At 39.2% G+C, this 72089-nt stretch overlaps 2 protein-coding genes across 4 annotated transcripts; both read right to left on the bottom strand.

Annotated features, from left to right (window-relative positions):
- Positions 1-42873: 42873 nt before the first annotated feature.
- On the bottom strand, positions 42874-44898 carry LOC128740558 (E3 ubiquitin-protein ligase RING1). The gene is made up of 3 exons (XM_053836110.1): positions 43881-44898; positions 43649-43821; positions 42874-43594 (listed from the first exon to the last, which is right to left on the bottom strand). Exons 1-3 carry the CDS (start codon positions 44896-44898, stop codon positions 43550-43552), a joined length of 1236 nt encoding a protein of 411 aa, XP_053692085.1. The 3' UTR covers positions 42874-43549.
- Positions 44899-50858: 5960 nt separating this feature from the next.
- On the bottom strand, positions 50859-60729 carry LOC128743222 (uncharacterized). 3 transcript variants are annotated; one of them, XM_053839778.1, is made up of 4 exons: positions 60620-60729; positions 59567-59788; positions 52054-52292; positions 50859-51393 (listed from the first exon to the last, which is right to left on the bottom strand). In XM_053839778.1, the coding sequence occupies exons 3-4, from the start codon at positions 52060-52062 to the stop codon at positions 50980-50982; spliced, it is 423 nt and encodes a 140-aa protein (XP_053695753.1). In that variant the 5' UTR covers positions 52063-52292; positions 59567-59788; positions 60620-60729; the 3' UTR covers positions 50859-50979. The 3 variants fall into 3 exon arrangements, with proteins under 3 accessions (XP_053695753.1, XP_053695735.1, XP_053695745.1); XM_053839760.1 differs by having other exon boundaries at positions 60438-60724; XM_053839770.1 differs by having other exon boundaries at positions 60490-60724.
- Between the last annotated feature and the right edge of the window lie 11360 nt (positions 60730-72089).

Here is a 72089-nt window from a genome sequence, read left to right as displayed (position 1 = left end):
TTATTTAGTCGCCTCTATCTGCGCCGAATGTTCCAAGTCGAATTTTCTTGATTATTCGTAGTAACATTGTTTGGGTAGCTTACCTTACTAGTGGGGTGACCTTATCGGTCCAATTAAAAATTAGGACATTTTTTGCCCAAACATGCCGATGACGAGTTACTTACTCACTTAAGTGGCTTGCTGTCCTAAAACAAAGCCTTGTTAAACAAAGTTTCTCCAGTTAACTCGGTTGAGGGCTACCGCTCTCCAATTCCTCGGACACCGAGTACTCTCCGTTAGATCTCGCTCCACCTGGTCTAACCATCTTGCTCGCTGCGCTCGTGGTCGCATTCTTTCTACCGGATTTGGGGCAAACACTATCTTTGCAGGGTAGTTTTCCGGCATTCTTGCAACATGCGCTGTCCATCGCATCCTTTCAGCTTTAGCCACCTTTTGGATACAGGATTCGCCATAGAACTGTGCAAGTTCATGGTTTATCCTCCGCCTCCATACTCCGTTCTCCTGTACGGCACCGTAGATCGTTCTTAGAACTCGTCTTTGGATAATTCCGAACACTCGCAGTTCCTCCACGAGCATTGTCCATGTTTCATGCTCTTAGAGAACAACCGGTTTAATTTGCATCTTGTACAGGGTACACTTAGTACAAGGGCTTAGTCTGCTCGACCGCAATTGCTTGTGAAGCCCATAGTAAGCACGACTTTCGCTGATGATATACCTCCGAATCTCACGGCAGGTATCATTGTACACCGCTACCAGTAAGCCAAGGTAGACAAATTCGTCGACTACCTCAAATTCATCGCCGTCGGTCGATGAAGATTTAAACTCGATAAATCGACCAACCTTGTGTGCTCCTTATATTTAGAGGTACAATTCACACAATGCTAGACAAATATGATGATCTTGATGATGTACCACTCCAACCATACAGATAACCAAATTCAACACTATTGTAGAGCCAAATGCTTTCTTGTATGAATACGTTGGTGAGTTTCAATGAGCCAGCTAAACCTAACTACCGTCGAAATGGTACCGAAAACCAGAAGAAAAGTCTCCAAGCATTCTGGCAGGGATCAGAAAAACATCATATAGGAATAGAAGAGCAAAAACGAATAAGACTCGTTGCTCGTGCTGTATCAAGAGCTTTTCTCCAGTGTACTCGTCCTGGGATATTCGTCGCTAATTCGTTGAGCATCTCGACACTCGCAAGTCGGCTACACCGAGCTACCCAGATCTTCTTTTTCTAGTGCCACTGGTGCATCCTTGCGACATGGCTAGCCCACCATAGCTTCCCGATTTTCACAACTTGCGATAGGAATCTATTCAAGTAGTGCACGCAGTGCATGGTTCATATGCCTGCGCCAATCTCTGCTATCTGTTTCTATTCTGCCAAAAATAGTCCGCAACACCTTTTGTTCAAGTGCACATCTAACTTCCATTAGCAAGACTCACAAGTCTTGTGGAGTGAAAGGAAGGTCCGAATTCCAGCTTAAATGTGTCGTTGAATCTCCTTAGCCGTATTATTAGTGGTGCTTCTATATACAGTAAAGATTTGCATAACGTGGTGTAAAGATTTGTGTAACGCGGTTGGTGGTGCTGTACACCCATTACGATGTCTCAGCTGTCCATTAACCAATAAAGTTGATTTTTGGTAGTTAACTAGGTTATACCACATGCTAATAATGTACCAAAAGTCAACTTTATTGGTTAATGGACAGCTGAGATATCGCGATGAGCGTACAGCACCACCCACCGCGTTATACTAATCTTTACACCGCGTTATACAAATCTTTACTGTATATAGACGGACCACCAATAATACGGCTAAGGAGTTAGTTGACCCGGGTAACCGATCTTGTGCACCAACTGCCACAGCTCTTCACGTTTAATTGTATCGTATGCTGCCTTGGGTATGAAACGGAGAATGTTACCTGAAAGGAGCGTCAAACATAGCTCTGGCTCTCTCAAGCTCCCACCTGGCGCCTCCACGCAGATCTAAGTCAAATGATGACGGTCGATGGCCTCACCCGGAAAAGCTTCATGTACTTACTGAAGCAGCTAAGCTAGGAGGTGCGAACTAGAGCGCCTGTTCTCCAGGTGAGGGGCGGCTCACACAGCGTCTGTCTCGTAACGGGCGGCTGAATATGACATGCTGTATCCCGTAAGCTATACCCAAGATGGCAGACCCATCAGCGGGATGTAGGTATCGCGACCCCGGTGAGGTAGTATACCGAAAACTCAATTACCACGAACAAAGAACAAAGAAATTCAGGACGGAACAATCGGCATAGGACACGGCAAGGGACAAGGAAACGATTAAGGGATAACGATTGGAAACTTGGTACCTGGAATGTCCGAACTCTCCATGAACCGGCACGGGCTGGCTTGCTTGCTCGAGAGCTGCATCAACTCGGAGTGGAGATCGCTGCTATTCAGGAAGTTCGGTGGCCAAATTCCGGAGAAAGAGAGTTCCGTGCAGTAGACCCTATTGCAGGCACTTCTTTCAAGTACCACATCTACTACAGTGGCGGTAAGAAAGCAGAACGTGGAGTCGGTTTCGTAGTGTTGGGAAAACAAAAGCAACGAGTTATCCGGTGGAGGCCCGTAAATGACCGTATATGCGTGTTGAGGATTAAGGGCAAATTCTTCAACTATAGCCTAATCAACTTATACGCACCGACAAATGATAAATCCGATGATGCTAAAGACGAGTTTTACAACAAGCTTGAGAGGACCTACGGAGAGTGCCCAAAACACGACGTGAAAATCATCATCGGAGATGCAAACGCGCAGAGGAATTCTTCCGTCCAGTTATTGGAAGACATAGCCTGCATCTGTCGACCAATGATAACGGTCTGAGACTCATAAATTTTGCCGCGGCCAGAGGGATAGCCATCTGTAGCACCTACTTTCCACGTTTGAATATTCGGAAACACACCTGGAGGCATCCAAATGGAGACTCTAGCTCTCAGATCGATCATGTCTTGATTGACGGTCCACACTTTTCGGACGTTATCGATATACGGTCTTTTCGTGGACCAAATATCGACTCTGACCACTATCTCGTAGTGAGTAAGATTCGCGCAAGGCTGTCGAACACGGCGAAAGCTCGCACTGAGAGGACGCTGCGTTTCAACATCCAGCGTTTAACGGCAGACGGCGTAGCAGTGGAGTACGTCAGGAAGCTTGACCAGCGAATCGCAGAACATCAGGTAGAAGAAGAAGATATAAATGGGCTATGGAGGAACATCCATGGTGCCATCCAAACAGCAGCGAGAGGGGTGGTAGGTACGACGCGTGGAAGACAGCGTAACAGCTGGTTTGATGCCGAATGCCAGAGAGTGACAGACGAAAAGAACCAGGCCAGGAGTCGCATGCTCACTGTGGCAACGCGTCAAAACAGAGAGAGATACAGAGAGACTAGAGCTGCGGAAAAAAGAATCCATCGTCTAAAGAAACGCGAGTACGAGGAGCACGTGCTCGCCGGCGCAGAGGAGCGATACGCCAGTAACGACACACGGAGTTTCTATAAAACGGTGAGATGCAGGAATTTTGCCATGCCTGTGATGTGCAATGATAGTGCTGGCAACCTGCTTACCGACAAAACGGCGGTAGCAGCCAGGTGGAAGCCACTTTCAGACACTATTGAATGGAGAGGTAAATGTGGAGATCAGCAGGGACAGGATAGAAATTGTAAGCGATGGTCAAGCTGTGGAGCCACCAACACAGGAGGAGGTTAAGAAGGCAATCAGTGAGCTGAAAAACGGTAAGGCTGCTGGGAAGGACGGTATCCCGGCTGAACTTCTAAAAGCGGGGAGCGAGCGGCTGTACGAAGCAATCCACCGGATCATTGTCAGGATCTGGGAGGAAGAACAAATGCCGGAGGAGTGGTTGGATGGCCTCATTTGCCCAATTTTCAAAAAGGGACATCGACTGGAGTGTCAATGTAATCGAGGAATTACATTGCTCAATTCTGCCTACAAGGTGCTTTCCCGTATCCTGTTCTGCAGACTGAGACCGTTAGCGGAGTCCTTCGTCGGCGAGTACCAAGCTGGTTTTCGTGAGGGTCGCTCCACGACGGATCAGATGTTTACCCTGCGCCAGTTGCTAGACAAGTTCCGGGAGTACAATTTGCAGAGACACCATCTGTTTGTGGACTTTAAAGCGGCGTACGATTCAGTTAAACGAAATGAGCTGTGACAGATAATACTAGAACATGGTTTTCCGACGAAATTAGTTACGCTGATTCGTGCGACGCTGAATGGATCCAAATCATGCGTTAGAATAGCGGGTGGGACCTCAGCTGCTTTCGTGACGTTGGATGGACTGAAGCAAGGGGATGCACTCTCTAACCTGCTATTCAACATTGCCTTGGAAGGTGCATTACGAAGGGCAAACGTGGAAAGGAATGGAACTATCATCACGAAATCTCACATGCTTCTTGGTTTTGCGGATGACGTCGATATCATCGGAATCAACCGTAGAGCAGTGGAAGAGGCCTTCAGGCCCTTTAAAAGGGAAGCTGCGAGATTGGGACTTACTATTATAACCGCCAAAACGAGGTACATGGTTGCTGGTAGGGAACGTGGGAGCTCATGTGGTGTTGGTGCCGAGGTGTAGTGGAGGTATTTATATACCTTGGTACACTCGTGACATGTGACAACGATGTAAGCCGCGAAGTGAAACGACGAGTTGCAGCCGCGAATCGGGCTTTCTACGGATTACGTAGCCAGCTAAAGTCCCGTAGTTTGCAAATTCGCACAAAACTGGCGCTCTACAGAACATTAATCCTCCCGGTGGCCCTTTACGGACACGAATCATGACGCTAAAAGAAGCTGATCGGCGAGTGCTTGAGGTTTTTGAGCGTAAAATTTTGCGATCTATACTTGGTGGCAAAATGGAAAATGGAGTATGGCGCAAACGCATGAATCACGAGCTGTACCAAGTATACAAATATGCTGATATAGTGAAGGTAGTGCAATGTGGCAGGCTGCGGTGGGCTGGACTCGTCGCCAATTTCCTAATCGTCTCAGAAGTCGCAAATCCTTTTCGACTTGGTCGAGCCATCGTGCACGTTGGGCCCCCCCGTTCCTGGTGCCGCTGGGGTTGTTGAAGAGAACTATTTTCGTCGCACTGTCGTCCGGCATCCTTACGACGTGTCCGGCCCACCGTAGCCTGCTAACTTTCGCTAGATGTACGATGGGAGTCTCCCCAAGCAGTGCCTGTAGCTCGTGATTCATACGCCTCCGCCACTCTCCGCTCTCAGTTTGTACTCCGCCAAATATCGTCCGCAGCACTTTCCGCTCAAACACGGCAAGGGCGCGTATGTCCTCCGTAAGCAGTGTCACGGCTTCAAGTCCATAAAGAACTACCGGTCTAACAATGCTAATTGTGCGTTTGCAGAAGCATACACGGCGGCCGTCAATTGCCGCTTGTATTTTTACCGACCGAATTCTAACGTTACACTCGATGGTCGAAGTCTGGGAGCCGACAATTAGGACATGTCGTCAATTGCGTGCCTTTTTGTCAAATCTGAGGCAGGGGTTACATTCCGTTTTGGGAGACACGTACACCCTACGTACACGGGTCTTCCGCAGTACGCAGTACGTAGGGTCTTCCGGGCACGTTGGCCTCTGCCAAAGGCAAAACCCGGGTACGCACGACCTTGGTCATTGCGTCGCTCTCGTGGGTAGTTAAATCGGAAGTCTTCCGTTCTGCCGAACCACCCTCTGCACCTTTAGTTTCGGCCATACACACATGAACATCCGGCGACGAGTCAACCGCCATCGATCGTGACGTCATAATTTTCACCGTCTACAGTGGACCCCCGTTCGTTTGAACGGTTCCTCATGCAAACTAACGGGGTTACTTTTTAATTTGAACAACTGGTAACCCGAAATATGCTGAAACCTGTGTGAACTGGCCGCCCTGCTCTTTGTTATTGTTTTGGTGGTTTGATTCAGTTGGTAGTTGCAAGTGCGAATATTGCATTTTATGATCGGATTTCTATCATAATCGTTAGGAAAACGAAATGTGAAACCGATTAAACACGCTAGGTCAGTACCGTGGACCCCCGTTCGTTTGACCATTTTTAATCTGAACACTTTTTAATTTGAACCCCGTTGGTTTGCACGACGTGCAAATTAAAAATGGTTCAAATGTCATTCTCAACATGACATCAATTGCTTATGCAGACAATGCACATAAACACGATTTGTTTATACTGACCTAGCGTGTATAATCGGTTTTACATTTCGTTTTCCTAACGATTAAGATAGAAATCCGATCGGAAAATGCAATATTCGCACTTGCAACTGCCAACTAAAACAAACCACCAAAACAATAACAAAGAGTAGGGCGGCCAGTTCACACAGGTTTCAGCATATTTCTGGTTACCAGTTGTTCAAATTAAAAAGTAACCCCGTTAGTTTGCATGAGGAATCGTTCAAACGAACGGGGGTCCACTGTACAAACAAATCGTGTTTATGTGCATTGTCTGCATAAACAAATGATGTCATATTGAGAATGACGTTTGAACCATTTTTAATTTGCACGTCGTGCAAACCAACGGGGTTCAAATTAAAAAGTGTTCAGATTAAAAATGGTCAAACGAACGGGGGTCCACGGTACCAGGGCAACGCTAGCTGTCGTCGAGCATCGCCAAAAGAATTGTCCAGCCCGAACGTTCTACTGACACTGAATAAAATTTTAAGTTGAATCACAGCAGAACCCCTTTGGAGGAAAACTCACTCTTCTTTTCGTTGCCTTCGGTTCGGTATTTCAGTTTCGTTCCGAGTCATAACGCTCACGGGTTTGGACCCAATGGCATATCTGTTTTAAACGGTTCTATAGCACGGTGGTATTTCTTCTTGTATCTAATTTCAGTTGCCTAACCTTGTACCGTTTTAGCCAACCCCCAAGGAACTTCTCATGCTAAAATGTAGTTAGGTAAAACTAACACGACTGATGGTCTTTCGGGTTACCGAGAGTAGCGCAGTAGCGCAAGCCACCAAGTTTATATTTGCAAGTCCTTAAAGGTTAGTTTACGAACGTCGCGTCGCAGCAAAGTTACGTCGCGCTGCAGGCGCATTTACACTGTACGGACCTTAACAGCCTCTTCCAGCCGAAATTCGAGCATAAGTAGTTACGGACTATTTCGGCGGAGTACTAACGGAAACCGGAGAGTGGCGCAGGTGTATGAACTACGAGCTGCAGGAACTCCTTGAAGAGATTCCCATGATGAAAGTTAGGAGGCTACGATGGGCCGGCCACATTGCGAGGATGCAGGACGATACAGAAAGCTTAGATGCTACATTCGGCTTTCGAAACTTTACCTTCCGTATTTATTAGACAAACTTCGCAGCCCACTGCTAAGAGTACAGGACAACTGCGGGGCTAGTGCTACGATGCTATAGACTCTAAGGGTACGGAGTGCAAGCGACCTGCGATGCGATGCGACTTTTCTTGCTGTAGTTATACGCGCAGCCCTTTTTCGCCCAAAGTAGGATTGCGCATTTAGCGACATGCGAGCGAAGCCATGTCGTGTCGCAGGCGGTTTTACTCTGTACGGACCACAGCCTCTTCCAGCCGAAATTCGGTCATACGACGACTGGCTTGTTAGACCATCTAGGCATGTAAAACCCCGTACAGAGTAAACGCGACAGCGGCGCGACACGACTTCGCTCTCATGTTGCTAAATGTACAGTCCTGCTTCGGGCGAAAAAGGGCTGCGCGTATAACTACAGCAAGAAATGTCGAGTCGCGTCGCATGTCGCTTGCACTCTGGCGGTACCCTAAGACATGTAACTCGGTAATTAGATTATTTGAAGCAAGGAGACGGGCTGTCAAATTTACTGTTTAACATCGTATCAGCTGTGCAAAGGAATGATGTGACATCCACAGCTTTGTCGTTAAAAGACTATGATGGAGATTTCCCTTTCACTGTAATTTTGCAATAAACACATTTATTGAATAAATAACATTTATTTTTATTATAAGTAGGTAGTAGGAAGGCTATTTCAGTTAAATTTAATCCTGGTTCAATCCTGGTTTTGAAATAGCATAGCATTAAATTGAGCATGGTTAAAACTAACATAGCGCTTAAATTCTATGCACCATCTAGAACCCTGCGACCAAGAATCATGCTGCAGGTAGAATTCCAGTCAACTCAGTATGCAGCCTTCTCACCAATTGCATCAATGGTCCGTCAGTTCAACCAATATACTGATCTATTCGACTTCCGCGAGAGTTCATCTGTTTATCGCCGCAAGTTACTAGAGAGTAGTTTATTGTAGTTTGTTTTTAGGTTATGACAATCTTATGCTATAGAATGTAAATAATTGTGCAATGTTAGTAATGTATTGTAATGTTTAATGTACTGGATTATAGTGTGATGTGACTTGATGTACTGGCATATAACGCATAACAAAAGATGGTGGGGTTTTTATGCACACTTGAGGAAGATCATGTTGTGATCACCTCAAGTGAGCTTTTCCCCACCCACACCACTTCATGTAGACCAAAAAGGTCAGATGGAAAGAAAATAAAATAAAATAAAATAAAATAAAATAAAATAAATGTAAAACACTATACTGAATCATCAGATACACATTTTTCTTAAAGTTTACCTTCCGTAGAGAAAAACAGAAAATCAGTCGTGGCTAATTAGTGAAGTGTCCCCCAGTTTATCCACTTTCCCCGAAGTTGCGAATTCCTTGGAATACAACTCAATCGCATTCGTGCAATTTCGGAAGCATGCTATTGACTGACAGCTATTTGCCAGCGGCGAATTGATTTCATTCGATGTATCGTATCGGCTTTTGATTGCCGAGTAAACAAACTGTTATGGGGAAGATTGAGTTAATCACAATCAACCGTTCAACGGACCGTGGATGATCAGCCCCGACAAATTGTCTCAATTGGTCGAACATATATGGAGCCATGTTATTATAACCAAACAAGCATCAGATAGTTTTAACAACCTTGTTAGAGTAATAGGGTATTGATTGGCAAGATTTGGAGAAACCAACAATTTAATGATTTAAACAAAGTGTAATGACAAATTAAAATAATTTCCCAGTAAGTACAAATTAATTTTCAAGAGCTCGAGGAATTCTTTTTTCGGAATACAGTGCTGGTTTTAATTGCGTTTTCACATAATAGGTAATTAAACTGAGTACAAACATTCGTTTCAGTACCCATAGTTCCAGTATAGAAAACTTCAATTGAGATACGGTGTTATTATCGTGTTACGAAAAATAATGCATCATAGTTAACAGTTGCTAGCTTGTTTGATAGTAAATTATTTATCCGAAACGTTTCACTTCTGCATGCCAGGAAATCGTTGTACATTTAAATGTGTGATCGAACCGATAAGTGGAACTAACAGATATGCTTTCACTGCTCATGTGCAAACTAAAAGTCTACGGCAAAAGGAAGTCGATAGAAGCCGCATTCAGTTTGGAGCATTACGGATCGGAAGCGAAAAAGTTTATCACCGCATCATCTTGAGAGCGGCCGGCAGTGGATATCGTAAATCTCGTCAATTCAATCACTTCTTTCGGCGGAGAAAATTGATTTGAGCTATTACGGTAGCAGTACGTTAGCTAAAGTAGCAATGCAAAGAAAGCCTGCCCGAGCTGATTATTTATAACTATCCGGCTGATTTTCCAGCAGCAGATCTACAAGCAACCGCTTTTTGTAACGAAATGTACTGCAACTTGGCTTCAAAGATGATTAGTTGTTATATTACTACATACATCATGTTTTATTTCAGCAGACATGTGAATGAATAGTGGATGCGCGTTTTCATGACAGATCTGTACTAGAAACAGGAATTCTAACGAGTGGTATACCATCGACGTTGCAGACGTTTTCTCTCGACACCAATAAGATAGCTGCGATAAATTATTTGAAATAAGAACATCAAATGGATAGTTTACTGTGTACCATGGTATCCGATCAAAGTGGTGCTTTTATTTTATTTTTCCAATAGCTATGCTGCTAGTTCCGATTTCAATTGTCATAGAGGTCACAGAAATAGTGCTCCTTTGAACTGAACATAATTACGAAGAGTTTTATCTGTGCTAGCTTATAATACCAGACATCAGTAAACAGAATAATCATCGAAATGCTCGGTAAAGGAGATCAAATCTTGCCAAACTTTTCAAAGGGACCTAAGTAACACTGAGAGTTCAACTCTGGTGTGCCTCTCTTCCAATTATTGCGGTGACAGAAATGCAATTAAACTAAAATTGTCATAACCCAACAATCATTTAACCGCTTATCAAGCGCATGTTACCAGGTAATTAGCTATACACCGCTTGAATAAACTACTATTCAACAAAATGTTTGTTTTGAACCATTAGCTAGCTAGTGACGCCGGCAACCAATTCATATAATGATGATGTGTCAAAGTACGTTTGCGTCACCGTGATAAGCGGAAGAGAATCTCTCATTGCTACTTAGGTCCTTTTGAAAAGTTACGCGAGAAATAATTTCTCTAAATTCGACCACTTTCGCTATAACTTTGCAAATGATGTTTTACCAGTTTAGTGAGTTTGTTTTGATATCTGGTGGTGATTGATCACAAATGTAGTAGGTTGAGTCGAGACCTCGTTACTGAGGTAGGACTAAATAAAGTTGGTATTTCTACAACAGTTTGGCTGCTTCTGTGAAGTTTAATTACATATACATCATGTTACAAATACGCAATAAAATTTCCAAATGATCGCTTCGAATGTATAGTTCAAAAGTTGTGGTTAAAAAGTGATTGCGATTGAGAAACAAGAAAGATTGAGAACACTGAAATATGTCACTCTTTAATAGCGAATTGGTTTATTCAATCCGGGTTGGAACTGGATGAATTTTATCTGTCAGATAGGAGCAAATGAACACAAAAAATTCATCCGGTTCCAACCCGGATTTAATAAACAAATTCGCTATAAGAGGTTGGAAAATTCGCAAAATGAATATAGGGTATGTTGCTGCTTCGTCGTAATTGCCTATTCCCGTCCTATCCAACACAAATTATTAAAAATATCAGCGTTTTTATGACACACAATGCAAAATTAGTTATTTTCTAATATTTTAGTTTGTTGACAATTACACACATTCAATCAAAGTGAACTAAGATCTTTTTAGAACCTTCTTTTCATTAAAGAATTCCTAGCAGCCAAATTTGCAACGTTTTTTTGTGCGACGAAGAAGAAAATGTCAACTCAAATGTGAAAATAACTCACACAACGCATTGTCGTTATTTTACAGCCGGGAAAATTTGCATGGCCAGCAGAAATTTTTGCAGAATAACTTTTGACATGCCGTCCTACAGAAATGCATGGGCGCTAATTTCTTAAACATTGTTGCGATATTTAGTTCAGACGTTGAAAAATTTGGAAACGGATTTTAAAACGGTACGACGAATTTAAGAAATGAAGTTATTGTCAATTGCAAGGAAAATTGTACCATCCAAAGTGCGATATCGCTCATAAAAGTACTATTTTAGATTAAATCGTTTCGGTCTCTTCAGCGCACTTATTGCTTGGAAGATAACGAAAAAGTGCGCCGAAGATACCGAAACGATTTAAGCTAAAATAGCAGTTTTATGAGCGATATGGCAATTTGGATGGAACAATTTTCCTTGCAATTGACAATAGCTGCGTAATTTCAATAATATGCTTTAATAATCGCTTTTTAGTGAATTCAAAGTGCACGAATCGGAAGGTAAGTGTGTTTGAGTGAACGCAGCATGATAACTTTTGGAGTATTCATTAAATCCATCCAAGAAATAATGAAAATTAGAGTGGCTTCACTTACTACGACAGGAATTAGAATTAAACCCTATATGCCAAGCATCGGCAAACGGTTTCATCATGAAAAACCGAGATGCGAATGATTCAATTCGCCTATGACTAACGAGCCATATACATTCACGCTTCCTAGCATCGCTGAATATACGAATATCGTGCAACGCAAAAAATCGAAATAACACCTGCTGCTTCTAAAGTAACTAACACTACTATAAACTATTCCCTTTTCATGCTGATACTATTTTGAATACTTTCCAGGGTTCCTGGGTATTCTAAATCCGCTAAATCGACCACACTCAATTTTCAATATACAATTTTTGAACGAATTCCGACGTTCACGATGAGGTTATGTTCGTGATGAGATTCAAAGCAGAACGATGCGTTATCGGCGAGGCAGGCGAATAGTGTACGTTCATGAGGAATGTTCATCGCTTCAAATAAGCATTTTTTTGTGAATTCTCCAACCACTGAGTAATTCTCGTTGAAACGGAGCCACTACTGATATGAGGTCTTCAAATATTGGAAGTTTTGCACTTTATTGGTCGAAAATGGTTACAAAATGAGAATTACACTTTTAACACCTCGAAACAGTGGACCCCTCGTTCGCCAAGGGGCCCAACAGTTTCAAAAAAGTTGAATTTTCAGCAAACCTTGAGACCTACAGGGTGCGTGACGAATTTTTGCAATGAATTTCAAATAGCATTTCTCATCCCAAGTAACACACAAAACAAGTTAGAAAATAATCTTCAAGGAAAGTAATCTTTTAAGGGGGCATAGTACTTTTTACACCATATTTTTTGCCTAATTTCAAATATTTTATTCTCGATAACGCGAAAAGTGAATCGATTCGGGTTTTTTGCATTCCAAACATTGCACTTTATACTAATATTTACAATTTTGTTTGCATATGTGAACCTCTTCCCCTCTCCCCTACGGCTCCTTGAACATGATCGTTCGAAAAAAACATGATTTGCGGTACCATGGATTGGCGCTGGGGGTCTTATCCGAATTGAAAAATTCCAAAACGACATGAAAGTATATTAAATTATCTCGTGTTTGACCCATCCTTTTTTTAAAATTCGAACGCATAACAAAATGGCGGGCATTCAAACATAAAAGTAAGGTTTTTAGTCGAAAAAATCGACTTTAAACATTTCTAAAAAATACAAAAATAGTAATATCAAAAAAAGGATGGGTCAAACACTAGATAATTTTGTTGGCTTTAAAACAAAAAAAGAATCATGGGAATTGCTTAAGCCGTTCTTGAGATATTTATGGTACCGACTTTCAAAACCTGGTTTCGAGAAAAACGACGTTGAACTTTTTATTCGCCGTGTAATCGCTCCAGACATGCGCGGTACAAATAGCTGTAACTTTGTCAATTTTTGGAATTCATTGAAATGACTTGAAACACATATGGTCAAAATGTTAATCTTTCGAAATAATCAATAAAAAAAATTTCGATTTTTTTAAGTTGAAAAAGTACTATGCCCCCTTAAGACTACTGTAAACGTACTTTGGAAACATGTGTCGTTATTATTAAGGTTTTGAGATGTTTTGTGATAACATGAGTTTATTTGACAGCGCATATCAAATGAACAATGTTTGTTTTTGTCAACATGTCAATACGAAATTTTTATTATGTCTCCATTACTAAATTTAAACTACTGGAAGAACAAGTTGTAGCTTATGTTATAATAACGTTTTAAAATGGTATGAAATAACCTGATACATACTTCTTTCAATTGTTGTTTCATTAGACTTCAATTTTTTGCGCTTTTCTGGTAATAGAGAAGTTTTGGTGTATGTAATGTTATACTATTCTATAACAACTATTCTATATTCAGATATATTTGGCAGCACTGAATAACTTATACTGTTGGGTGTCAGTTGTAAACAAACAGTGTTGAGTAAACTGAATGATGTCGAAACAAAAAAATAATCGGTCAGCCGTCATCGTTTTATTGCGTGCCGGAGCAAGCGTAAAGAAGATTTTTCGGTCGGTAAAAGTGTCGGAAAGAACCGTGTACTATATAAAGAAGGCTTGCAAAAGTGATAAGCTATCCTACACACCTACCCGGAAGGCATACAAGTGCCGTTCCTTTACCACTGAACGGAACAGGGTCCTCAAAGTGGAAAGAATGATTAAAAAGGATCCAGCGAGATCAATGAGGTCAATGGCTCGGGAAATCGTGTTTCCGGACTTCCCAGTCCGGTGAGTAAAAAAGCTTCAATCAGGATCAAAAGGTGAATCGAAAGGATGACAAGTGGCTTGCACCAGATCGTAGGCAGGTTCCTATCGTCATGCCAGCAATGTTTCTGACCCATGTGACACATGTGGTTTTAGGCGTAGTCTCCAGCGCAAGGGATGTAATGCTTCCGTATTGCTATAAATAAGGACTAAAGGTAACAGCCGATGCATACCTGAAGGTTCTGAAGGATGTTGTTGTCTTGTGGATGAAGTTGGTTGATGCTTGCCGTCATATCGTATTCTGGCTCCACAAGACGGATCACCTGCTCATAATGCCAACAAAACACAAAAAAGGCTTGCTGAAAATGTTCCGGAGTTTTGGGAGAAGGAAATTTGACCCCCTAGCAGTCCCGATATCAATTCTTTGGATTATTTTGTGTGGGGCGTCGAGCGGGATACCAATAGGACGCCTTACACCACGCTTAGGTCGCACAAAGCTAAGATCAATGAGGTGAGGACATCTATGGATCGAAATATCATAAAACGTGCATGCGGCAGTTTCCAGAAGCGTCTATCAACAGTCATTGAAAAGGAAGGCGATTTTTTTGAATAAAATAATCTACAATTCCCATATGTTACGAAAGAAAATAAACCACAAAACATTCATCGCATATATGACTAACTGGGGTTAATTTTCTAGAACATGCCATTTACTGCAAAAATTCGTCACGCACCCTGTATATCATGTGATATTACATAAATTCGCAATGAAACAACTAACTAATTGCCCGGTTGTGCAAAGAAGAAGAATAGGGCTTTCAAATGGAGCAAACATTTTTTTGGCCGCCATCTTAGATTTGTCCCCATATTGGATTTTATCAATAAATCACCGTTTTCGCCATGGGTCCCCAATCAATTTTTGTTTTAAGACCAGCATTGAAAAGCTGAGAAAAAATGCTACAAGAAACATTCATCAAATTCTTCCGAAATACTACGACGGTGACGTCTTTGTCTGATGGCATTGCCTTGAGCCACGGAACACGACTAACAACCCGGCATGGCTCGGATCTACCGACAAACGATCAGCCGTAGTTGTGACGACTAAAGACCAACTCAGCAGATGCTGGATCTACCGAAAAGTCGTCATGATTGACGAAGTATTCAGTCGATTAACGCACAACCCAATAGATGTTGGAACGGCCGGCATACAAACAAGCAAGCGTTAGAACAGCCGGAAACGGTTGACGTTATTCTCGGTCACGTTTTGGTTTTAATTATTTTGTTTACAGGTTAATGAATTTACCAGAGGCTCCAGTTAGCGGTGGCTTAAGCACTGAGCGGCAAGTGTAGAGCCTGGTCGTTGATAATTATTGGTCAATTTACCGAACGAAATACAAAAAGTCAGATTAAATCCATTTCATCCTTTCCCATACGGATGAAAAACTCAGGATATAATCCGAAAATGGAAAAGACCCGCCTGGATCTTTGCAGATCTATTAGTTATCGATCTAAATGTCGCCTTGCCATCAATCATACATACACAGACTAACAGACGTAACACATCGACCAAATTTTCTAACAAAACATCGTTTCATTGACCCCCCTAAAACTTGGAAGAAACACTAGCATCACCTGGTGCAGTCTTCGCGCTACGCAGAGTAAGTTGCTATAAATTTAGCAATACTATAAATTTACTTGTATATTATCTGACAACAGCGCCAGCGTAGGCGAGCGGCTTTCTCGCGCAGCGATTGTTATTTGAGTCTTGGCTTGAGGGAAAATTTGAAATGATCGTTTTTATTGACGATGGAATGAGGCTTCAGTGTTACGTCTGTTAGTCTGTGATACACATATACCGCACAAAATTAGTCATACAATATCAACAATAATTAACAGTAATGAATTATTCATTTTACTTTTCTGTTGAATCTATTAGCCTAACACTGGATACAATACTGACAATACTCAGCTTTATGTTGATCGTAGGAAAAAGCTAATAAACAACAATGATTAATAATAAATTACTAACCGAGCAAGTGAAATAAAACATCAACCGTACTATTAACTATTCATTTTCACTTTTATGCGTACCTAATTTTAAGTTTTCAGCTTTTAATTTACCTGTTAGTACCGAAAAACACATTAAAAAACTTTCACCGCTTTTAATAAATTAAATTAAAATTTAACGACACACGACGCACTTGCGGAATCTGTTCCAGTTTCTGAAACATAAAAGTTTCTTTATGAGAACGCTGAGCACATATAACAAACTTCATAACTTGTCTGTAAACATCTTATTGATTTAACCTTTCGCTTATAAGTTGCGAATACATTAAAGACTATATTCGAAAAAAAAAACTGGACTAAAAGTATTTCATCGATGGATGGATAAACAGCGCGAATTCGCACATTCAACCAAAGTGATCATAACGTTCAAGAAGCATCAGATTACCACGGAAGGAAGGATAGTAGCGGTAACGTGGCACCACAGACCCGCAGAATACCAACCCAAGTAGCACACTTTAGGTTCATTTAGTTGAAGCAACCGGATTACGATTGAAATTAGTCATAATTCGGTTACCACAACTACTTTGTAACAACCATGCTAGTAGGGAAGATAGTAGCTACCCATGCAAACACAACCCAATATTTGCGTCGCCACATCGTTGCGCGTCTCGACACAGGCAAGTCGACTTCAACCTAGTGGAGCCATCTAGTACGGTGAGCCCTTTCTATTCCTGGTGCCAACGAGGTTCTTGAAGAGAACGGATTTTACTGCACAGTCGTCTAGCATCCTTGCAACGTGGCAGGTTCACCGTAGTTTCCCAACTTTCGCCAGATGTACGATGGGAGTCTCTCTAAGTAGTGCCTGCAGCTCATGGTTCATACGCCTACGCCACTCTCCGCTATCCGTCTGTACTCCGCCAAAAATAGTCCGCAACACCTTTCATTCAAATACGGCAAGTGCACATATGTCTTCCGTAAGCAATGCTACAGTATCAAATCCGTAGAGATTGCACATCGCCAGCTTTGTGCGGCGGCTAATGCTCCTTTATCGAAGCATCTTGCGGAGGGAAAAGTAGGCTCGATTTCCAGTTTGAACGCGTCGTTAAATCTCCTTACTCGTACTATTGTCTGCGGTGACCTGTCAGTGGGAGGCAAACGTTGTTTTCTCTGGATCGAAAAACGTTGGAGCCGCGTTTTACGTGGGCGATACGTCCCGTGTTTTCTTCAAAACATAAGAGTGACCTTTTCGTATAAATTTCGCGATTTTTCGTAAACTTCGTCTAAATCGAAAAGTTAATACATACAGGTATACCTCGATAGTACGTACCCTCGATAGTACCTTCCCTCGATAATACGTACATTTTGCCTCGATAGTACGTATCCTCGATAATACGTACATTTCGCCTCGATAGTACGTACATTTTCCAGCAACACTTAACTTGTTCCATTCCGAGCTTCACGAAGGGCAAAATCATTGATTTAAAAAAAAATTAACCGCTATACTAAATCAGCACCACTAAAATATGTATTTATTCAATAGTGTATACAAATTTGCAAATTTCATGCAATATTAACCCTTTGTCTATACACACAGGTCAATTTGACCCAAGGCCACTTTGAGAAGCTGTAACTTTTTTGTTTTGACGTAGGACTACGTCTTACGGCAAGTTTTGAGATAGGGTGTCATTCCAAAAAATCGAAAAATGCGAGCGTCACGAAAAATGAAAGGTTTTGAGCGCTAATAGCTCAGCGGTTTTCCGATCGATTTTCAATATTCTTACATCAATCGACCGGAAAATCTTCTAAGAATTGACCCAAATGAAGAAAAGTATGGATTCTTGATGTTGAACTATTGAAAAATTGAAAATAATAAACCTATGTTTTACCAGAATTCTTGCTTGGTGATTGGTTGGAAGATTCTTTACGATGATCTAAACCTATACCAATTTGATATCTGTGCTTGGGAAGTAAGCCAAAACAAGTGACCAAGTTTCCTCATTTCAACAAGATTTCTTAACACCGTGGTTCAACCTAGACCATTTTGATGTCCTTGTTTGGGAAGTACGCCAGAGAGAGTAACAAAGCCCCCTCGTGCCAACAGATTTCTTACGAACGCGATTAAACCTAGTCCAATTTGATGTCTGTGTTAGGGAAGTGTGCCAGAAAAAATGACACAAGTTCATTGTCCCAACAGATCGCAAATTCTTTACTGCGAGACGATTAAACCTCGGCGAACTTGATATCTGTGTTGGAAAAATGTGCTACAGCTGTACTGTTCGGTTATAATACGGCTCTGTATGAATACGAAAGCTTGCCGTTTCATTAGAAGTGTAGTGAAAAGATGTGCTGTTGATAAAATAGGATTGAATTGGTAACGTCGTGGCAACGTGGGAAACCATGGATAATAAAAACAATCTTTAATTTCAGTAAGGTAGCAGGAAAGCAATAGTTTGTGTTCTTGATTTTGTTAAATTGTTTTCAAATGTACAATCTTTTGAGAATTGAACGTATGCAATGTTACTACTTTGATAAATGTTACATACAACGCATGTAGCATGTATATATGTTGCATATAGCATGTATACATGAAGAATCGAATGATTACAAGCATGAATACATGCTACTATCACTACAAAGACACTTACGTAGTCCTGCGTCACCTATATATGCGGTCGTGTCTTGTACACAACCCCTTTGATTTTTTCAATGAATTAATCTACTTTTTTCGCGACTAAGTGTGTCTCCCGGAGATCTTTTATTATAGAAGTTAGGCCATTACAAATATTTAAAAAAGTTTTTGTCCCTCCGGTGTTGGGCCGCTGAAGAGGGGGGGGGCGAAAAAAAGACAAAGCGAATTTTTTATTCGAGCAAAAAAAATATGAATTTTAGGCATTTTTATTTAATGTTTAAACGTGAAAACCCAATCTGTTCTTGCTTTTAATATACGCGTTGTTAATTTCCATACAAAAATCTACGAAAAAAAGACAAAAACGAAAGAAAATTTTTTTTGCCGATTTTCGGAAATTCCGCTGTTTGAATTTCCATTTCTATTTCTTGCTAGAAGCGTTAACTCAACTCGTACACTCATTTTTCAAGTTTTTCAGGCTGTAGAGCCCACAGAAAATTGATTTTATAAAGAAAATTTAACTCATATCCTACAAATTATTTTTTTGCCCCTCGATTTTTCAAGCCAATTTCCAAGGGGGGGGGGGGGGGGGGTGACAAAAATTTTGAAATTGATTTGCAATGGCCTTATAAGATCAAAAAATTTCGAAAACTTACGTTTCGCGACAATTTTATTGAAAAACTTACGTTGTCTGTCCACTGGGGTCAATTTGACCCCAAAATTCAAACCGCTATATCTCAGCGAAAACTTGACAGATTTCCGAATTTTTAGATATTTCAATGATAAAATGATAAAATTTTTAATGGCGACTTGGCGGGGGGAACCTTTTACAAGGAGGCGTTTTAGTAAAGAAAAGTCGCAAAAATCGGTTTTTTCAGATTTGTGACGTTTATATCACGAAATCCTTACCACCTAGAGCGACAGTTGCTTCTACAAAAATATGCGCGTACACGAGATCTTCAAAGTTACTTGTGGCATTTTACAGGATTTGTTCGTTAGGTGGTGTTAATGTGAGAATAATCAACTTTTTTTGTCTTAAATTTATGAATTCTACTCGTGTAAATCGTTCTTGCTCGCGGAAAATTTGGACAGAAAGACAAGCTTTGCAGTAAACATGGTCTTGTGACAGATAAAACCTATGGCTAATAGTGTGGTTCAGAATTTGATCGCTAGGTGGCATAAATGGTCCATCTGTTTTTATTTTTTTATCGCAGCTTAGAATATTGACTAAATGTAAAATTATTGTCTACGGCATAATTGTTCAAATAGTCGAGACCACTCTATTCCGAAAATTTTGGTACAAAATTCAGTCGCCAGGTAACGCTAGTGATGTATTCATTTTCTTCCAGCATAATGTTCAATTTTTGCGGATCGTTTTAACATACATTCTGGCTGAACCGGTGGTCATATAGGGTACGGGTGGGTATTTCCAGCCCATTAAGCGGTAGCCTGAACAATATTCAGGAACTAGGTTGAAACTATATTTATTCGAGACAAGATTTTTATACCAGTTGATAGAATAATATTTACTGAATATCAGCGTATATTTTGGTCTTAATAAAACGCTACTGAATTCGAGTTATAGTCGCGAGAAATGATGAAGTCGCTGCGACTAAATTGAGCCCATTTTCTATAGTGGTGTCTGTGTTTTTTAAATCCGACAGGCCGAAATAGCTAGCACAGCAATTAAATGCTTTTCAAAAACAGATCAAAAGAGACAAGAAAAGAGAGACCGGTAAATAACTCCTCGCTATTGCCTACATTCCGGGCTCATTGAAGATAATTAGTTTTGCAGTGACAACAGCTTGCTGCTGGCGCTAGTGTATCACTGAATCGGTCATATACACTAGCACCAGTTGTCACTCAAATACCAGATATGTCAGCACATATATTGATAGTAGTGTAAGTAACGCACCATACGCTGGAATTAAAAACAAAATGCTGCTAATGGCTAGTGAATGAAAATTGATTTATATTTTTATATCAGAGGGGATTTTTTGTGTTCTTCCGTGATAAAAAGAAGTAAAATTGTTCTGTGATAGCATATTCACAGCTGTTTAGTTTCTAGAATAAGTAAACGTGATCATAATTGTGTGTTTTCCAAACCATCATCGAGAGCGGATACGCGTAAGCGATTGCTGCTAGTTTTTTCAGCCTGGTTACGTGCCAGTGGAAAAACAGTGGTTTTGATGTTTATTGAATAAAATTAAGCAAACTAGTTACATTTTTATAAAAATAGTTATAACACATTAAAGCCTATGTGTGCTACATTCGTTTCAATATTGTTATATAGCGGCAAAGTTTTTATTTGGGAAAGTGTAGCCAAAAAAGGTAATGTATGCCGAAATTATTAGCATGACGGGAATACCCTCCCGTACCCTAGTATTGCGAATAATTGTTACTAGTTTTATTTTACGAATTAATGTCGAAGACGACGACTTTTGAAGAAACAATATGTTCATATAGAATAAATAAAACAAAACAAAAAGCACACTAGCGTCACCTGGTGATTAAATACTGTGCTAAACTGTCTGTCATAGAATGAAACTAGTTCATCTGACCAATCTTGCCGAAGGCAAGAAATTTGCATACAATAAACTTGTTTAACTGCGACCAATATTTATGAAATGGTACACGTACACCACCTGGCGGATGAATTCTGAACCGTTCATTAAGGTTTTATCTACCACCGGACTATGTTCACTTCATATCTTGTCTATATAATCAACATTAGCGAGAACAAGAACGATTCACACTAGTAGAACCCAAAAGATTTGTTACCAAAAAAGATCAATTTTTCCAGATAAACACCACCTAGCAAGCAAATCCTTTAAAATGCCACAAGTAACTTTGAAGATCTCGTGTTCGCGTACATTTTTGTAGAAGAAAGCATCGTTCTAGGTGGTAAGGATTTCGTGATATAAACGTCACAAATCTGAAAAAATCCGATTTTCCGACTTTTCTTTACTAAAACCCCTCCTTGTAAAAGGATCACCCCGCCAAGTCGCAATTCATAATTTTATCATTTAGTGCATGAAATTACATTTCTAAAACATTTGAAAACTCAAAAATCCGTCTATTTTTCGCTGAGATATAGCGGTTGGAATTTTGGGGTCAAATTGACCCCAGTACAGACAACGTAAGTATTTTTTTGTACAGACAGTTAAACATAATACGACAATGCTTCAAAGCCTAAAATTGTGCACGTACATTTCGATAATACGTACGCTAAACGAAGCAAAAGTGTACGTTCTATCGAGGTATATCTGTAATTACACTTTTGACCTAGAACGGAAAAAGTGATTGATAATAAATTGATAAGTTGCATCGCTTTTAAGAAGGGTACTAAAAACAAACCTACTAAAATAGCAAACCATATGGTTTATTTTGCTAAACTGTCTTGTCTATCTTAACATTAACACAATCATTCCAATATGATGACCATAGTCCGAAAAGGCATTTTTGCCTTTCTACTATATAAATATATAGTATAAAGGTATAGAAATCACTTGGAAAACCGGAAATGGAAAGAAGGTCCTGCGGGCCGAATGTTATATACCATTCGACTCAGTTTCGAAAACTGAGCATTTTCTGTGTGTGTGTATGTATGTGTGTGTGTGTGTGTGTGTGTGTGTGTATGTAACGCTTTTAATCTCACTCACTTTTCTCGGAGATGGCTGGACCGATTTTAATGTTCTTAGTGTCAAATGAAAGGTCTAGGTGTCCCATTGGTTGCTATTGAATTTCATACTGATCGGACTTTTAGTTCAAAAGTTATGTATAAAAATACGAAAAATATGGGACTTCATTATCTCATAGATCCCTTAACCGATTTGAACAAAATTGATTGCATATGAAAGAGGAGCCTTACAAACCCTTAACTTCCAAATTTCATGATGATTGGACTTGTAGTTTGAAAGTTACATAAAGAAATGTGAAAAAATAGTATTTAAAACATATTTTTGTAACATTTAAGAATTAATTCAATGAAAAACATCACACATTTTATTATTATTTGAAAATTACTGCTGAGATCTATCAAACGAAACCGAGTTATTTAAAATCGGACGGTTCATTCAAAAGTTATTCAAACTTTAACACTTAAGCACCGTATATTAAACCGTTAAAACGTGTGAAATCAAAACAAATGTTGATTGTATTTAATGCGTGTGATGTATGTGTGTATGTATGTATGTATGTATGTATGTATGTATGTATGTATGTATGTATGTATTATGTATGTATGTATGCATGTATGTATGTATGTATGTATGTATGTATGTATGTATGTATGTATGTATGTATGTATGTATGTATGTATGTATGTATGTATGTATGTATGTATGTATGTATGTATGTATGTATGTATGTATGTATGTATGTATGTATGTATGTATGTATGTATGTATGTATGTATGTATGTATTTATGTATGTATGTATGTATTTATGTATGTATGTGTGTATTTATGTATGTATGTATGTATTTATGTATGTATGTATGTATGTGTATGTGATGACAATTTGCAATGAAATTCAAGAAGAGTGAGAAACATGTCAAAAGTCAGAAGTTTTTGAAGCCTCTTAGTGGAATACGAACTCTGAAATAAAAGAAAAGAAAAACACTTTTACCGACTAAATTCCACTATTTAATATTTATTCGCGACAGATACGTATACGCTTTGAAATAAGACACTGATGAAGCCTGCACGTCGTAGACGAACTACGTATCTGTCGCAAATAAATATTAAATAGCGGGATTCAATTGCAAAGTTTTTTCTTTTCTTTGATTTTAGATTTCAATTGTCATTTTCTTCACTTGCTGTTACTCACAATTGTACAAGAAAAGCAAAAAGCGAAGAAAAGCAGTTTATTTAAGCATGTAGGTATAGGGGTGTATAGAATCAAAAATACTAGTGAGTTGATTTTTCCAAATAAATTTATACAAATTTCATACAAATTTTGCGCATTAATAGATGCTCTTTTCAATCCATAGATACTAGAGCTTAGAAATGTTATATGAAAAATAGGAAGTAAACGTTGCACGCTAGTAACTTTGTAAGATTTGTTTTCGTTAGTGACATTTTAAAGGACAGATGTCTTATGTCATGTATCATGTTTTAATAAATAAATCAAAAATAACAAGCACTGGAAATCATATCGATCATATTTCTCATTCTCAAGCATGTTTATGGCGCAGTTTTTGCAATATTTTTCGACCTCATCTTATTTTCCTAACCCTCTAACATTGGAAAAACGATGTGATCAAGTTAATGACTATCTTTTCATGAAAGTACTTTCAAAAGAAGCTTAAGTTTTGATTTTTATGCAAAAATAATTATCTGAAGGAGCGCCAGCTAAGAAAAAGGTCAATTTCTCTTTTTCATATCTAATGCTCTATTCAGTTATTTTTTCTAATTCAGATATATTGCAAAATTGAAGCCAAGCAAACTAATAGTAAAATTTTGAGATTAATCATTTTGTTGTAGATATCCTTTTTCTTCAAAAGCGAAATATAATAATTTTTCTGAACTCTTTTCTGAACTGAACTTGTTTTTCAAAGATGCTAATTTTAGAACGCATGGTATTAATATCAAAATATCAAAAAAATCTACCCTTTGGGTTACAACCACTCAAAAAAAAAAAATATCAAAAAATATGCTATGAACACATATTTCATATTGTCAGTTCAAAACAAGTTTCGTATGTGGCTCTGAAACCCAAAAGTTAAGGCCGACCGATTATAAAACTAAATAAGGTGTTCATCAAATAACATAAATGACGCTTACAAGTATTTACGCAGCCAAGGAAAGAAAATATAATTATTCTACGCAATACGTTGTGAATTTTACTGGCAAATAAGGATTTTGAGGAATACGGAACGGATATTTAAAAATATAGTCAAGTTAATTATAGATGTTCCTGAGAAATTAAATAATGATTATTGTGGCAGTAGAAAGGCTAGGTCACGCCGCTAGGTGGATTAATTCGGGTTTTTTTCTTTATTATCACTTGTTCCAGAATTATTAAGCCTCAGATGTGTATAGCCAGAAACCATATCTGTCCAATAAGTGTCAAAACCGCACACTCCGGGCTATTGTTGAAAAAGCAAGCCAACACTAGATATCATCACTCGGTCAGCCAGCGGCACGCATTTGAATAGTTATTGGTCATTCGCCGTGCTTTCTTTCAAAGCACGCTCTCACCCGATGATTCCCAAAAGCGTCACTGGGAATAGACGATCGCTTGAAAGATGACAGGAAAATTATCATATTGTTAACCAGTTTCAATCACCTTTCACAAGTGATTTGCCAATTTTCGCTGCCTGATGTATTTGCCGTAATGATTGAAAGAAAAAAAAACGAAGATTAAATAAAACGCTAAAACTGGTTAAAGTCTCTTTCTCGATGTTGCCGTTGGAAATCGGCGGGGAATACACTATATAATTTCACATGGAGGTAGTTGGTAAGTGTCGTATTTCGCCATTTCAACGGCTTCTAAGTGTCGACCTAGATCTAACATTAGGTTACCGTTCCCTTGTGCTAATTATTTGTTCATTCATTCGCACAAACAAGAAAAACTACCGAACATTTAAAACGCGCAATTACGTTACTTTTGTTTCTAAATTGTGCCGCAATTCAATAATTTACCCGAAATCTATTTTACATTCAAATTTATGACTGATTTATCTTAAATATCTACGTTGCATGACAAGTCATTTTATATATTTTTTGCTGTGTGCGCCCCAGACTTAGCAGACACAACTTTCTTCTCTTGTTGAGAATCTCAACTTGAGATAAGATTGATTTGCCCCATCCATCCAGGGGTCACCTGTCTTTGTCACAGTAGGATGAGAATGGAAAGAGATAGGTATGTATGTACTACCGGCATTCAAGATGCCAAATTGTTTTCGTTATATGCTTTTGTAGGACGTACTTACCGTGGCACGCCAATTTAAAACCAAAACAAATTAAAAAGCAAAGGTGGTCTATGAGAAGAAAAGTATTAAGATTGTATCGAATGTTGAATTTTCTTCTAACATGAGCTAAACTTTTTTTTCGTTTTTTTCATAAATTTATTCTTGAAAAGGGTAAATGCAGATTACGATAAATAGTTAATTCCGGTAACGAGGTATATTTTGGATGCTTCTTGTCAATTAATAAAATAGCACGCCATTTAAAGTGTTCAAGCGACTACCTTTTCCAATCTATTTAGCAAGAAATGAATTCTGGATTGGATAAAGGTTTTCTTCTTCGACGCTTTCTGACAACTGGCTCAAAAATGAAGCGTTTTGCTTAAATTAAACTAAATGGTAGTCGGGCGGCGCTCAATCTGATGAATATGGCAGGTGAGGTAGAACTATTCAACCGCAGTTCTCAAAGTTTGTTTGGCAGATATAGTGCAGTCCTTCTTAAACAATAAGTAGAAAAAGAACACTCCAATAATTAATATATATAGTGATTTTATGTGCAACGTAAGAACACTAAATAACCAAATAACCAATCTTACAAAAAACCATAAGTGTTGTGTCTAGTATTCGCGTTACTCCAATAATTGTCAAGGTTTTCTATGTGATTTTCAAATTTTGATCATATACTGAGAAAACTTTTCGTATAGTTTCTATGTGTCCCACATATAGATTTTTGCAATGTGCCCAGTAAATGATCTTTATGTGCAAAGCAGTTATCATTTATGTGCAAGTGAAAAATTAGCACATACTATTCATACGCGTATAATTTTTATGTGTATTTCTGGGAGGATTGCGGGAGGATATTTTGAGTGTAGAGAACGAACATCCATTCATTAACAATTTTTTCTGGAATTCTTAGATAAAATTTCAAATTCAAATCTTCTAACATACTAGCTGAAAGTGGCGCTTTCAAAAAAGCAAGCCAACACTAGATATCATCACTCGGTCAGCCAGCGGCACGCATTTGAATAGTTAATAGTTAATTCAAATCTTCTAACATACTAGCGCCACTTTCACTACAGTTTTCCTACTAAATAGTTCTTATCTATTTTTGTTTGAATGTCTGTTCTCTGTGGTTTGATCGTGCTGCTAGATGAATCGAGCGGTGTCGGTCGCGTCACATACGATCCGCTGCTGATCAACGAATAATATGTAATGTTCTCCATAATTGACTCCCACGCATTACTTCGATAATGTTATTTGCAACAGAATTAACAAAGCGTAAAAAACGAGATTTAGCGAAGTTTCACAGTATCCGCAAATGATAGATACATGAAACGTGCCGGTTATAGACGTACCAATTAAGTTACTAACGGATACATGTTTTCATCAACTGCACTGCTATTAGGAACAACGGCGCTGTCGCATGTTGCGGTAAGTTTCTGGGTTGGTGTGAACTGTTTCAAAAATTTCTATAGAAGTATAAATGTACAATGCGGAAAATGAATGTTGCTGTTCGTTGCATGACGTTTTGCAATGTAGGAAAAAAAACAAAGATTATGTATCCAATTCTAACATTATGCAAAATAAGAAACGTTTCAAACTAGCCTCAACCATTTAAAAACATAAAAATAAATAAGTACTATTTTTTCCCTAAACTTTCAAGCCATCTGATAAATATCGTCACACCTTTAACAAGAAGATTGATTTTCAGTTAATTTTTCCTAAAAACGTTAAACGACACTGCTGGCAACTCTTCTCTTAGCGAAGACGGCAGGTTTGTTATAAAACTGCAAGTAAGTCTGATTTAATTATTCAAGAAGATACTGACGATGGCATACAATGACATGGATTGTTTCGTCATTCTCGATGAAATGTCCATGAAAAAGAGAAGAACCTAGGATATAAAACCTGGGGACTAAATCATCGCAAAACCCCATAAATGATTGAAGTAGTATTTTTATTTAGCTTTAAGTTTCACAATAATACATCATTGCATTTTTCTGGTTCTGATCAAATCTCGAACTTTTTTCTTAATATAACTCATCATATCACTTGAATATGTGGCTGAATCGGAATGTTTCACAAAGATTCTTCGTTCGATACATGCCAATTTATACTGGTAACATAACATAGCTTCGTTGGACCACATAGTTTTAAGTAAAGTACTTCTGTAATAGGTAACCTAGGAACATCGCGCGTATAATTTCCATCATATTATAGCTAGCAAAGCGGCCACCAGCACGATTCGTCTGCCTTTGGTGTCGGCGAGACAGCCCCAGAAGTACGAACCGATTACCATGCTTTACCAGCCGAGAACCGGGGTGGCTCTTGTCTTACCATATCAAGGATTCCTCTCAATTGTACTCAGTAGTGGGCTACTTGTCGACACACGCAAGTCGGCTTCAACTTGGTCGAGCCATCTAGCACGCTGGGCCCCTCGATTCCTGGTGCCGGTGGGGTTCTTGAAGAGAATGGATTTTACTGCACAGATATCCTTGCGACGTGGCAGCCCAAGCAACAATGTGAGTTTTATTGTACTCTTATGGTAGTCTTCAAGAACAATTTTGGTCTCAAATGCCATCATAAGAGTCTAGTAAAACCCAAATTGGCCAACCGTAGTCTCCCAACTTTCGCCAGGTGTAGGATGGAAATCTCTCCAAGCAGTGCCTGCAACTCGAGGTTCATATGCCTGCGCCACTTTCCGCTTTCCGTCTGTACTTCGCCAAAAATAGTCCGCAACACCTTTCGTTCAAATTCGGCAAGTGCGCGTATATCTTCCGTAAGCAAAGTTAATGTCTCAAGTCCGTAGAGGACTACCGGTCTGATTAACGTTTTGTACATCGTCGGCTCTGTGCGGCGGCGTATGCTCCTTGATCGAAGCGTCTTGTGGAGGGAAAAGTAGGCTCGATTTCTAGCTTGAATGCGTCGATAGATCTACTTGCTCGTATTACTGTCGGCGGTGACCAGAGATCCCAAATATACGAGCTCATCAACCACTTCCAGTTCATCACCATCAATAGTCGCTGTCCGTGGGAGGCAAAGGTTTTTTTGTAAGGGCTTTGCAATTTTACCAGAACATTACTGTAACAACATTGTAATGTTGCCCGAGGGTATGCTGTATTCTGCACTGCATATCTGTGCTTTATCGTTATTGAGTAAGCGATAAGCTTATATTTTTTTATGCATGCTTATGAGCTTCGATGCATGTCCTACTATACCAAACCTATTTCGCCTCCTTATAGTATACACTGGTGAGTCCTCATGAAGTTGAAAACCATCACCTCAATAGATCCTTATTACCAGTATACTAACCATAAGAAGCGTCTCCAGGGTAATATAGAACTCAGCATGAAACAAGCGTAATGAGGGACCTGAAAATAAACCCAGGCTAAAGTCACTTGACGTCGAATGGCCTGATTCTACTGAGATTCGAACCCTCAACCACTCGCTAATCAAGGCAGACTCTGTAACCTTGCGGCTACGGAGCCCCCCAAATGTTTCTCTCTCTAGAGCCTCTTCCTACCATATATTTGGCATTCGACGCATTGATGTGTAACCATATCCTCCTAGCCTCCGTTTTTAGTCCGGCATAGATTGCAGCTGCAACTAACAAAAGCTAACAATGAAAAACTAATTTTTAAAGAAATTTTTAAAGCACTCGATGAAGATAGAAATTTTATTTCTTCAACAAAGTTGCTTGTTTTTATATTATTTACAGCTTTGCCGAAGAAACTATGTCTATATTTTCTAACACAAAAAAGTTAGTTTTTTTAATTTTCATTATAGTAAGCAATGACTAATTTTTGACAGTTTTAGATTAAGGAGGATATTCATACGAACAAAAGTGCTGAAGACCATAAATGATAAAATGAAAACAAAAAACACTAGGAAAAAAGTTCCGCTTTTCGCCCTTTTGGACCGCTGTGCACCGCTCTGGATAAATTGGGCTTTGCCGCTACGGATCCTCTACACCTTCTCGTCTTTGCGACGGATCCCCTGCAGTACCACGCTGTCACACTTTCGGGGTTCTAACTGATCGAGCAGCACCCTATCACCACCAACGAAAATTAGCGATCTGCAGTTCCAGGTACCAAGTCTCCATTCCATCCCAAGCAACCAAAAGTTCGGATTTCACTTAAGGAACGAACTCGGAAGTTCATATTTGGTTCAAATTTAGTTCCGCAGGACTTTCTTGCTGAACAACGTGATACTACATTTCCAAACCGAACTTGATTCCTAATAAAGTACCGTTAAAATTTGTAGCAACTTGAAAGTTCAATATACGACTTGAAAGTTTAACATGCGATTTGAAAGTTTGAAATTGAAGCAAAACTTCGACGCAGACACTGAAACGGCGTTTTGATTGAATTTTTCTAAAACAATAAAAAGAAATGGTTTGTTTTATACCTGCGGTAAAGCGAGCGATGGTTGCACTGGTATGGGTTGTGGCTGCAACGGTGCGGCGGTTGGTTGGAGTGGAGCGACTGGTGGTTTCAGCTTTGCCATTATTGGAGGTAGAGGTAGACCTGCACTATCCATTTGAAAGCTCACAGGATTCTGGTTAACCTTTTTCTTGCGTTGGCTGTTGGCTGGCCGCGCATCTGAAGAGGACTCACCTTAGAGTTCCTCACATAAGCCCATCGCCTCATCGTAGAACCGGATGCCATTCCGCTTGATCGTACATTTATATTTTAGCCATGCTTTTTTGGGGGTGATCCCGAAGCATTTTTTTCACATGTTGAACTCGCTGTGAATTGGGCCACAGCATAATGTTTCCGGATTTGGAGCTTCGGATCCATTTTTCTGGCACAGCCGAAAACTCATCGTGGCCCCTTGCGTTCATAGTCTCGACTGTGGCATATCTGTAATCAATGAAACTGTAATTAATTTTGTGTCAGTCAATATTGTTTGCATTGTACACTATTGCTAACCTGGATTTTGCGAAAAATGTTGCTGCAGAAAAAATTACCGCTTGCTGCTGCTGAAACATTCAAAGCAAACTGGTGAACTGTCAAACGCAAGTTCACATAAAGCTTCGCGCGTATTTTTTTCGAACCATCCAGTTCGAAAAATATTTCGCGCGTACTTTTTCTGAACTGTCACGTTCGGATAAAGTTTCGCGCGTACTATTTCAAAACTTTCACGTTCGGATGAAAATTTGCGAGTACTATTTCTGAACTTCAAGTTCAGGTCATGACTTTCAAGTTCAAAAAGAAACCAGGGGCTGTCCTTGATGTTACAGTAAATGAGAAATCAGTACATCGAGTGAAATTTATGCAGATCTCATATTTTTTTAGCAATGGAGCAGTGGTATCTGTCTAGGTTACCAAGAGGAGTCCTCGAGTACGAAACTCGAGGCAAGTTATGAAAATAAATTAATATTAATAAACAGTCATTATTCGTCTGATCTAGGTTTTCCATCTAAGCTTATCATTAATAACCAAAACAAATGGTTTAGTTAAGGAAAAAACAGGGAAAAGTGAAAAATTACTTTTTAATTTTGAGATTATCGAAGTTTTTTTTTGGAGCTGAACAGCGTTCTATACAGCGACCTAAGCAAACTTTCTGCGAACTTTCTAGTTTTGTTTGAAAGTTGCTTAGCATTCCTACTTGAAACTTGAAAGTACGATTGGTTGCTTAAAAATTAAGCTCAATAGAATTCTATTCATGATAACTGATTAAGCTAAAAAATCCATTTTTATCGGAACTTTTGGTTGCTTGGAATGCCTTTATTTCGTCGCCTTTGTCCATGCCGAATATGCCGAATAGAATTTTCTTCTGTTTTTAGATAGCTAGCCCTACCAGGGTTTACCCTATCGAATCTCGTGATGGGGCTGCCATCTTCCAATGTCGAGACAACAGTGTGTCTTCTTCCCTTTTGGAATACGACCTTAATTTCTACCGGTGTTGGTTACCCGATCTCCACTAAGATATCGTATTCTAGCTGGTACCACGTGGAGGTAGGGATATGAGTTGCTGAATAAGAGACTAAGTCCACTATGGGGTTTGTTTTACGTATTATCCAACCATTTACCAACCAGTTTGTAGTGGCAGCAAGTGTCCGACTACCATACCTTTCCCTCCCTAATTGACCTGCGTTTTAGACATGGCCAGCTTTGATATTGATCATCACAAAGAATTGGACCACCAGAAAATGCACACTGAGAATGATCTGCTACTACCAAGCACCATTCTGATGGTTCTTTGTGCAGTTTCAGTTGTTCTAGATGAATTACGGGCAACTCACGGATAGTCAAACCACAGACTAACAGACGTAAGACTGAAGCCTCATTCCATCGTCAATAAAAACGATCATTTCAAATTTTCGCTTAAGCCAAGACTCAAACAACAGTCGCAGCGCGAGAACGCCGCTCGCCTGCGCTGGCGCTGTTGTCAGATAATATACAAGTAAATTTATAGCATTGCTAAATTTATAGCAACCTACTTTGGTGTAGCGCGAAGACAGCACCAGGTGATGCTAGTGTTTTTCCAAGTTTTAGGGGTGTCATTGAGACGATGTTTTGTTAGAAAATTTGTTCGAAGTGTTAGGTCTGTTAGTATGTGGTCAAACTACACTCAAGTACGTTTTTTACACGGTTTGTTTTCTCGAATATTAAGAACGGGACAACCACAGACTAACAGACGTAACACTGAAGCCTCATTCCATCGTCAATAAAAACGATCATTTCAAATTTTCGCTTAAGCCAAGACTCAAACAACAGCCGCTGCGCGAGAGCGCCGCTCGCCTGCACTGGCGCTGATGTCTGATATTGTACAAGTAAATTTATAGCATTGCTAAATTTATAGCAACCTACGCTGGCGTAGCGCGAAGACTGCACCAGGTGACGTTAGTGTTTTTTCCAAGTTTTAGGGGTGTCAATGAAACGATGTTTTGTTAGAAAATTTGTTCGAAGTGTTACGTCTGTTAGTCTGTGGGGCAACTTAGGGACCACTCACTTATTTTTCAATACATTTGGGAGAGGTCCCAAATTCGTCACATATTTTGTAAATGTTTCCTAAGTTGCACCGTCTATGCTTATATTATACAGTTAAAATCCTAAATTTAGTGCTACCGGTTGGTCCACCCCACGATTAATGCGAGCACTCCTGTTTTAGAGAAAAGAGGTTTTTATCTTCGGAAATAGCGAAGCAAAGCAAAGCCTAGGTGCTACATTCCGTTAACGAAACTTGACCTTCTGTTTTATACGACAGACTTCGCAGCCAGCTGTTAGAGTACAAGAGCAGGGCCAGTTGCTACGATCCTATTGACTCTAACAGTCTCTCCCAGCCGAGATATGAGGTTTAAAAAAGCTATTTTCATTTTTTATAAAAAATTGTCCAGGAATCTAAGAAATCACTTTTTAACGGCTGTACTGACAAATAATTTTTAATTCGATTTCAAAGTTAAATTTACATTTTTCTCTCAATGAGTACAATTTGAGTACAAAATTCCAAACCCATCGTATTTTCGAAATCTTTTTGTACTATTTTCGTTTTTAACTATTTACTACTTTTTTACAATACCTATGCTATAAGTGTGTTTTCATAAAAAAAACATCGAGATATTAGTAGCACATATACTTAAAAAAATACTTTTTGTTTTGCTGAATTCATTCAACCAACCAAGCTTTTAACCTAATCTTCACAGTTGCCATGTTACTAACTATCCGATTTAACTGATGCGTTCGAGACTTCATGCCAAAGTGTTCCATAAACCCTTACAAGAAGCGGTTGTTCATTCCGACAAACGGCAAAGAGTGATCGACATGCGTGATTGTTAGCGGTAATAACTAACTGCGGTTAGATCAATAGAAAATCACGAATTAGCGGTTTCTCACGACTATGACAGTATCGATCAGCAATTGATTTAGTGTGTTGTGGTTTGTTTAAAACCATTCAAATTATTTTGGTAAGCTCGACGTACGCTTCAAATTAGTTTTTGTGAAGCTGGCACTTATGCCAAACATAATCATTAGTCTAAACTATACTGTACCTGCCCGACCAAACCAGTAAAAGCTATTCTATTCCACAGATCGTTCCAAGTTGATGAAAAGAAACCCAAAATAGGAAAAAGTGAATGATGATACGAAGTACTCCCTCGGAAGAATGTGAAATAATCTATAAAACTATCTGTTAATTAAGTGTAGTACACAACCTATCCGGATTTCTCTATGCTTACCTTTTCTGTACGACCAAATCATTATGTTAACATTTTCATTAACAGCTGAGGGCCAGCGTAGACCACATCTTGCTCAACGGCGCAACCTTAAACCCTGTTGACACAGAATTACACTTTTATCACAGCACACAGACTTCAATATTAGAAAAACCTGCTTGTGTGAACATTGTTGAACTTTTTTGTCGTCTAGTTTGTATATTTCTTACCGAATAGTAATGTTAACAATGTTTGTGGCCGCAAAATAATAAAACTTATTCACCCACACAATTGACACAATATAACAACTAAAAGAAAAACAACTACAATCCTCTCAATTTGAGCTGGTGTTCATTTTATGATATTAAGTAGCCTATAGCTACTTTGAACAGCCGCTAGATTGGCTAGAAAATAAATGTTCGAGCTTGCAGGTCTGTTCTCTGTAATTTTATTGAACCTTCGCCCGCTGAATAGATTTTGGTGCCTGGTGATGCTGCAATTTGGGCTCTGCACGATACGTTCAAGTGGCTGCTTAGACGGGAAGCGGATAGAAAAGCGATGATGACGTGCTTCAAATCGACATCTAAACTTACCGAATTCTATAGGTTTCCTATAATCAAACAATTCGTAATGCTTTCTAGATTTTTTCATTAATTATACAAACGCCGCCTTCGGCATGAATGGGTAATCGAGGTGAAAAGTGATTTTATTGCATTTATGCTATGCTGAATGTGCTATAAAATGAAATTTATATAAAATATTTGCCTTTACTACATTTTGCTACGCGTATTCAAGAAGTAAGAGGCGATGTTTAATTCGAGAGTGGACAGTCAGAACACTGATTCAATTTGATTGTTGATTTTTAAAATGTTATAGTAATGATTGCAATTTACACAGTTAAGGTCTGCTATAATGAAGTATTGAGAGTCACTGCTAAACTTTAGTTTAGAAAAGGGGTATTCTTTCAAAATATAAATCAAAGTGTTTCGAACCTATAACATTTTCAAATATCCACACGCAAATTAGACACTGTAGTTTTCTTCTAGTTTTCTGAAAATATCGACGGCAAAAATCGGAAAACAACTGTGTGTTGATAGATATGAATTTTCCAACAACTTGCTATGCTTAGGACGCGTGCAGCATGTTGCGCAAAGTTTAATCTCATACATTGAGTTATAATTGATGGGTAAATTTGATTTTACCACTTTCACTACAAATTTATGGCACAACTATTAAAGACAAACTTCCACTTTCTGGTCATTGTCGATATTGGACACGCTTTATACGTGGCCACAAACCAATTAACAAAAGTGTTCGCATCGGTAAACTGCGCTCTACGGTAGCGTACACACCCGTGTACGGATCAGGGAATAAATAATTGATAAGCTTCGCATCTGTCTAGTGAATTAAATTAAATCTGTCAGGAAATGACGCAAGAAAGTAAAAACAACCATGGGAAAATAGAAGTGAAAAGCAACTTATCAATAATATCAAAAGTAATAATTTTTAAAGTGATCAGTTTATGTAATAAAATTAATAAAAAAAAACTTGATTTATTCCTATTTCTGTCTGGATTTTGACTGCTATGCAAGTAATATCGTCAATCCAGGACATTTTATATTTTTATGTTCAAAACAGTACAAAATAAAACAAATTGAGGACAAAACTTCTTTGCTAATGTGGTCGAATTTAATATCATCAATCTTGTTTTATTCAACATTTAATGCGATGAGAAGAGATGAGTTTTCTTCGATGGATACCGCATTTCTCTGACACAAATTGTCCCAAAATTGATACCCTTCCACCTTCTTTAGCAGTATAGACCCGAACTTGAAGTTCTCTCCACTCTAGTCGTCGCCAATTCGTAGAGGTGGTCGACCCACCGTAGGCTTCCGACTTTTACCTGATGTACGATGGGAATATTTTCAAGTAGTTCCAGCAGCTTGCGGTTCATACTGAGGCCACCTTCCGCAGTCCATTTGTCCGCACTTCCGCAAAAATAGTCCGCACTGGGCTCGAATTACAGTTTGAATGCTTCGCTGTATCTCCTTACTCATATTGTTGTCGGCGGTGACCAAAGATTCCAAATATATGAACTCATCAACCACTTCCAGTTCATTGCTGTCGATAGTCACAGTCCCTGGGAGGCAAACGTTGTTTTCTGTAAAGCCTCTTCCCAGCATATATTTGGTTTTTGACGTATTTATTTGTAACCCAATTCTGCCAGCCTCCGTTTTGGTCTGGCATAGATTGCCTCCGCCGTCTCAAAGTTTCTAATAATGATGTCAAAATCAGTTGCCGAGGCTAGGAGTTGGCTACTCTTGCTGACGAGCGTTCCTTTTGTTTTGATGTCCGTTCACCGGATCACACCTTCAATAGCGATGTTAAATAACATACAGGATAATCCATCCCTTTACCGAGACCCTCTACGCGAATCGAAAGGACTCAAGAGTTGCACGTTGTACATCACTCGCACAAGGCTAGTTGTGATCAGGCGAGTCGGTTTGTCCAAAAAGCTGTTCTCGTGCTTTATCTGCCATAGCTGTTTGCACTCGACAGTATAGTATGCTGTCCTGAAATACGCGAAAATGTGATGCATGGGCACATTGTACCTACGGCATTTCTGGAGGATTTGTCGGAATGTAAAAATTTGATCCGTAGTAGCTTGGGCTCCTGTGGCATCCTGATAACGGATGGCAACTAAAATTTTGGAATTTTTTTTAACAAACTGTCAAAAAAAGACAGAGATACATGTAGAAGATCTAATTTACAGAAATTAAAGAAAAATTATCCATTGTTGAAAAAATATTAGTGTTCATTTGAAAACGCCGTATTCGGCTGTTCGGCAAAGCTTTCGTTTGATCGCAGACTAACATACATAACACTTCGAACAAATTTTCTAACAAAACATCGTTTCAATGACACCCCTAAGACTTGAAAAAACACTAGCATCACCTGGTGCAGTCTTCGCGCTACGCCAGAGTAGGTTGCTATAAATTTAGCAATGCTATAAATTTACTTGTATATTATCTGATAACAGCGAACGGCGTTCTCGCGCAGCGACTGTTGTTTGGTTCTTGGCTTAAGCGAAAATTTGAAATGATCGTTTTTATTGACGATGGAATGAGGCTTCAGTATTACGTCTGTTAGTCTGTGGTTTGATGTTTCGACGTTGCGTTGTACGGCCGTCATGTCAACTTGGCGAATGCATCTCTTGGTTCTACCAATCAACTGTTTGCAATTCGTGGCTCTCCAGTTATTTGTGTACATCAAGAAACTCAAAATCCCGAAGAAATCTTCGATTGGACGCACTGAGACAGATTTTTCGGGTCGTGATTTCTGGGTAAAAATAGGATTGAATGGGTATTCAGGAATGGTTGTTTTTTGGCGTAATGCGATGATGCTCTATCCGGCCAAAACACGTAATGTCCATCTGCATGATGTTTTTGTAGAAACAGGATCGAAATTTTCTTCAAACATTCGTCTGGTGCACCTTAATTGATAGCTTAACCAAAGGGCTTGTTGTTGAAGAAAAGAGAAAGAGAGCGATGTCCTTCTGCGTCCATAATTTTGGCTGGTCTTCCACTATCTTGCTTGCAAATAATTGTTGGGCATCTTAGGATATGGTAAACAGTCGAAGGCGCAACATATTTGCTTTTTAAATGTTGTACCGTATACTTTTTGCCGAGATTTCTGTTGCAATTCGTAGAAATGTACAACGCGCTACCGAAATGCTTCTTGATTCGACGCCATTTTTAGCAAAACTAAAGAATAAACATAAACAAAACAAAAAATATTAACAAAAAGAGAGCTAAAACATACATACTCTCATTTTTCTCTGAGCTCATTTCTTGTTGAGCATAAGGGCCGTGAAAAAATTCCAAAATTTTTGTTGCCACCCGTTATTTATAGCATATTGTAGGATTTACCTTGAATGTGTAATGCGTCGGTCGAAAGCTTCCCGCGTAAATGGGATGAGTTAGTCAGTTGGTGTTAGATGGTGAACCGGAGAATATTACAGCCACAGCTCCCATAGAACCCACATTATACTGCCCTTCGAAATTTTTTACTATTGGGGATAGACGGTGTACCAAGATCTGGTAGAGCACCTTGTAAGCGGTGTTGATCAGCAAAATACCGTGGGTATTTTTATAAGTTGAGCAAACCGCACCTTCCATTCATTCATCCGGCAGTTTTTCTTCCTGCCAATTTCTTGAAATTGTCCAGTAAAGTGAACTGATACCTCTCTGTGTGAACTTTGTAATAGTAAAGAATTTAAATCTTACATAAACTAAAACAGCAACTCTAGACGAGTCGTGTTAGTCATCATACTATCACCCTTATTTTGCAAGTCATGTGACTCAATACGACAGTTGTCACTTGCCATGAATCGCCTCGGCGAGTCGAATTGACTGCTGTCACCTAGGTGACAACCGTGTCCCCTAGGTAACAAACCCCTGTCACCTAAGTGACAAACCGTGTCACCTAGGTGAAAAAGCGAGTCACTTAGGTGACAATTCTGGCTTTAGTTTTCAAAAGGTCGCATAATGCATGTAAAAGGGTTGATTATGCGACCTTCTGAAAACTAAAGCCAGAATTGTTCTTCCTTTGTCCACCGGTAAGGCTCTTGGATTTCATATTTCTAAACCTCCTGCAAAGCATGCCAAACCATGCTTTCGGAACCGGGGGTTTATTTAGCGAAACTCAATTTTTCTCATTCTTTTGTTTATTTTGTTATATAGTTGAATTCCTTTTTTTTCCTCTACGAAGGTCGAGCTTCGTCCCCTTCGGAATCGGATATTATGGCGTTGTACCACTGAGCATCCTGCAATATGCTAAACTGCTACCGTGGCCCAGCTTGTTTGTACCGCTTGGCCCTGCAATAACCTAGTTGCAAAGGTCTAGGGATATCGTAGACCGAACACGATGACTCTTTGCTTTACTGCTGTACGAAACTTCCTTGATTTTTTAGTGCTTCCATCAATTTTCCATAAATTTGTCTCACAATGCGTTTTTAGATCTTCTCATTATCGAAAAATGCGCTTGGTGAGAAGAATATGTGTAATATCTCTGGACGAGGGATTTTGTCGGCACCCAGAGCTATCTGCAACGCTCTTTTCCAGAGAGTAAGTCTGGAAACCGCATTCTACAATCAGTTGAATGTTTCTTGGTTCTTGCAGGAAAATATCACCGGATCTATAAGAGCAGTTGAACAATTTTAATTTAACTAGCTCTTTTCTCGGCAACACTATGGCAGTCAGAATAAAATGTTGAATGGCATCTGATGAGTCGTAGTTAGTTCAACAGTAATCAGTAAACAGTTGATCTGCTCTACGACTTCCCGATATGATATGCCGGGGTAGAAACTCCGGTTCGCAAGTGAGCTTCTCCGGTCTTGCTATTGAAACATGTCTTTGACCAACGGAACCATCAGGACTGTATGCTAACTCGCTTCTGCTCGTTCCCTAAAGCATTGAATTTATGCTTGACTTTTTGGCAAACTGGCATTTGATAGAGACTGACAGTAAAAGTGCCAGTGCCAGTGCCTCTCGTCAGGCCTCCTCTGCAGAAAGCCCTTAGTTAAGCAAAGTTTTCATTCTTCACCTTTCAGACCTTGTCAGGTTCTTTTTCCATTTTGCCGAATCTTGACCCGTTATGAGTTAGCTTAATCGTTATGTGTTCGGATGGTTTCTCCAGTCGGTTGTGGGCTACCGCTCTCCAATTCCTCGGACACCGAGTACGCCAGATTTCGCTCCACCTAGTCGTCTTGTTGCTACCGGATTTGAGGCAAACACCATTTTTGCAGGGTAGTTGTCCGACATTCTTGCCCGTAGTGAACAACCTGTCTCACCTGTCTGGGGGCTTATTCTGCTAGACCGTAATTGCTTGTGAAGCCCATAGTAAGCACGACTTCCGTCGATAATACGCCTCCACATCTCACGGCTGGTATCATTGTCCGCCGTTACCAGTGGGCCAACGTAGACAAATTCATCGACTACCTCAATCTCATCATCGTCAATCATTATACTACTAGCTGAGTGCCCGATCTTACTCGGGGAATCTTTGTCTCACAGCCACTTTTATATCCTATTTGCACCTTCCGTTTTCAACAATGGCCACCCCACCCATAGGAAATGAATAGTTTTGTTATTGTACTTTTCTAAACACAGCTTTTTATTCATTTATTAGTCTAGTATTACCTGCTATCCTAATAAAAAAGTAGAAGGTGCAACAGTGTTTCTTCCATGGATACAACAAACCTGTCATTCCTTTCATTTCACTTCAAGACAAAACTTGTCTGTAAACAATGTTTTAGTGTCACCACAAGGAGCAAGTATGCACAAAATTATTGGCTGAGCCCACTCTCTGAGCAATATGCCACATAAAGTTTACCAAGGGAAAACATGGTGTTCTCAGATGAACTCCACGCTGTTTGAATGATTGCCCCTGGGACTCAAACAGAGTCTGCCAACAACAATTAGCACTAATGATCGAACACTTTTTATACAGGTCTCTTTGATTCGGTGCATAATTACACTTGACAAATCTACAGCTGCGAGCATTGCAGTTTAGTGTTTCGTATTTTGATTTTTTCGGTTGTACGGATAAATTGTTACAGTCATGTGGGCGTTACTCCCCCTTCTCGTCAGCAACCTCCGGTCATCAGCTCCTCCTTTTGTCCTGTCCTTATGGGAGAACCGTCTAAACATTTCTGTCCCCCTGTTGTCAACCCCTTCAGCGCTGATTCTCTTATGTCAAGCAACATGTGTGCCAAGTTTGATGAAGAACGGTCAAGCCGTTTTGGAGTTATGGCCTCCCCGCCTATTAGGGACCCTCCCCCACCTATTAAAAAACATCTCACCCCCCCTTTTTGTTGACCCCCAGTGCTGATTCTCTTATGTCAAGGAACATGTGTGCCAAGTTTGATGAAAAACGGTCAAGGCGTTTCGGAGTTAAGGGCTCCCCCCTTGTTATGACCCCCCCCCCTCTTTTGTCAACCCCCAGTGCTGATTCTCTTATATCAAGGAACATGTGTGCCAAGTTTGGTGGAGATCGGTCAGGCGTTCTGGAGTTATGGTGGAACATATATATATATATATATATATATATATATATATATATATATATATATATATATATATATATATATATATATATATATATATATATATATATATATATAGATGAAGTATTCCACCACGCACACATATAAAGATATTTTGACATTAGCTGAGGCCCTCGCTGAGGCTGTTTGCAGTAGGAGTAATATCAACAACATCAAATTCCAAACTCCCGGATCCTCTCCTCCACTCTTTGCTCCCCTCTCACTCCTACATAAGCGATCCTCAGCAAATGTCATTCTCGTTGGTGACGAAACCGCAAATTACTTCATTGCCCAAGCGGTGTCGATCGGCCTCGGTTTCGCTGGCCAGTATGTAGGGTATGTTGCTACATCGTCGTAATTGCCTATTCCCGTCCTACCCAATATAAATTATTAAAAATATCAGCATTTTTATGACACACAATGCAAAACTAGTTATTCCCTAATATTTTAGTTTGTTGTCTATCACATGCGATCAATCAAAGTGAGCTGAGATCTATTTAAATGCTTTTTATCATTGAAGAAGTCCTAGCCAAATTTCCTATGTTTTTTCGTGCGACGAAGAAGACAATGTCGACTAATCGTTTTAATTTTCGTCACTCATAAATGAAAATAACTCACGCAAGGCATTGTCGTTATTCTACAGCCAGCAAAATTTGCCTGACCTGCAGAAATTTTGCAGAATAACATTTGTCATGCCGTCCTACACAAATACATGCGCATTAGCTTCGTAAACATTGTGATTTTTCTTCGGGCGATGAAAATTTTTGATGGACGGATTTTAAAACGGTACGACGAATTTTAGAAATAAAGTCAGTTGCGTAGTTTCAATAATATGCTTTAATAGTCGCGTTTCAGTGATTTCAAAGTTCACGGATCGGAATGTAAATGTGTTTTAGTGAAATCAGCACAAGCACTTTTGGAGTATTCATTAAATCTATCCAACAAATGATGAAAATTAGAATGGCTTTACTTATTACGACGGGAATTAGAAAAAAAAACCCTACTTTATTTCAGACGTATTTACCTTTAACCCCGAACGAAATCTAACCGAGTCTGATTTGGTGACCTCCCGGTGTAGGAGTCTGTGCTGGAAGAAAGTACTACGTGGAGATGGCGAAATCGACAAGTCTTAGAGTACCACCAGAGTAAAAGCACTTTTTCGCCGAATTCAATACCGAATGTGCACCCCCTAAGCAACATTTGGCCCCCCCTAGAAAAATTAGGCTGGATTTTTAAATTTAAGAAAAAAAACTATAGTTAGATAACTTTACATAATAAAAACTTGAGAGTAGTTTTTATATGCATCACAACTTAAAGTTCCCATGCATCAATGTACATTTAATTTTAATATGCCAAGGAAAATGGTCGAAAAAATGCCGGGGCTATAGCCCCCCTAGAAATGAGCGCAAGTTCCGCCAATGGCTACGACGTCGAATTTGCGGCTCTTCCATACGTCGGAGAGCACTCGAGTGCTCCCTTGGAAGTTGAGAGATCGGCAGTTCCACCTATTCCGATTGTTCCAGTCCGAATTTGTGTTAACCAGCCATCTAAAACTCATAGAATACTCTTAACTTGTGGAAATAAACCATTTTCCATCATCAGACTGCCTATAGCAGCAGGGAGGGTTGAAGGGGTGTTTTTTAGGGTACGGAACCTAGAGGGTTCTGCGACATCTGGTTCCCGGAAATCCGGATCTCAAGACAGCTAACAAGAGCTAACAAGACAGCATAGAATAGTGCTCCATATTGGCACTAATAAAGTTGTATCAAAACCTAGGTACTACCATTCCAATTTCGAAACTTTACCTTCTATTTTTATACGACAAATTTTAAAGCCAGGTGTAAGAGTACAGGATAATTACGGAGCTATGATGTCCTAAGAACATATTAAACTCCTTCATCCTCTCCCAGTCGAGACATGCAACGACTGGTTTGTTAGACCAGCGTCGTACCTTAAAGCCAACTGGGAGGCAAGGCCATATGAGCACTAAAAATATCAAATAGCAATCAAAATATGCGTGATGGGCTTAGGTTATATTTTGGAGTATTCTGCTAGTGCTAGCTGCTAGGGTGTTCATAAGTTAATATATTTAGCAAATTTATCAATACACATCAATACATAATGTTGCTGAAGACATTCTGACATGACGATCTTATTTTACCAAATTACTTAATCGATCTTTTATTGTTTTTCCAGTACCTTACATGTAAAATGTACACAAACAAATGAATAAATGAGGTTACTGCACTTTACCAAATGGTTCAGAGGATTGAAATGATTTGCTTGCGGTTATTTTTGGTTTACCACAAAAAGTAACCGCCCAAAAGGCGATGTTCCGTGTTCTATTTATAACACATCTTTATACTCTTGTAGCCGTATTCCATTAAAACAAGTGTCTAAAAAGCCGATCATTTGTCAAAACATTTGCCCTCAAACTTTATCCGTCACGTTCTCCTGGTAGGTATGCGGTTTCAATGTATGACAGCTGACAGGCATAAGTTGTAAGCAAAATATGTGTATTAATAAAATATTTATATTTTAACTTTCCGACTAAAGAAGCAAGTTGAATGATTCTTAATCAGTTTCAATTGTTACAACTACAACTAACGCGTACCTTACCAGACGAGTAAAGCAGTGCGCGGAAAAGTATACATTTTAGTAATGTACTTAAAAGCGACGGGCCTATTTATTTTTGCTCCAAACTCTCATAGTATCTATCATCCACTGCGCTTCGACTGTTAGGCGGTTCCCTAGGATTTTTTCCAGGAATAGTACATCTCAAGAGGCTTATTGACCTGCAAAATCTTAAAAATAAGCACAGCATTGAAAATTTTTATCGAAGAATTTACCTTCCAAAACTTTTCATTAACTTGTGATAAAGCTTGATTGCCACTTAAAGCAACCAGTTGTGATGGTTGAGGGGCAATATAAATGCAGAAGTTCACCAGCCGACATGCTTCCGGAAGCTCGGTTTCTAAATCAAGTGTTAGTCGCATTGCCAAGTATTTGCTGAGATGATCAACTGCCACAAATAGAAAATCATTTAGAAAAACATGCTTGCTTGTGATAAACGGTACATACCAGTAGCATTAGATGTAGTCTTAATATATCGAATCGAATTTTCCTTCAGTGCCTTCAGCAAAGGATTATCGCCAGCCATCTCCGTCGGATGTGGTTTGAATACTAGCTCAATTTCGTCACTACCATGTTCGGAATTGCCTTCGCCTTCCGTATCCAGATTCGAATCATTCTCCTCGGTTCTGCCGTCCATTTCGCTATTACTTTCCGACTCCTCAGATTTTTCTGACGTTAAAACCGATCTAGCCCTTTTGGCTTTGCTTGCCGAACTAACGTTAGATGGAACCGGTGATGGAGTGCTTCTAACCGAAGGTGGATTCGAGGGTTGCCTTGTGCACTCACCAACTTGACTGTTGGAAGACCCTTCGCGATTCATCGTTCCTAGCTCACCGACTGTTCCATTAATAATAGCAGCAGGATTATTGCTTATTGGGTTGTTCGAACCGGTCGGCGGATTTGCTGTTCCAGCAGGGACAATGGCCGCAGGAACCGTTGCGGAAGCAGAAGCCGCTGCAGTAGCGGCTGCAGATGCTGCTGTCAGGTCATTTTCACTTTTTTGCTTACGATTAGGTCTATTTTGTGACTGAAGTTTGATACCTTCATTAATGGAATGTACAAGTGCCTGTTGTGAATGGCTTTGATTAAATTTAGCCAAAACACGCTCCTGATGTGCTTCATATTCATCACGGCTTGGGTAAATCTTAGAAATCAACAAATCAAAATTCGGATCTGGTCGAAGTGAGCGCTTCGACACCAGTTTTTTGCGACACGTCGGACATTCCTTATTACCAGATCGAAGTGCAGTGATGATACAGTCCGAGCAAAATCGATGCAAGCACTCCTTTGTCGTCATTGTTTTCTTAAGCATATCTAGACATATAGGGCACATCAGTTCACTATGCAAGCTGCGAGGTGACACAGCAATTTCGGTATTATCGGTGATTGCCTCTTGTGGTGTCCGGTTCAGCTCGTAGAGGGACAAATCCCAAGTTTTATTCTGCAGCGGCTCCAATGACGCCATTTTTACACTTGATGTTTACTAATATTAAATTTTGAAGGATTCGGAATGGAATGAAACATCGACCAAGGCACGTCAAATAGAAGGGATGGGAAAGCAATCGATCCGTATCGATAACATTAAAAGCTAAGTATTTGAAGATAGAATTAACAAAAGGGCGACTGTCGCAAGCGTAAACAAACCGAGTGAGGATTGATTTTCCTATGCTGGTCCAGCAAAAAATAACTCTCACCTATTTTGTTTACATTTGCGACATTCGCCCTTTTGTTAATTCTTTCTAGATTTATAATAAATATTTAATAACGTTAAGCTATATAAATATTATAGCATATATATTTATATCGTGCTAGTTTTGAACACCAGCGTACAACGACACTTTCCCTGTTTAAATATTTAATTTGAGATACTCGAAATCAAGCTCCAGGAGTAACACGTATACACTTAAAATATTCTGCACATAACTAATGGTAAATTTCCATATGAAATTCCAGATGGTTATCATGTGCCACATATAAGCACAATCCGTCTATCCGTCTAGAAATACACATAAAAATTATACGGATATAAATAGCATGTGCAAAAGTTTCGCCACAGACTAACAGACGTAACACTTCGAACAAATTTTCTAACAAAACATCGTTTCAATGACACCCCTAAGACTTGAAAAAAACACTAGCATCACATGGTGCAGTCTTCGCGCTACGCCAAAGTAGGTTGCTATAAATTTAGCAATGCTGTAAATTTACTTGTATATTATCTGATAACAGCGCCAGCGCAGGCGAACGGCGTTCTTGTGCAGCGACTGTTGTTTGTTTCTTGACTTAAGCGAAAATTTGAAATGATCGTTTTTATTGACGATGGAATGAGGCTTCAGTGTTACGTCTGTTAGTCTGTGGTTTCGCGTACCCATGAATTATAACTGTTTGACATATAAAGTTCATTGACTGGGCACATTGCAAAAATCTATGTGTGGGACACATATAAACTATCCAGCTTTTTACGCGCTATAATGGTGGCCGCTATAAATTGTGTTCGTAATATGCGAACAATCTTTTTGACAACTCTGCATACATCAAATCTGGCACTCTTCTCTTGCAACACTGCCGTGCTCTTTCTTTCGTTTACGCCAAAGAAGGAGAGCAAAAATGTGCGAAATGTAAACAAAACTATTGCTCTCCTTCTTTTGCGTAAACGAAAGAAAGAGCAACACTGCTGTACAGGAGAAGAGTGCCCAGTTTTGATGGATGCAGAGTTGTCGAAAAGATTGTTTGCATATTACGAACCCAATTTATAGCGTCCGCCATTATAGCGCGTAAAAAGCTGGATACGAAAAGTTTTCTCAGTGTACGTATAAGAGTTTCGCTCAAATTATCGATACAGAAAAACGTCAGACAAAGTATCGATGATTATCGATATTCTTTGGTCGATAAATTGCAACCCTCAACAGCAGAGCTGCCAAATGTGAAGAAATTAATATCTTTAGAGATGCCGTTTAAATATTACGTAACGCAGCATGTGGTGGGGGTTTCTGGAATTTCTGTTAAAGAGCTTTCTGTCAGCGAACACGAAATCTGGCTTTAGTTTTCAAAAGGTCGCATAATCAACCCTTTTACATGCATTATGCGACCTATTGAAAACTAAAGCCAGAAATACGCGTGTATATTAAGGGGCCGATATGACGTCATATTTTCATTGCTTACATAAAAAAGGCAAACGCAAACGATTTCACAAAACGAATTTAACTAACCATTTTCATAGTTTCATGTATTTCGCGCACGATTTCGCGTCAATTGGGAAGTACGCCAGATTGCAAAACCACCCCTCTTCTTCAACCGATGTTGTCGTTTGAACATTGAACCTAGTCTAATTTGATGCCTTGAACGTAAACAATTTTGTTAAAGTATAAAACCACCCCTATCTTTTAACCGAGTTTATCTTTATACATTGAATCTAATCCAAATTGATGTCCTGAAAGTGGAACGACATAGAAAAGTGAGCGGTAAACCTGTCCTTTTGCTTGTATCCATATAGGTACCGCAAGAATTTGTCTGAAACTGTTGTCTTACACGGAGTAGGTTTCGAAACAGGGTCTTAGTCTCTACCATAGGACCGATGGCAAACAAACGATTCTATCGCGCTGCGCCGAATGCTGACTGGCACGCAGGCTTCACTGGGATACAGATGCGTGCGCCTGTGGAATAAAGTCCAAGAATAAAAGGTCCCTCGACGACCTATTCGAGGGATATTAGCCTTTTTACACACAGCCTTAAATTTCCTAGACCAGCCTTAATCTACCGTTACACATTTAAAATTTGCTTCTAACTATTTTTACCTTTTGTTTTCTTGTATATCAGCACTGTTAATTTTTACAAACTTTTTATTCTCGTCTGTTTCTTTTTATTGTTGATTGTTTCTTTTATCTATTTTTGTTGTACAATTGTTTGGCACTAGAATACAAATTTTATAATACTATTATTTCTCACAATACACTTTTTTTTCTTCTAAGCTTGACAATTACCTAGTATTTTCCTTTTAACCAAACACAAACGACATAGTCATCATTTTATCTCACCAACAATAAATTATTTAAAAAATCACAATACGATACGCGCACTGATATCGTTCAGTTTTCCAAACAACGAATGATCTCCTGTTTATCGAGCCTAGCCCTTTTATAATTTCGGTCAGTTAAAAATTGGAAGAATGGAAATTGGAGAATTCCAATTTTTAACGATCTTTTGTCCTGACAACAATTATTTATTGGATAATACCCTACGGCTTTGAATACCTTCCCGGTCAACATTGTTACATAATATTAGCCAGATTGTTAAGTAACTCTGTTATGATGTGACGTTGAAGTTACGTAACCTGAGAGTAACATGATGGTTGAAATTTCCCACTTTTTTACATAACATTGTTACATTACAATGTAACATTGCGGTAATGTTTATGATGTGAGGTTGTAGTTACGTAACCTGAGAGTAACAGGATGGTTGAAATTTCCCACTTTTTTACATAACATTGTTACATTACAATGTAACATTGCGATAATGTTTATGATGTGAGGTTGTAGTTACGTAACCTGTGAGTAACAGGATGGTTGAAATTTCCCACTTTTTTACATAACATTGTTATATTACAATGTAACATTGCGATAATGTTTATGTAACTTTGCAATAACATTAAAGCAATGTAACGTTACGTTACATTATTGCCATTGTTATGTAACAATCCTATTATTTCTGTTACGTAACAATATAAATGTTTTTGTAATGTCACAAAAAATACTTAACTGTGACACCTCAATAATATTTGCCACCAGAATGTACTGCTAGCAAGTGCACTTAAAAGCTGATCATAAACTCACGCAGTTTACGATTAGCTTGCAAGCGCATTTACTAGCAGCTACATAGTCAATTCACCTAGTATTTTCGAGACTTTACATATATTCAGGCCTCCGTCACCAATCTTTGTTCCTTAAATAATCGACAAATAAAAAGTACAGTTAGATTCCAAATAATTTATTGCGTAGTTTCCACCTATTTAGAGTCTCACGCGAAAATTATTAGCGAGGTTATTTTCTGCGTTTACCACAGATATTTGCAATTTAGCAATTTAAACCATCAGTTGGTCGTTATTGCCTCCCCACTGCACCCCTCCTTGCTTGACAAGCATAGTTTCAGTGTATTTAGTAGGTATAGGGTAATTATTATTAAAAAACGTATTTGCGTTGGACTCGTAAAATTTCTGCAAGGTACAATATTATTCGATTCCTTTTAATTCATGTAGGGTAGATGCTCGAGTAGTTGTGGTAGTACCTATAGTGGTGGAAACTTTAAATATTCCGTTATTTTTGCAGATTTTGGTACAGTTTGACAAGTATCGATATACCAGTACCAGTTTCATTTGGTAAGTATCAAACGTCACACGCAGTGCCTTGTAAGTCGCAAGGCCCTGCATAGTGTCGTCGTCCCGCCAGTAAAAACAAAGTTAGATTAAACTTCTCGGTCGGTGGTTCTACAGTAGACGAAGGAAGTTGGTGTCTAAAAATAACCCAACCCATGTCGCTAGCTTAATAAGGGGGGTTTGCAGTCTATTTTGTCCAGCACCTCTGTGGTGAACACACGGTGTTCAACACTGAAAGTAACACAATGTTGCTGTTTAGTAACACAGAAGTAACATTGTAATGTTACAAAGTTATCAAAATTTGACGTAACATTTAAATAAAAAAATGGTAGCATTGTTACATTAAAATGTTACCTGTAGGTTATGTAGCAATAACATTAAATGTGTAACATTACAACTTTTATCAAAATTTGACGTAACATTTAAATGAAAAAATGGTAGCATTGTTACGTTAAAATGTTACCTGTAGGTTATGTTACAAGAACATTAAGTTTGTAATGTAACAAACTTAATGTTATTGTTACATAACCTACAGGTTAGCTTTTAACGTAACAATGCTACCATTTTTTTATTTAAATGTTACGTCAAATTTCGATAACTTTGTTACATTACAATGTTGTTTCTGTGTTACATAACAGCAACATTGTGTTACATTCAGTGTTGACCGGGTTGGTTGTAAATATTTTTAATGGTATTTGTGAGCAACCCTGTAGGGGGGATCCCTCCGTCTAATGGACGTGGAGGGTTATCACACTTGCAGAGGAATCTTCCGATTGTATTAGAAAAGGCCTTCCCGAGAGAATTGCCCCTCCGTCCCAGACGTGAGACCCCAGACGTGAAGGGATATAACTCACTCAGTCGATCGCATCACCGATTCTCTCGACGATTATTGAGAAAGCTTTTCGCCGTGAGCGACCCGGCGTCCGTCCCGGTCGCGATGCGACAGACTTGAAGCGATATCGCTCACCTCGTTGACAGCTGGCTCATACCTGTTTAGTTATGCCAGAGAGAGCTTTCCCATCGCAAAGCGACAGACTTGGAAGGATATCATCCACTCAGTAGACAGCTTACTCAGGTCGTTTTAGATATGGCCGAACAAGCATTCCCGTGTGAGTGACCGGTCCACCCGAAAGTTTGGAGCGCTATCATTCAAACAGTCGACAGCTTGCTCAGAGATGGACCTGGGAAATTTGGATTGGGAATTATGAGCAGATTGAAATAAGCATTTTAAATTGGCAGATCTAATTTTATATAAAATATGTAGCCAAAGGTTACAGAGCCCCTGTTAAAAGGGGAAGAGGTCATAATTCACCATAGAAAAAATTTCTGGCCCTTAACAGACCCACATACCAGAGTTGGTTCCATTTGCTTGATTAGTTCTCAAGTGATCAGGAAATTTGTCTTTCATTTGCATGACAGCCCCCTCTCTTTAAGGGGAGAAAGGTTATAATTCCTTTCCTAAAGAGGGGAGGGATCTCAATTCACCATAGAAAAAATTCTTGCCTCTAAAAACACCCATACGCCATATTTGGTTGGCTTGATTAGTTTTCTAGTTATGCAGAAATTTGTGTTTTATTTGTATGGGAGCTCTAACTATCATAAGAACCTTCCCCGGCCCCAAAAACCCCTACATGCAAATTTTCACGCCGATCGGTTTAGTAGTTTTCGATTCTATAAGGAACATCCCGACAGACAGACAGAAATCCATTTTTATATATGGAGTTACCTTTATTTGTGATGGTACTCTCCGTTTTGATTCAAAATTTAGCGGTTTTTGATTGCCTCGTCGCCTTTGTATAGTCTCTGTAGGGCCCAGCAACGAGGGATCCATCAGTATGGGGGTACTGTTAAAGTTCCCCCCTTTTAGCGGACACCGCTCCGGAATTACAATTTCCCGGGAACTATTTGTCATTTGATGGTCCAATGGTCTATCTTTTCAAAACTAATTGTACGAATCAAATACCACTGGTTTCATTCAAATCGATTCAAAATTGCCAAAGTCCACTTTTTAGAATTTGGAACGATATAAGACGTAATGAAATACGTGTTTGTGGTATTAAACATATTTATTATAATTTAATAAGATACATTAAATATTGTATAACAAACGAGGCATACAGTTTAAATAAACTTATGTTTGTGCGTTCTGAACCACTAAGGCATTTTCTGACCTACCGATTACCTACTTCTCGGTGAACGAATTTTCTTATACTTTTGCTTCAAGTTATCGGTATAGTTTTGATAATCAGTGGACGTCTCAATCTTTTTACTGTAATAGAAAATTATCTTTTCGAGCACAGCGTTGGTCTCTGAGCTTTCCTTCAATTCGTCTTCAAACTGTTCTTCCAGATCTTCCACAAACTCTTCCCAATCATCCGAGTCCGTGTCAATTTCCGCCTGCTGGTATAATTTAGCCCGAGCGACTATATCGATATGCTTGTGAGTGCGTGAATCGCTGGGAATAAACTTTTTGAACATCGTCACCGCCTCGTTGTCGTTGAGAAATCCATGGATTTTCTTACAGAGAAGCTCTTTGATTCGATCTTTGGAAAGTTCGTTGCAGCCGCAGAAACATTTGATACATTCAACAACCTACGAGGGTAAAAGAAATTTATTAAACGACTTAGGTATAGTTTGACTTTAAATTTGTAATTGTCCATATAGTGCATATTTTTTTCATGTTCAGAAATCAATTTTATACAACATTTGCTTAGACATAATTTTTGGAAAATCGATAATTTTTCAGATAAAATCTTTCAAACATAATACACATGAAAATAAATACGCCCTTTTTAAAAATGAGTCTTCAATCAAAATGGCGCCAAAACCTGTGGAAGGTGCATATTTCCTCCTATCAAACACGCTTGTAAAGTTTCATCTAAATCAGAAAGGTTCAAATTTTGTCATTTACCTATTTCACGTGGAACTGCTCTATAATATTATAAACTCCTGGTATCCATAACAAAATGATAAACAATGAAAAATATCTAAAATATAAAGATTCGCAACAAAATTTATTTATAAATCAAATGAAAATGCAAGTGCAATTAGTTTGGAATTTGGTCTGCATTACATACAATATTTATTCGACGTACGTTTCAATGAATGTGAAAATAACTCAAGCACTAGAGGGTCTGGTACTGGTTAATATACCCTATTCAAAATAAGAAAAACAGAAAATCGAATTTTGCTTTCATAGCTAATGCCTACAAGCGCCCAATTAATTCTTCTCTAGAAAGATAATCTACTTACCCTGCTCATTGTTTTATGTTAGGTATGTACACATTGATGATGCCATGGGTTGAATAAACGGGACTGTCGGTTACGTTGAAGCGTGGAATCGTTCGTAAATTTATCCTAACAAACACAGAAAAGTGTTGATTTTCCTCACGATCAAGTTCGACGTGCACATCATCGGTCACTACTCAAAACACTTCCAGCAGAGGATTTACCGCACGCTGATTTGCACCGCACCGCACGGGAGTGGACGTCTGAAAATTAAAATAAATATTATATCAGGGTAAGAAGCGTCTATGTGAAACAGCTATATGGATGAGTGATAATTGTGGGAACTTTTGTGTTTGCTAGTTTTTATTTCTTAGCGAGACCCGAATAAACTGAGCTGAAGCCGTTGTAGTACAGAAGACATACAATAGGTAAAAAGAAGTAAAAGATCAAGGTAAAGAGCGTATGAAAAATACCAAAAGCCTACAGTAATAGTAGCCCGCCATGAAGGCATAGCTCAGCTACAGATCTCTGAAGATTTATTCGGTTCAAGGTACATTAGAGTCGGCTATCGGCAGCGATTTTATTTTGTTCATAACAAACTTCGTTGGTCAAATTATTTAATATTTGTCGCACGACAAAAACCAAACTTTTTTTTGTGTAGGTTACATAAGTTTTCATATCACATGCTAAAAATGATTAGCATTTCGTCGTGTTTTGAGCTTTGTGCTGCCAAAAGCGAATATTTTTGTCCGTACTTACGATGATCAAAATGAAAGCTTATAGTTTTGATGCACTCCAAATTTGTTCTGTGCAGGGATGGAAGATCAGTAATTTTGATAAAATCTGTGAGTTATCGCCACACGCAGAGATCACGATCCGTACAGATCATGACAAACAGTGAATCTTTAGCCTTGATCACATGATTTTGTTCTCTAAACTGATTCAGCAATCGATCACAGTGTTACCTCTTGCCTAGCTGCGAGAAAAAAGGTCACACATGTTGTTTGTATTGCGATTCATACGATGCACAAAACCAATCGTCTGTATCTGTTATATTTCTCAACGTAATCATGCAATGAACATGATCTGACATGAGGTTTGTCATAATCTGTACGGATCGCGACAAAGTGCCGCCATTAAGCACGCGAAGAGGTGGATCCTGTAGTTTGAGACCGTTAGCGGAGTGCTTTGTCGGCGAGTACCAACTTGGTTTTTGTGACGGGAGTACAACTTGCAGATTTATCATCTGTTTGTGGACTTCAAGGCGGCGTAAGTTTCAGTCAAACGAAATCAGCTGTGGCACACAATGCTGGAACATTGTTTCTAGACAAAACTAATTACACTGATCAAAATCAAGCGTCAGAATAGCGGGTGAGACCTCAGTGGAAGAGGCCTTTTAAATGCGAAGCAACGAGTCAAAAAGAAGTACATGGTTGCTGGCAAGGAACGTGGTCCAAACGGTGCTGATGCCGAGGTGGAGCTGGATGCAAAACGATATGAAGTAGTTGAGGAATTTATATAAAGCTGAAATTCCATAGTTTGCAAATTTGCACAAAACTGGCGTTCTAAAGAACACTAATCCGCTCTGTGGCTCTGTACGGATATGAATCATCTGTTTTCATTCGAATGATATTCGTTCGAAAATTAAGGCGGTTCGTATTCTTGTTTTCGTTCGATTCGGTTCGAACATCCGAATACCCCTTTCCTTTATTCATTCGAATATGAGAATAGTGCTTCCCGATTCGTTCGAAACAATCTATTCATACGAATGCAGAATACGGCCGTAAACAAGAATAAAGGTGATCGACGCTAAAGGAAGCTGACCGACGAGTGCATGGGGTTTTCGAGCGAAAAATTCTTCGGTCAATACTTGGTGGCAAAATGAAAAACGGAGTGTGGCGCAGGCGCATGAACCCTGAGCTGTATCAAGTATATAAATATGCAAAGATAAAGTGAAGTTAATACAATGTGGCAGTCTGCGGTGGGCTGGGCACGGGGTCCGAATACCCGATGAAAAAGTAGCCAAAACTATTTCCAGTAGAAACTATAGACAGTACTAGAGGATCATAAATTTGTTCGGCGCAGGATCGATAACGGACCATCGCCAATGATGTAAAGTAAATAAGCCAGATTTCCAAAAAAATCGTTTTTCACCTATGCCTTGAGTTAATACATTATCAAAGCATGAGTCGCTGATTGTTTTGTAATTCTCTTGTATATCTATAGTAAATAGGTGGGAGCAACAGGGCATCAAATGAATCGAATACTGGATGAGAGATATGGTAACCAGCCCAAATCAAAAAAGGTCTCACGTCACCGCTTCTGTAGTTGATGGAAAAAATCACGGATAATCCAATCCGTAATAAGTTCCTAAAAAACTCCTTTCTGAATGGCAATCAACATGCTTCCCAACGGAGTAAATCTACGGAAACCTCACTTTGTTGCCTAGTGACGCTGATTGAAAAGTCGCTTCACTATCAAGAGTTGGCAGGCGTGCTTTTCTAGACATTGAAGGCGCTTTCGACAACACGACCTTTGCTTCAATTAGTACAACTCTCCTTAAGAAAGGAATTGACCAGTTGACAATGAGCTGGGTTCAAGTAATGCTGTCAAGAACGGAAATCACATTGGGAGATACGGCAATTACGATTGCAGAGATTAAAAGATCCCAGGTAACGAATAAGCATTTCCAATGCAATTTAAAAGCAGGCCTATAAGCATTTAAGTTGCCTTAAATGCTTCATAAATGCTATTTTGGCAAAATATGCGGCTACTTTACTGCTAGCTCTCTTATAGTGCTGACAATGCTTATTTGCAGCTAGTTTCCAACAAGAAGAATTTAAATGGAACTGTGGATGCCAATTTACAGCAGTTATGCAGTCAAAAAGCTGATAAACAACAACCTGCAGTATAAAACGCCATAGACGCCGCATTAGTATAAGCAGTAAATCAATCGTTTATTAGCATCCCTGGCGTTTTATACTGCAGGTTGTTGTTTATCAGCATTTTGACTGCAGAACTGTTGTAAATTGGCATCCACAATTCTATTTAAATTCTTCTTGTCGGTAACTAACACTATATGAGTGCTAGCAGTAAAGTAGCCGCATATATTGCCAAAATAGAATTTAAGTAGCATTTAAGGCCACTTAAATGCTTATTGGCTTGCATTTAAATTGCATTGGAAATGCTTATTGGTTACCTGGGTGCTCACAGTCTATGTGCTGTTAAGAGAGCAACTTCGGCCATCTGGGCATGCAATTCACAGTTTGGCAAAACCTGAAGATTGCAGCCTTAACCAGCACTTTGATTATACACTACTATTAACGTATGCATTAAAAAAAATGGACTTTTTTTCGAATGGTGATAACAAAACTAAGACAGCTAATTAAGTTTGATAAATTTCCCATGGATGGTAATCTATGACCTTGCGAGCTCCCTTCCGGCAATTGAACATAACATTCGCCATGGCGGATGAAAACATGCGTGTTGGCATGTTTTCGAGTTCTTTCTTCGTTTTATTTATCCATTTCTCCTCAGTTCTCGCGACAAAATTGTTGGAGTAGATCTTACGCTACAGGTTTGCCCAGAAATTCTCGATGGGACGCAGCTGGGGGACGTTGGGGGGGTTCGCCGACTTCGATATTCAGCTGCTCCATCTCCTCCGGTGATCGCTTCAAGTAGTGGGCCGACGCCAGATCCGGCCTGAACATCGCGTCTTTGCCCTTATGGCATTTCTTGATAAACTTCTGGTAGCCACTTCGTACTAAAAATTTCCCCGTTCACGACCAGTCCGGAGCGAAAGAAAAGCTGCTTTGGCATCCCCTTCTCGCTGTTTGTCAGCCACAGCAGCATCTTCTTGGGAAAGTTGATGTATGGAATGAACTTCACCTCGGAGCTCACTTCCTTCGTAGGGGAAGTAAAATACGAAGTGTCCTGCCAGTCGTTGACATCCAGGGTAAGATAGCTCTCGTCGTCCATTTTCACCGCCACGTCGCGATTCACCAGGAAAATTCTCTTGACCATCTTATTCAGCCGCTGCCGCTGCGTCTTTGCCTGCAGCTCCGAGACCGGTGTACGGAGCTGCTGCTTCCTGACATGTATGTCTATGTTTACTAGGTACTTTTTCACTGTTTGGCCGGTTGCACCGGCCTCTCGGCAAAGCGCACGCGGCGATGTAGGCACTTTTCCCTCGGTCTTCCTCTTTAGCATCCTTTGGAGCTTCTTGCCGCTAAGCTCAATTAGCTGTTTTAGTTTTGTTTTATCACCATCTGAAAAAAGTCCATTTTTTTAATGCATACGTTACATGGTCTAGGCTAACCTATACCGCTCTAGTATGGTGACCATCGGTGGGCGGAGTGACAGCGCAGGCCAAGCTAAAAAAAGTCCAACACCTGGCATGTCTGTCAGTGATCAGCGCCATGCGCACAACACCAAGTGCAGCCATGAAGGAAATGTTGTACTTGCTGCCTTCGCATCTTCATATGTAGAAAAAAGCTGAACTCGGTGCACTAAGGCTTAAAAGGTGTCGTATACTTGAAGGAGACCAAATTGGTCACCTTCGCGTACCTAAGGGAGTTCAAACTATCATCCTTGGAACGACAATCTGCGACTGGCCTAACATGGATATTCCATTATAGTGTACAGTACCCCCCCGCTAATCCGACGACTCGATAGTCCGGATCTCGCTAATCCGGAAAATTCCGAATCAAAAAGCATTGTACTTCATTCAACCATACTCTGCCTTCAATGGGGGTTTTCATTTGGGTCAAGATGTTACTCATATAAATGGAAAAGGGTAAATGGTGCTCCTTATAACTGCGTTCAATTTTGCCAGGAGCTCCATTTTTCATCACTCTTCTCAAAAGATTCTTGCGCTTATTTCTAAACTAAACAAGAATTCAAAAGTATTTTAAGGAATAAATTGAGTATTTCTTAGTACAACACAAATTTATTGCGTATTTGCGACAATTATTTCGGAAATTTCCAGAGTTGTTTTTGTCTGGATGTAAACAACACGACATTTCAAATCCCACTGACGTTAGTTTGACTGTCGGATTATCGAGTTAAAATTCGTTAATCCGGCCTTGAATTTGTCGGATTAGCGGGGTGGTACTGTAATTCAGACCGAGCACACTACCGTGGACCCCCGTTCGTTTGACCGTTTTTAATCTGAACACTTTTTAATTTGAACCCCGTTGGTTTGCACGACCTGCAAATTAAAAATGGTTCAAATGTCATTTTCAATATGGCATCATTTGCTTATGCACACAATGCACATACAAACGATTTGTTTGTACTGACCAAGCGTGTTTATTCTGTTTCACATTCCGTTTTCCTAACGATTATGATAGAAATCCGATCTAAGAATGAAATATTCGCTGCTTGCAACTGCCAACTAAATCAAACCGTCAAAACAATAACAAAGAGCAGGGCGGCCAGTTCATACGAGTTTCAGCATATTTAGGGTGGTCATTTGTTCAAATCAAAAAGTATGAGTAAGTAAGTAAGTGCATGAGGAATCGTTCAAACGAACGGGGGTCCACTGTATATGGAACAATGGAAGGCTCGTTCTTCCATTCGGTATCATCTGTTTCTTCTTTACAGTTGGATGAAAAATCGGGGCTTGCACAGGTTCCGAAGTCTACAGACTTGGAATATGTGTAATATACAACTGCGCCAAGATATGTCTAAAACAAAAGTATCTTTACGGACAGCCCGGCTGCACTACTGGCAGCCTCTCAAGTTCACTAAACGTGCATCCAAACTAGTTTAGGAGTGTGGCACAATTTTAGGGAAACCGCCAGAACAAAGTTTTATTATTCTGGTTGCCTGGACACTGATGCGGAATCGAGATAAACGAGATTGGTGACCGCGCAGTGAGGCAATAAGGATCAGCTCAGCAGTTCATTGACCTTCACCCTTGAACACCGCGAAACAGTGGACCCCCGGTCGTCAAGGGGTCGGGAAGTTTTCAAAATAGTTGTTTTTGATAGCAAATCTTGACATCTTTATCATGTGGTATTACCTAAATTTGTTACGAAACAAATTACAAATCCCATGGTTCTGTAAACGGGACACATTAGGGCTTTCAAATGAAGTGAATATTTTGTTGGTGGCCATCTTGGATTTGGTCACCATACTAGATTTTATGTAATAAAGTGTTCTGGTTGTTTACGTCAAAGGTGTGTCATAATTAGAATAGTATTAAATATGATTCATCCGATCTACGTTACTTTTTGCATTTCCATAAAAAGAATAACATTGTCCAGACAAAACCCATGTCCAGAGAGAATAAAATTACCAAACCATGCCAAAGTGAACGTTCTGTCGTCATTTTGAAAGAAACCATTGTACTTCATGCGCACACTCTGTGCTTCAAGTTCTCGGTAGACAGCTTTAAGATTGTATTTAGACCTGCATCACTGGAAAGATTTCGCGATTGAGCCGATTATTTACGTTATTTTTTCTCATCACTCAGTGTTTTAGTTGGTTCTTCGTATACTAGTATACATGCACCATTATGTGGAGTGAATAAATGTTTACAACGTCTCGCAGGAAATGCTGGAAACAGTGATATAGCATGTAAGTCTGATTACAAAGTTGTAGGTACGTAAACAGACTCGATTTAAACCAGTGCATATTCTAAACGAAGGTGGGGATGGGAAATGGGAAATGGGAAACGAAAAACAACAATCTCAACTAAAAATTGTTACACATTTCTTTAAAAATCTCCAACATTTTGGACAAACGACTGGTTTGGCTACACGAAATAATTATGAGTTGAATGCGGATACCTGCTGATTGTACAAAATATTTTCATCCTAAAGCCAACATCCCATTCAAATTTATTACGACAATGAGTACTGCTCCTCATGGTTTAGCATAGAATCATGTATGTACAGCAGACCCTAAAAATGATGAAAGGCACTATTTTTCAAAAATGACACTAATTACATCTATGAATGATTGACACGATACGTGATATACGAGGCTTGATGGAACCTAGCCATCATATAAGTACAGCAAAAAATTGAAGCACAGAAACACAGCTACGTTTGGCACAATGCTTATTCATGCTTTTCAGTTGATGAACCGTTGCGGATCATATAAATACAAATGGTTTCTGTCACGATCTTCAAAATTCATATCGCATGCAAAGAGCGTCTTTTGTTATGACTAAAACTTATTTGTCTCTTGTCTCACGATTACGCGAACACTCCTTAAAACTTAAAACCATTAAAGCGTGCTATTGATCTTTTCCACATTTCTTAGTCACGCATGGTCACCATTGTCGCACCTGCCCTTCCGAAACCGGTGGTTGGCAATGTTTACTGAAACTGTTACATTTTATCATGCCGCCTCATTCACGGCGCGCTATGTTTCATTTCAAGTTTTCGAAGAAAGGGTTGGACTCAAGAAAATAAACACGCGAGCATTTAGTCCAACTGTTATTCTATACTCTGCCATCGTCCTCAGCAGTGGTGGTGAAATGACTGTTTTATGAACTAGACTGTTGGTTTATTTATACAGTACCTACCTACTCAAGCTGCGAAAAACAGATGCTTCTCAAACACATCACCGATTGATGAGGAAAATCAGACATCAGACATCGGCATGGAGAAAATTAAGGAAATATTCTTCACTAAAATCGTATTTGCAGGCGGTTCTTTTGGTATTATTTGTGTTCGTGTTTACTTCTGACTCATTTCACTCACGTTGGAAATGATGCATACATCAGCCTTATCTCTCGAGCTGATAACTATAACAATCACTTGTCAGCTTGCAAAGCAGGTTGGTTTTAACCCTCTAACGGGTAAGGCCGTCTGTAGACGGCCTTCGCTTTTGGTGCTCCAGAGTTGCATACGAACTTTGTTTTGAATTGACAATACGCAAAATGTGTTCAGAATAGATTTCTTGACATTTTGATATTAATATCACAACATTCTGACTATGCATTCAAAAGTTATAATCTTTCAAAAACAAAAATTCCAATAAATTTCGAAAATAATTAATGCGCGAATATTCCCTTTTTTACTTTTGGAGAAAAAGGATATCTAGAACAAAATGATTGACCTTAAAATTTTTCTATGAGTAAATTTCATGCTTTATTTCAATTTTGTAATGTATTTGAATTGAAAAAATATCTGGGTAGAGCGTTAGACGTGAAAAACGAAAAAGAGAAATTGGACTTTTTGTAACCTAGCGCTCCTCCAGATAATTATTTTTGCATGAAAATCAGAACTTAAGGTTCTTTTGAGTGTACTCTCATGATAAAATAGTCATTAGCTTGATTGCATCGTTTTTACGATGTTGCCCGTTAGAGGGTTAAGCTTATATATGTGCCTCACGGATGACCAAGCAGGAAAATTAACACATATCTATTAGCATGGTCGACTACGACAACCTACGGTGACAATATCGATCCACATAACAACACACTTTACAGTATAAGGTACCGACTTCTTGGTGACGAGGAAAACTTGCATTGATCCAAGACCGCGTTGTGGTTATTTATTTTTAGACCGCGTCGTGTCACGAAAACATGAGCACCGAAAAGCGAGATCCTACACAAAGCTCACTGGCAAACAACCTCCTGTGAACATCGATTGATTCGCAAAATGGAAAATTAAAGACTTAGGGCAGATGTCTTCATTGCAGTAGCGCAAACTGCGACCAGAACCCGGCACGTGCGAATGAATTCAAATGCAAAATGAAACTAAAAGCAATAGGGAAAGAAGTTCGTTCTCAGGTACATGCGCAATTTGCAGTCCACAAGGGGGCCAGCGTACTGCATTAGAATGGTTCAAAATTGCGCAGTAGCGTGTGCAATAAAAATAGCAGCCCAAAGATTTGTACACACTGGTGTGCCCAAACATGTTCTGGCTTGGAAAAATCAAGTACACACACTTAATTTTCTTATCGTAAAATGCTTGGCAAGTAGATTAAAAACTTTAAACTGCCGAGTCCGGTTACGAGATTTTTTACATTTTATAGAGAAGGTGGAAAAGTGCGCAAAACCAGTGGTTTTGATTAGTAACTGAACATAAAATTGGACTTGGCATTTGCTTAGAATGTGGATTTAAATTCGGACTTCAATTTAAAGTTTAATTTGAAATTGGGTCTAGAATGCTGGAAATGGATTTTAAATTGAACTCAAACTTGAAGTTAAAATTTGAATTAACTAAGAATTGAAATTAGGACATGAAATTGGGCTTCAATCGGATTTGAAGTTGTACCGTAAAACGGGGTAAAATTGATCAGTTAGACTATTCTCATAAAACTTCTGGCAACTTTCTTGAGCTCGTCAATGTTACCCCGTTTTACGGTACTTGATATTAGACTTGAGCTCAGTATTTAAATTGAAATTAAATTAAACTCTTAAATGCAGTTGAAAGTGGACTAAATCTCTAAATTTGGATTTACAATTGAACATGGAATTAGAGATAAAATTAGACTTAAAATTAAATTCGACTTAAGATATGGAATGAGACATAAATTAGATTTGAAATCGGAGATGAAATTTGAATTAAATATTGTCAATTGCAAGGAAAATTGTACCATCCAAAGTGCGATATCGCTCATAAAAGTGCTATTTTAGCTTAAATCGTTTCGGTATCTTCGGCGCACTTTTTCGTCATCTTCCAAGCAATAAGTGCGCCGAAGAGACCGAAACGATTTAAGCTAAAATAGCACTTTTATGAGCGATATCGCACTTTGGATGGTACAATTTTCCTTGCAATTGACAATATAAAACTTGGAATTAAAACGAAAAGCAACACGAACGAAAATCGAACTTCGACGAGGCTACTATCCTCGTTTATTTTCATCGTTCTGCTTTTTGACAGTTGATCCGCCGATCCCTGGTTTAACATTCACGGGCTTCGAAACAAAACTACGTCGCTTACACATTTCTTGGTTCGATTCGCAATAACGGATGTGTTCGAGTAGACTTTAGATGGTTTCGAATTGACGAGTCGAAACACTCTTGTACAGCGGATCGTACGACATCCCACTGATCACGTATTTAATAATCGCGCTGCTACTCAATCTCCCCTTCTGTCCCAGAGCATTCATCCGGAAAACGTAATAGTCGTAGGATATTTCCCCACCTTGCGGTGAGTATTAGCTTCATCTTCCTGATCCGGGAAAGCAAGACGAATAAATTCCTTTAATTCTGTCCACGAGATAATCGACTGAGGGCCTCCGAGATACCATAGGTGCGCTGCTCCTAAACGCCACGTAGCGTATAATAATGTCGATTTCGATGACCACGCGTAAAGCTCCAGATAATGATCGATTGTCTGGATCCAGTCCAAAACACCGTTCCCTTCTTTAAATACAGGTATAAGCTGCTTTAGTTCTTCAGGGTGGAAATGTCGTTCTGCGGTCCTTTTCTCGTTCGTATCAATCGGCGTTAGCATTTGTAGATCATCTTCCTGGCTCTGATTATCCATACCGTTGGGCGCAACATTCAGTTTCGATTTTCGCTTCGCACGTCTTCGCGGCATTTTCATGTAATTAAACTTCCGCACGAAAACTTTTGATTTTTCATATTTCGCACATCGATAACTGATGGAAAAACCGATAGACTTTAGGTCAATCCCACTTTTGAAATAGCTGTGGTAATTAATCGAGGTGGTAATTTACGACACGTGTTCTATTTACTAAAATCAAAAACATTCCATCAAGAAGACTGGCAACTCTGCCAAAAGTCGAGATACAGTAACAGCAATGCTCCCTGCCGAGTTAAAGTTGAACTATTACATACTAGTGTGTGTATATTAGAATATGGATGTACACAAACACGTATGGAATGCTTTGCCACGCTCGCATACATCTTTTCCTCTAAAACATGTACACACAGCTTCAACTTTTGTCGGGAAAGGTGCGCTGTTGCTTCTGTTACAGTCAACTTTCGTTCGTTGGGCTATCTTTAACTGGGCTACGTTTTAATCGGGCTCCCGTTAATTGGGCTATAGCCCATCTAAAACGAAGTCAAACGTCATTTCTGACAGCGAATTTTTTCTTCCGAGGGGCTCTTGAATATAGTTCATTTAAGTGTGGAAAAAAATTTATACAGAAAATATTAAAATTAATTGAATGGAACACAATTGCATCATATCGTTTTCCGATCCCTTATGAACTTGACCCTCCTATTTTTAGCATCACGGTGAAACAGTTAAAAATGCCAATATATATTAACATTGAACATTGAGCATGAAATTCAGCTATATACTTGTTAAACAATCTAGAACTAAATTTCAACAATGAAAAGATTAGGTTCCACTTTGATTCTGTATTTAATATAAGTGTATATTTTTATAAACCTTTCTGCGACGATTTCGACAAAAACAATCGATATATCCCTCGGTTTTGACATCTTAGCCCAATTAACGAAAGTCTTTCACTAAACGGGCTAAGAGCTTAGTGCAATTAGCGAAAGTTGACTGTCAGGGTGTCGACTCAAATCCAAAAATAAAATTCCCTGACTTTCCCTGATTTTCCCTGATGCTTCAAATATTTTTCCCTGACCCTCAAAACTCGAATATCAAGCTTATTTGGGTGATTTCTGGCTTAAGTTTTTAACCCTTTAGCATGGCTTATGCGAGCTGCTGAAAACTAAAGCTAGATTTCTTCATGTTTTAAGAACATCTTGCTAATTTTCAGTCAGCTCAAACTAGTAACTTTGCCGCTGGAAGGCGGGCACATGTCTGCGGTTTTTCGGTTAAACTAAAACAAAACTTTCCTGGAAGTTTCAGCTTGTTATCTTTGCTGCAAAAAGTATGGGGTTAAGGAGATGATTCCCCAAAGATTTTTGGTACCGTCATCCGGGGATACATGCAACACTTTTGAACTTTGACTTCGTATAACTTTCGAAGTATACCGTTTAGGTCCAAGTGTAAGTAGCCAAAACTTGTATAGTGGTGAGTACTTTTGATTTATGATTATGAGAAAAAATATAAACTAAATGAATCTGTATAATGAACCGAAAATAGGGGTGTTGCAAGTTATCCAGTAAACGGGGTTACTTGCAACACTTTTCTGATTTTGCGTTTCTTAAGATTTTATATCTGATTTCAAATCGCGAATGACTATTTTGAGATATTTTTTAATGTATTTGTAGTAAAACAAGAAATACTGGAGGCGTTTTTTGTTTCACAATTTCGTTTATCGCTTTTTTAAAGATATTCGGTGAAAACGCAGTATGTCGGCGAACTCCAAATTGCCGTTTCAAGGCACGTGGAATTTTTCTCAATTTTAATTTTTCTGGAGATGGTGGTAGACAAAATAACATCGTACAGATGCAAATTTACTTTGTACATACCTTCTATTACGATAGTTTTCATTTTTACAAGTGCTGCAAGCCGCGCCATATTGGAAGTAACAACACGAATTCATCGTTTCTTCTCCAAGTTCAAAATATAAACAAAGCTCAAAGTTGCTATTTGTTAGCTTATATGATGGACTTATTGTGTACAGGAACCAAACATTAAAAAATAATTCCATGTCAATTAACTGACGCAACTTTGCGCATCCATTTTTCCTACTCTGAAAGTGGTATTACTTTCCAATCGTATAAAAACAAACAAAACAATGATATAATGAATTAAACTTAACTAAACAATAGGTAAACGTCCCTTCTTTAAAATGGCATTGGGTACAAATGGTTATGTTAACAAATAAATGCGTTAGAGCTGTCAAAAGTTCGAGGCGCCAAAGTGTTGCAAGTAACCCCGGTGTTGCAAGTATCCCCGGATGACGGTACAAAAATGTGCGTTTTGCTGGCTTCGAGGTACGGCAAAACAGCTAGATATATTGTTAGAAAATGTCCAAATAGCAAATATTTTAACCCTCAATGGTGGACAGTATGCGAAGTTAAGACTAAAGCTGTGTGTCATGATTTCGGATTGCAACTATCGAGGCTTGAGAGCAACATTGACTCGAAGGTAGTTCGGTGACCGGCCGTTCGGTCCGATGACCGTATATAGGTGTTGAGAATTAAGGCAAACTCTTCAACTACAGCTTAATCAACGTATAGTCACCAACAAATCATAAATTCGATGATACTAGGGATGAATTGAACCGCCCAGTTAGCTTCGAGGTACGATGCTGATCTAACAAGCCAGTTGTGTTCGAATCTCGGCTAGCCGGTTTTTGTTAGATAGAATCAGTAGGATCGTTGCACTGACCCCGTAATTTTCCTGTACTCTAACAGCCGGCTGCGAAGTCTGTCGATAAAGAAGGATAATGTCTAGTGACAGTTAATGCTCAAGACTTTGCTTTGCTTTGTTAGGGACGAATTCTATGACAGGTTCGAAAGTATTTATGAGGTGCGCCCGACTTGGAAATTGAAGACTCTAGCTCCCAGATCGATCCTGTTTAACGGTCAATATTTTTTGGAAGTCATCAATATACAGTCTTTTCTTAGCGACTTTGACCGCTATCTCGTCGTAAGATCCACGCAAGGTTATTGAAATCGGCAAAGGCTCGCACTGAGAGGTTGTTGCATTTCAACATCTAGCGGTTTACGGCATATGACGTTGCAGTGGAGTACACCAGAAAGATTGATCAACAAATCGCAGAACAGCAGGAAGAAAGGGAATAAGACGTAAGTAGGCCGTGGAGGATCCGCCATGGCGCCGACAACTACGAGGGAAGTGATAGGCACGACGTGGGGAAGACAATCACCCTTATTCTGCGAGTCACGTGACTCAATACGACAATTGTCACTCGCCGTGACTCGCCACGGCGAGTCGAATTGGGTGCTGTCACCTAGGTGACAACCGAGTCACCTAGGTAACAACCCCGTGTCACCTAAGTGAAAAACCGTGTCACCTAGGTGGCAAAGCGAATCACCTAGGTGATAAAGCGAGTCACCTAGGTGACAAAGCGAGTCACCTAGGTGACAATTGTCACCTCATTCGCGATGATTCCAAATTAGTTACGTCACTCGCCTCGCAGAATAAGGGTGAGTGTAACAGCTTGTTTGATGTCGAATGCCAGAAAATGACAGATGAGAAGAACCAGGCCAAGAGTCGCATGCTCACTGCGGGTCACGTCAGAACAGAGAAACATGAAAGCTTTCTGCGTATTACGTAACCAGCTGAGCCAGTCCCGAAGGTTGCCAACTCGCATAAACGCTAATTCTACAAAACGTGAATGCTCCCGGTAACCCTTAACGGACTTGAATCATGGACACTGAAGGAAGATGTTCAATGCTTGGGGCTTCTGAGTGTAAAATTCTGCAATTGGTGAAAACGCTGTAGATCGCGTGTAAATGACAGTCTGTATCCCGCTTTGTGCTCTTGATGTCTGCACCGTGAGGTGCGTGAGGCCTGCCATTGCCGATTTCGAGCGCTACAGCGAGTGAAGTCTGACAATTGTATGGCGCAAAACAAATAAAAATTTACGGCAAACTGAAAGATAATCGAATCGCCACTGCCACGCCGATCAATCTGCGTAGATTTTACACGAAAATTGATTTGATTCCAAAGTTGATCAACAATTTTGCCGGGTAAACAAAATTTCCCTGATTGAATTTCTAAATTCCCTGATATTCCCTGATTTCCCTGATCCAAAAATGAATTCCCTGATATTCCCTGATTTTCCAGGTTTTTCCAGGAAATCGACACCCTGTCACTTGTTATTTGTTTGGGCGCGAGGAAGAGATGCCTGTCTTCTTGATGGAATGTTTTTGCTAAAATGTATATTTACTCCTCTCCGGTACACAGTCGAGTTTGGAATGATTTTTACCGTTGTCTTGACTCTATTGCAAACGCTAACGGAAACACATGACCCAAGTAACAAACGGCAGCTGAATTGCAAGAGCAATGGCTGTTTACGGGTTGGTTTAAGGCGCTCAAAGTGTTGCAATGTTGTAATAATTACTATTAGTTATTGTCAATTGCAAGTAAAATTGTACCATCCAAAGTGCGATATCGCTCATAAAAGTGCTATTTTACATTAAATCGTTTCGGTATCTTCGGCGCACTTTTTCGTTATCTTCCAAGCAATAAGTGCGCCGAAGAGACCGAAACGATTTAAGCTAAAATAGTACTTTTATGAGCGGTTGCGCACTTATTGATTGGACAATTTTCCTTGCAATTGACAATATTCCCCGGGCAATATTGTGTTGCGCAATCTTTAGAAAACCTCCGAGACCAGTGTCTAACCGAGCGCGTATCTGAGCGGACTTAATAAACGTACTCGTTCTAATAAGTGATTTTTATTAATCTAAATCCGAGTGTCCTGCTGTCTGCATTGAATAAAATACAAAGCTGCATAAAGTAAGCACTTAAATGGTGTTTAAATAAGCGATGTTTAAGCTACTTTAAGTTTTTCAAACCAGTTCTCTCCCAAAAGCTGATAAACAAACTCAGTAGCGGATTTTTCTGCTCAACAATCTGCTTCTAAAGTGCTATAAACATCAAACCGTTTTACGGCTGCTTAAAGGTGTTAAAATGTAGAGTGGAAGCTTTCATTAGGCTCACAGCTTTCAAACTACTTTAAGGCTGCTTAAGGGTGTTAAAGTGTCTTTAAAACTTCTACCAGCTTTTTTTCGGCTCACAGCACACTTACTGTCAGATCATAGAATTTCGCAATTCGGCTGTCAGCAAAAGTTTGTCCGTTATCGACATTATCGACTGCTTCACGCTAGGCGGGCTAGGCCTTAGGTGCAAAGCAGCTACCCAAGTAACAATTTTAGGCTGATCAATCGCTTTTATAGCTGATTTTGTTCAACCTGTGGACAACGAGAAAAAGTTTTGCAATCTGCTTTTTCAGTCGCTTAATCAACGCTTCATCAACTTTTATGCAGCCAAAAAAAATCTATTTTTAAATTTAAAAAAATGGAACGCGTTATTTTTATTTTGCCGTGAACGGGATATTTTTAATTTCGAATAACTTTAATTCGTATGAGTAAGCTACCGTGCCTGCGGGTAATTCCACGCAGCACATTCCGCGCACTCATCCTAAAAATCAATTTTTCAACAGTAAATTTCACTAAATCATCATTAATAAGTATACTATCATGGTATACCATGTTCCTTTATTGTTTTTGTTCAAAACTGACAACTTTTGCTGCGAAAATGTTCAGGATTCCGGTCAATACCTTACGGAATGAAAAGCACCAAATGCACAGTGATCCAAAATTAGTGAACCAAAACGTGCGCACTAGAGTAGTGAGCAGGAAATCTTGGTTTTAGGTTTGTGGAACCTTTGCAAGAGTTTCTTGAGATTAAAAGATCTATCGTTTGGTGGAATTCAACTTTTGATTAATCCCCCTATAAGTGAAATAAAAAACTCATTTTTCTTCAGTTTCAATATAACACATTCATGTCTTCTGCGAAGTTTTAGAGCATATTATTATAAGAAATTTTGCTGAAAACAGTAATTTTCTATCTCTTCAGCGAAGATAGAAAAAACCTAATCGTTAAAATCAATTTTTCTATTTTAGCTTTAGCTTTTTTGTAATTGTTGTATGACTTTTCCAGGCTCTATAAAGTTGTACAAATAGTAAAAATACACAACTTTGCCATATATAGTATAATTCTATCTTTGCTTGTTTAGAAGCTGTAGAACTTTTCATATAAAAATACCCCAATTTTGACCCCGAATTACTCGACTAACGGCAGCCGGCAGTTAAGTAATCACAAGAACCAGACACTATATGAAAAATGCTACAAAATCCAGAAAGTTTCATTCGTAACCGTCTGCCGCAATAGGGAGTTTTTTTTATATTGAAAGTTCTACAGCTCCTAAACAAGCAAAGATAGAGGTATACTATATTTGCCGTAGTTGTGTATTTTGATTATTTGTACAACTTTGTAGAACATGAAAAAGTCATACAACAACTACAAAAAGAGCTAAAACAGAGTAACTGAGTTGAACAATTTTTTCATTATTCGGATTTTTCTATCTTCGTTGAAGAGATAGAAAGTTATTGTCTTCAGCAAAATTTCTTATAATAATATACTCTAAAACTTTGCAGAACGCATCAATGTGTTATATGGAAAATGACGAAAAATAAAGTTTTTATTTTACTTTTAGGGGTATTAATCAAAAGTTGAATTCCACCAAAGGACAGAGCTTTCAATTTTAAGCAACACTTGCAAAGGTTTCACAAACACTTTTCCTACAATTTTGAGTGAGTACAAGTGCGCACGTTTTTTTAGTATTGGACCAATGTGAAATGGCGTAATTTCAGGATCACAAACGAGAATAAAACTCTAAACTATCGAGTTACGCTGAACGCGTTTAATACCTTTTCAATAATTGTAAATATGTGTGGCAGAAAAATAAAGTAGCAAATTTTAGTGATCAATCCAATTATTATCACTAGGCTAATTTTAAAATGTAGCGATCGTGTAATATATCTACTGCCTAGAGGCTATCCAAGTAAATTTGTCCAAGCATTTCAGTTTGAGCCATTTCCCGGCTTTTATGCAGTTTCAATCTATTAACGTTGATGATTGCAGTCCATTTCTTATTTAGTTGTTGCGATGTGTTATTATTAGCACTCTTTATTAGGCTCCAAGAGGTTATGTACATGCTTGTCTGTGTTGCTAAGTCTGTTTGTCTATGATTCCAGTTCCTACCAGACGTCCGAATCTAAAATGTACTCGTTTCAATTTTAGACTAATTTTGCCTATGGGCTTTTTTGACTTAGTGTCTGTGATTATTACGATAAAAATATAATACGCGAAATTATATACGCGTCTGAGCGGAATTATAATCAAGTCATAAATTAGTGCGCGAAATCATGTGCGCTGACACGTAACCGCCGGAAGCATTTTGACGTAGGACTACGTCGTACGGCAAGTTTTGAGATAGGGTTTCCGATCGATTTTCAATATTTTTACACCAATCGATCGGAAAATCTTCTAAGAATTGACCCAAATGAAGAAAAGTATGGATTCTTGATGTTGAGCTATTGAAAAATTGAAAATAATAAACCTATGTTTTACCAGAATTCTCGCTTCGTGATTGGTTGGAAGATTCTTTACGATGATCTAAACCTATACCAATTTGATATTTGTGCTTGGGAAGTAAGCCAAAACAAGTGACAAAGTTTCCTCATTTTAACAAGATTTCTTAACACCGCGGTTCAACCTAGACCATTTTGATGTCCTTGCTTGGGAAGTACGCCAGAGAGAGGAACAAAGCCCCCTCGTGCCAACAGATTTCTTACGAACGCGATTAAACCTAGTCCAATTGGATGTCTGTGTTAGGGAAGTGTGCCAGAAAAAATGACACTAGTTCATTGTCCCAACCGATCGCAAATTCTTTACTGCGAGACGATTAAACCTCGGCGAACTTGATATCTGTGTTGTAAAAATGTGCTACAGCTGTAGTGTTCGGTTATAATACGACTCTGTATGAATACGTATGCTTGCCGTTTCATTAGAAGTGTAGTGAAAAGATGTACTGTTGATAAAATAGGATTGAATTGGTAAAAACCCTTCACCGTGGGAAACCATGGATAATACAACCCAGGTAACCAATAAGCATTAAAATAAGCAGTAAATCAGTCGTTTATTAGCATCCCTGGCGTTTTATACTGCAGGTTGTTGTTTATCAGCTTTTTGACTGCATAACTGTTGTAAATTGGCATCCACAATTCTATTTAAATTCTTCTTGTTGGTAACTAGCTGCAAATAAGCATTGTCAGCACTATAAGAGGGCTAGCAGTAAAGTAGCCGCATATTTTGCCAAAATAGCATTTAAGTAGCATTTAAGGCAACTTAAATGCTTATTGGCTTGCTTTTAAATTGCATTGGAAATGCTTATTGGTTACCGGGGAAAGAATCTTTAATTTCAGTAAGGTAGCAGGAAAGTAATAGTTTGTGTTCTTGATTTTGTTAAATTGTTTTCAAATTCACAATCTTTTGAGAATTGAACGTATGCAATGTTACTACTTTGATAAACGTTACATACAACGCATGTAGCATGTATATATGTTGCATATAGCATCATGTATATATGAAGAATCGAATGATTACAAGCATGAATACATGCTACTATCACTACAAAGAGACTTACGTAGTCCTGCGTCACCTATATATGCGGTCGTGTCTTGTACACAACCTCTCTGATTTTTTTCTTGTTTTTTTGGAACTTTACACCAACTGTCATATTTTTCTCATAAAAAGGACTAAAAATCCTATCCGATGGTGAAGTTATGGTTATTCTAACTCACCATTTGAATTTTTTACACAGATCATAACATTGTCTGCGCCTTAAGAGTGCGCGGAATTACCAGCAGAGTCACGGTAGTTATAATTAAAAATGCACGTCTTTTTTTCCGGGAATTGAACCCGCCATCTTTTGATCCATAAGCACTCACCGTATGATCCGCCCCATTTGCATCTGCAGAACAGACAGTGAGAATATCTTTGCACCTAAAGCCTAGCCCGCCTAGCGTGAAGCAGTCGATGATGTCGATAACGGACAAACTTTTGCTGACAGCCGAATTGCGAAATTCTATGATCTGACCTAAGACAAAGCCTGTTGAACAAAGTTTCTCCATGTAGCTCGGGCTACCGCTCTCCAATTCCTCGGACACCGAGTACTCTCCGCCAGATCTCGCTCCACCTGGTCTAACCATCTTGTTCGCTGCGCTCCAGGTCGAAAAACTTACAGTAGCTTAAACATCGCTTAATTAAACACCATTTAAGTGCTTACTTTATGCAGCTTTGATTGCCTTAAACCAACCCGTAAGCAGCTATTGCTCTTGCAATTCAGCCACAGAGAACAGATTAACAGGCTCGAAGGAAGTAATCGATTTTTTGTGTGTAAAATCTGTCGGTAGCGCCCTCCAGAAATAGTTTGCCAAACGCATCAAAAAATGTCCATGTACCTTTATCAATATTTCTTTGTGCTGGAGTTACATTAGCAGCGATGGCAGCGACATCAAGATTTAGTTTGCCACTTACTGCTCGAGGGGTGCTCTATTGAAGGATTACTCGTAGATTACATAAAAACCTTTTACACACTTTTTGTCAATTACCTGGTAGTCTGTTCTCTGTGATTCAGCTGCCGTTGTTACTTGGGAAGAAATG

The sequence above is a fragment of the Sabethes cyaneus genome, chromosome 1 (genome assembly GCF_943734655.1).
Source record: "Sabethes cyaneus chromosome 1, idSabCyanKW18_F2, whole genome shotgun sequence".
NCBI classification, from domain to species: domain Eukaryota; kingdom Metazoa; phylum Arthropoda; class Insecta; order Diptera; family Culicidae; genus Sabethes; species Sabethes cyaneus.
This window is presented reverse-complemented; position numbering and strand designations above follow the sequence as displayed.

Coding starts and splice junctions, on each gene's coding strand:
- LOC128740558 (XM_053836110.1), bottom strand. CDS start 44,898: ATGGCGTCATTGGAGCCGCTGCAGAATAAAACTTGGGATTTGTCCCTC. Junction 43,822..43,880: donor GACTACATCTAATGCTACTG/GTATGTACCGTT, acceptor TATTTGTGGCAG/TTGATCATCTCAGCAAATAC. Junction 43,595..43,648: donor TTAATGAAAAGTTTTGGAAG/GTAAATTCTTCG, acceptor AAGATTTTGCAG/GTCAATAAGCCTCTTGAGAT.